Genomic DNA, 72089 nt, shown 5'->3' on the forward strand with positions numbered 1-72089 from the left:
ATAAGTTATTCTGAGTATTGCCAAACAGCTAAATAAGTCAAAAATCAGCTTTTAAATCAGTTTGACCAGCTTTAAAGCTGAGCCAAACAGGCTCTTAATACATTTCATGTTCAAGGAATGTATAAAATTCATATATACCACAAGTGGTATCTATTTTTCACAATGTTATTTATCTTCGTTTTTGTGATATTTTTGCACCATAAGCTTTCCATCTAATAAAATACTAATCATTGATCAATCAATTTGTAAAGATCGATTTAAAGTCTTTCGAATCTCTATTGCTTCAACTTAAGTATGATGTTTTTGTGTTTGACTTTGTCGATAAAATTTGTGATACATTTTACTATTGTCTTCTATAAATAGAAATAGTTAAAAAAAATAATTTCTAACTTCACAACAATAAAAACAATCAAGAAAACAACTTTATTTCTATATATAATAACAATTATAGTAATGTTATATCCTAAATATTGAAAATATTTATCAAAAAAGTAATTTTTGCCTCCACAAAAATAAAAACAATCATGAAAAAAAAATTATTTCTATATACAATAACAATTATCCTAATGTTATATTCTAAATTACATTAATTAATTTCTTTTTTGATACTACACCTAATATCATGTCGTAAAGAAAACTCTAAAGCTTCCACCCCACCCCACCCCAAAAAAAAAAAAACAATATACTTTTTTCAGGTTGTTTTTTTTTTCTATAATTTATTTATTTTTTAGTTTTCTTTCTCTATATTTCTAAATAAAGTCTTTTTCTACTAACATTTTTTCTTCTTCTTTATTTTTTAACTACTCCATTTTCTTTAGTTTGAATTTCAATATTCATTGGTATTTGAATGTTAAATTTTCTCTATTAAATAATTTATCATATTTGATATTAAGAAAATATAAAAATAATTTTTTTTATATTTTTTAATCTTTCAATGAATACATTGTCAAATTATTGATTTCTTGATAGTCAAACATTGTTCATTCTTTAGTCACAAAATTTGATATTTTTTTCAAATTAATTAAAAACTACTGATACGTTATTTTAAGGACTATTTTAATAATCAAAATACGAATTTAGTGGTCATATTATGTAACATAATATTAAAAATATGTTCACGCAATATTCCTCTAAAGTATTTCTAGGAAAAAAATTTAACTATTCAAACTCATTTTATTTTAATTAGTTCATAATTTTATTTCTAAAATATGTCAAAACACATTTGTTATTGTTTGTAAAAAGTTAATTAAGTAATAGAAACTCTTTATTTAAACAAAATTGCAATAATATCCTTATGACTCATAACAAAAGTTAAGACATGTATGGATTCTTTTAGATTTTTATTTTGACCATTAATTATACATTATTATTTTATCCTTAAGTGATGTTAAAATTACTAATATGTCATTGGCCGTCCTTCTCATTTTGCTTTTCTATATAATAGAAATATAATAAATTCTAGATATTAGGTGCCCGCGCCAATGCGGGCACAATGTATGTTAGTTTTTTTTTTCCAATTTATTTGACAAATGAAATTTGAAAAAGTGAATTAAATTTGTTATATATGTTTTTTTTAAAACATATTTGGAATTGTTAATTTATGTACCTTTTATGTCAATTTTCAAATAATATATGTTACTCTATTTGTTTCATTTTATACTATACAAGTGATTTTAGGAAAATCAATGAAATTTCTTATATGATTCTAATATATTTTTAATTGTCATTTTCCTTTGATTCATAGTACTTTTTAGTTCTTACGTCATTTTCAAACAATATATGCAATTTTCTTTTCTTTTGATAAAAATAAGGGAATCAACCAAATTTCATTATGATTTTAAACTATGTTTTTCATAAAATATCTTGAACTGTTACATTGAGATTTTAAGCTTTTTTTAAGGTAATCTTTAAACATGTAACAAATTAGAAACTAACAAAGAATTAAAATTTTCAAATTATTATATTTTTATGCTAAAATATTCAAATATTTAAAACTCCATATATATGAACAAATTAATAGAACGAAACCAAAAGAATTTTTATTAAAAATAATATATGAAATCTCATTTTAATAATAACACATATATATTTCATTTTTAATATATGAATCTTCCTTTTTGATTTATATGAACTTATTTTTTTGTTTCATCTCAAAAAGAAAATAAATTCTAAATTATAAACTTTCTTATATAGCATATTTAAGATTACATAATTTAAAAATATTTTAACACACAAAATTTAAATATGCATATAAATTTTAGTTTTATTTTTGATTGATTCCACCTAATATTATACTTGATATATAATTATTAAGAGGTAATCGTAATCATAATTTATTTACTTTCATATAATAAATAGATATTCCAATAATTCATAAATTTGGAAAAATAACAAAAATGAGGTAATACTAATAATGATAATTAAATATGTTTCTAGAAGTATTTAATTTTCTTGTTATCATTCTTGGTGGATATTTATTTGCATGAAGTTACATTTTTTTACCATTGATCATCATTCACTTTATACAGAGAAAGATGTTTCTAGAATTATTTATTCTTGATAGAAGTTTATTAGAATGAAATTACATTTTTATTCTTGGTCGTCTTTAATACAAATATTTCATCCTATTCATTTTTATTTGTAAAGTTACTTTTAAAATTTTTTTTCTTTAATTTCAATCTAATATATATTATTAATTTTATCGCACTTATTTATTTTCAAGTATGTTAAATTAAAACCAAAATAAACATGGAAATAATTAATTCATGACAAATTTTTATGTTAAAAGTAGTCAATTTTGATAAGCATTATGAATATTAAAAATACTAAGAATTAAACTAAACTAAAATAGAATAATGGTAAAATAGAGTAATACTAAAATAGATATAAGAATTGCTCACAAAAGAAAAGAAAGTGAAGTAATAACAAAATAATAACCTAATGTTTCTAGAATATTTAATTTTCTTGTTAATAGATTTTTATTAGTGTGAAATTATACTTTTGTCCTTAATCATTATTCACCTTATATATAGAAAGAGATTTTCAGAATTATTTATTATCTTTTTAAATAAATTTTTTATGATAAAATTATATTTTTACCCTTGGTCGTCCTCCCACTTCACTCTTCTATATAATAATAATAATAATAATAATAATAATAATATAGATAGATAATATAAAAGTAGAGTAATAATAAAATAGATATCACAATAACTCACAAAAGAAAAAAAGTAAAGTAATAACAAAATAAGTTAATGCAAATAAAAATAACTTAAAATGTTTCTAAAATATTTAATTTTCTTGTTATCATTATTGGTATATTTTTGTTAGTATGAAATTATATTTTTGCCCTTGATCATTATTCATTTTATATATAGAAAGAGATTTCTACAATTATTTATTATCTTTCTTAAATAGATTTTCTTAGAATGAAATTATATTTTTACCCTTGGTCATCCTCTTACTTCACTATTCTACATAATAAAAATTTATTTTCAAGTATATTAATTAGAACCAAAATAAAGATGGAAATAATTAATTCATGATAAAGTTTTATATAAAAAGTAGGCATTTTTATAAGCATAATGAATATAAAAAATATTAGGAATTAAACTAAAGTAAAATAGAGTAATAGTACAATATAGTATAATAAAATAGATATCACAATAACACACAAAAGAAAAGAAAGTAAAGTAATGACAAAATAAGTTAATGGTAATAACAATAACTTAATATGTTTCTAAAATATTTAATTTTCTTATTATCATTATTGATATATTTTTGTTAGTATGAAATTACATTTTTGCACTTATCATTATTCACTTTATATATTAAAAGAGATTTCTAGAATAATTTATTATCTTTCTTAATAGATTTTTGTTAGAACGGAATTATATTTTTATCCTTAGTAATCCTTTCACTTCACTCTTCAATATAATAAAATTTATTTTCAAGTATATTAATTAGAACCAAAATAAAGATGAAAATAATTAATTTATAAATAAAGTTTTATTTAAAAAATAGGCATTTTTTATAAGCATAATGAATAAAAAAAATATTAAGAATTAAAGTAAAGTAAAATACAGTTATAGTAAAATAGAGTAATCATAAAATAGATTTCACAATAACTCACAAAAGAAAAGAAAGTAAAGTAATGACAAAATAAGTTAATGGTAATAACAATAACTTAATATGTTTCTAAAATATTTGATTTCCTTGTTATCATTATTGATAGATTTTTGTTAGTATTTATATTTTTGCCCTTAATCATTATTCAGTTTACATATAAAAAGAGATTTCTAAAATTATTTATTATCTTTCTTAATAGATTTTGTTAGAATAAAATTACATTTTTATCATTGGTCGTCCTCCCACTACACTCTTCTATGTAACCGAAAAATAGAGTAATAATAAAATAGAGATCACAATAACTCATAAAAGAAAAGAAAGTAAAGTAATAACAAAATAATTTAATGATAATAACAATAACTTAATATGTTTCTAAATTATTTAATTTTCTTGTTATCATTATTGTTAGATTTTTGTTAGTATGAAATTACATTTTTACCCTTGATCATTATTCACTTTATTTATTGAAAGAGATTTCTAGAATTATTCATTATCTTTCTTAAATAGAATTTTGTTGGAATGAAATTACATTTTTATCTCTGGTTATCCTTCAACTTCACACTTCCATATAATAGAAATTTGTTTACAAGTATATTAACTAGAACCAAAATAAAGATGAAAATAATAAATTTATGATAAAGTTTTGTGTAAAAAGTAGGCATTTTTTTTATAAGCATAATGAATATAAAAAATATAAAGAATTAAACTAAGGTAAAATGGAGTAATAATAAGATAGATATCACAATAACTCACAAAAGAAAAGTAAGTAAAGTAATGACAAAGTAAGTTAATGATAATAACAATAACTTAATATGTTTCTTAAATATTTAATTTTCTTGTTTTCATTGTTGACAGATTTTTGTTAGAATGAAATTATATTTTTGCCGTTGATCATTATTCATTTTTTATATAAAAAGAGATTTCTATAATTATTTATTATCTTTCTTAAAAGATTTTTGTTATAATGAAATTATATTTTTACCCTTGGTCGTCCGTCCTACCACTTCACTCTTCGATCTAATAGAAAATATAATAATAATAAAATAGATATCACAATAACTAACAAAAGAAATGAAAGTAAAGTAATAACAAAATAAGTTAATGGTAATAACAATAACTTAATATGTTTTTAAAATATTTAATTTTCTTGTTATCATTATTGATAGATTTTTGTTAGTGTGAAATTATAGTTTTGTCCTTGATCATTATTTACTTTATATATAGAAAGAGATTTCTAGAATAATTTATTATCTTTGTTAATAGATCTTTGTTAGAATGAAATTATATTTTTACCCTTGGTCATCCTCCTACTTTACTCTTCTATGCAATAAAATTTATTTTCAAGTATATTAATTAGAACCAAAATCAAGATGGAGATAATTATTTCATGATAAAGTTTTATATAAAAAATAGTCATCTTTATAAGTATAATGAATAGCAAAAATATTAAGAATTAAACTAAAGTAAAATAGAGTAATAGTAAAATAGAGTAATAATAAAATAGATATAAGAATAACTCATAAAAGAAAAGAAAGTAAAGTAATAACAAAATAAGTTAATAGTTATAACAATAACTTATATATATCTAAAATATTTAATTTTCTTGTTATCATTATTGGTAAATTTTTGTTAGTATGAAATTATATTTTTGTCCTTGATCATTATTCACTTTATATATAGAAAGAGATTTCTAGAATTATTTATTATCTTTCTTAGTAGATTTTTGTTAGAATGAAGTTATATTTTTACCCTTGGGCATCCTCCTACTTCACTCTTGCATATAATAGAAATATATTTTCAAATATATTAATTAGAACCAAAATAAATATGGAAATAATTAATTCATGATAATGTTTTATATAAAAAATAGGAATGTTTTATAAGCATAACAAATAGAAAAAGTATTAAGAATTAAACTAAAGTAAAATAAAGTAATCGTAAAATAGAGTAATAATAAAATAGATATCACAATAATTCACAAAAGAAAAGAAAGTAAAGTAATGAAAAAATAAGTTAATGGTAATAACAATAACTTAATATGTTTCTAAAATATTAAATTTTCTTGTTAAAAGTAACCAAATTTACTACTCGATTTATTTGTAAGTCCTTCCAAATACTTCATACTTAATGCTATCGATCATTTCTTACCTTACCAATTCATACCTTGACAAAACACACTAGTACAAACCTAAACTCACCATGAAAATCTTGAATTTAGAATTCAACTGTGTAACCCAATCCTTCTATCTATCAATATTAGCTCATACCTTGAATTTTTTGTATGAATTAATGTATCTTAATTTATCATTGATCTCCTCTCCATCGACCTTATCATATCTTTCGCTAAAATATTCAGTCGTACTCACTACCAAACTCAAAACCACAAAAAATACTTATAGGTAGACTCTAGTTAGACACCTAACACGCCTTTTTTTTGAGTTTTATCCAATAGTTTTTAACCAATATGATGAAACCCGTATAAAGTCATAATAATCTGAGAAAAATAGATGAAACTACATGTATTTGAATTCAATTATCCAGATTTCTTTGAATATACATCTTTAACCCTTGCAATTAGAGAAAATCTTCTTATTCTCACCTCCTTCCGAAAGCTACACTATATTCCGCTAATTTATTTATTCGAGTAGTGTTTGAACATCCCTATAACTTTTCTTGCAATCAAGAAAATCATCAACTAGTATCAAACCTCAGCCTTAGATACTCACAAGTCATCATTACAATGCGAAATTTGTTTAACAATTAATCCTTATTACATATTGTAACAACCCTAAAAATGGATATGCTAAGTAATGCTTAAAGTGTCTAGAATGCCTAAGATTAGACCAGGGTTCACACAGATTGATGCGCGTAGAACCAGACCTCGGAACCCTTGCTACATCAAAGTCAACTAACTTGGGGAGTTAGTTGAGCTTGGAAAGCTTGGGTCCAACCATGTAGGGCTCTCAAATACGAAATTTTACTTGAAGGAGTCTTTACCGGACTACAAAAGGGAAAATCTTAGGTTTGAAGGGTGTAGGGTTAAAATGGTATGTGTTTGGAATTGTAAGCATGTTAAGTTATGTCAACGAAAGTATGTGAAAAATGATATGTTTTTATTGTTGAATTTTATGTGCGATTGTTTGTGTAAATCACGAGGTGTAAAAGTGGTGTAATGTTGCTGGATGAAATGTTACTTCTTGGCTGAATATAATCATAAAAATATTACACTTAAAGATGCACCAAATGATCGACGAAATGCCTTAAGAATTAACTTATGAATGATGATAAAAAGAAGCTGGAAATAGTGAACAAATTTTCAGCATTTGGTAGGTTGGGTTCGGCCAAACAAAATGGTACAAAATGCAATGAAAAATGAATGTAAAATAAGTGGGATCACTAAGGATTGAAACCAAGACATAATTACATGAAAGCTACAAAAAAATCAACAAAAGATTATGACAAAAATAGATTGGAAGAGACTAAATTTCCAGCCTGTAGAAAGTTGTAGTCTCGGCCAACTTTTAAAAAAATGAGCTTCGTTTAAAATTATTTTTAAATGTGAGGTCATTGGGAACTGAACCCATGACATCACTAAATGAAAATTTCATATAAATTTTGTGAGAAAAATGCAAGGAAAAATAGATGTGGTGAGTGTGGATTAAACCCACAACCTCTTGAATGGATGAGAGAGATAGGAGAAAAATAAAGGAGAAAATAAATGTGGAGAGTGGGGATTGAACCCAAAACCTCTTAGATAGGTTAGAAATTTAAGATATAAATTAAAAGAAAAATAATGAGATTGTGGGGGATTGAAACCCACAACCCTATTGACTTAAACGAATAAGGAGAGGAGAAAAAGAGAGGAAACATTATGTGATTGATGGGGATCGAACTAGGGTCCCCCAAATCTGAAAAATGCGATTATCAAGTTTAAAATAAGATTAATTGTTATCCAACGGATTCGAAATTGTGTTCCCTTTCCCAATTTTGTATTGACACATAAGTCATACGTAAGTAAATATTTAATGAATGCTACCTCTAAAGATCGAAATGAATATCTTGGTATATCTACAAGATGCGTAAGTCTTGTACCACATAATCTTGGGTAAATATGAATTACACAGACAAACTATGAATGAATCCCCATGACTTGTATGTATAGACACATAAGTCTAGCATACGTTTAAAAGTACGTGAACCTAAGATACATGTGATGAAATGATGTAACCCTAAAAGGGTAAAGTAAAAGTGTGAAACACAACAAATGGCCAAGTGCATTGGTGTATGATGAAATGAACAATGAAATGATGAAATGAACAATAAAATGATGAAACCCTAGAAGGGTTAAGAAAGAGTGTGAAACACACTAAATGGCCAAGTGCATTGACATATGATGAAATGAACATTCACGTAAAATGGGGTGATTAATTATGAAGAGCAAATGTGCTAATGTTAATGAATGTGGTGAAAACATGATATGAGACTAATGTAAAAAAATGAGAGCAATCTCATATGAGCCTAAGTAAATATTACAAAAACATACTCATCTATGAGAGTGTAAAGTTAATGAAGAGACTAGTCTCTATGAACACACTAATGAAAGTATTAAGATTAACAAACTTAATACTAATGATGAGATGAGAAATTATCTATTGAGCTATGATGTCCTCATACTAGAAGCCTACTTCCATTACTTATGAATTGAATGTAATGGAACTTTATATTGATCACCGATAGACTTGATATGAGCGGTGATGCCTTCTTTCGGGAAGGGCGGAGGTTCACGTAACTTTGATGAGATGCGACTGTCTGGCATGCCGGGTATGGGTCTTCTTATATCTCCTAGTCTTTGAACCTATACTGCCAATATAGGGATCTGGCGTGGTTCAATTCCCATGTACGCTAGCATGTTTTGGGTCACTTTTGCTGGTGATTCCACCTCTTTTTGGTATGGGGTTTCATGACACTGCATTTCATGATGGTCACATGATCTATGTCGGTTAAAGTTAAAGTTTCCCATGAATAAATGAGGCCAGCCTCAAATGATGCACACAATGAAATGCATGATACCAAAGGTGTTAGGATATGTAATCAAGAGGTGAGCTAGACATAAGTAATGACACCAGGTCATTCTTGATCATTGCGCAACGAACCTGATGAAAGTCTTAAAATATATCCTAGGTATAGCTGGTGTTTACACTAGCCCATGAATGATATGAAATGAAGTACGTATGAATGAATGAAGTAGACTCTGTGTTTGCTAAAGCAGACCCCCTAGTTGAGGTCTCATATGTTGAGTCCTCATTTTTGAGAAGTCTTAATGTCAAGTCCATGATTCCAAGGTCTCATGGCATACGAATGAGTGATATGAACAACGTTATGTGTTATATGAATTATGATATGTGTTATGTGATGTTAGCAAAATGATAAGTTTGATGATCAATGAACCTCTCATGGCATAACTTTACTAATCCAAATTTGGAAAGCTCATAAACTTTCCTAATCGAAATTTGGAAAGTTCACTCACATTCCTAATCTCAATTTGGCAAGTCCACTGACTTGACCTGCTATAATCATGTTGATAGGAAAGAGATATTCTTACTCATGCATGTTCTGTCCTTGGTGTGTGCTTGCATATACCCATACTTAGTACAAGTGTGTACTAACCCTATACAACTCTAAACTTTTAGGTGCAGGCACAAGTTGACGCTAGAGCTACAGGATCAACGTTGCAGCTATCCGAACGTGGAGCTTTCATCCGGACTTGGTAGGCTCTCATACTTTCGAGGCTGTCTACTATTATTATCTAGATTAGTTGTAGGACTTAGCTAGTGGAACATGTTCCACTAGTGTTTCATTTTCAAACTTTGTATTGGTGTCGTTTTGGCAAGTACACATTTAATGCAGCTAAAAACTATTTCTTTCATTTGATGATCTTAATATTAGATGGTTGATGGTGAACAATTATATATGTAATAGAATATTTAGTAAGCATGTTAGGAAACAAAAAATTTCAAATTTTCCTCTAAAATTAACCTAGATGAAGTAAGAATGACGTATGCATTCTTGTCTGCGACCTCTGAAAAGTCAACGCCGCCAATCTCGTCAAGGAATCAGATACCGCTCGTGACAAAGTAGGTATCAGAGCATTAGGTTGAATTCCGAGGATAATTAGTTCACATCAACCACATCGAGTAGTTTCTAAGTCATGGTAGTGAAGTGCACCACTATCCTTGATTAAAGACTGCATGATGTGTAGGAAAATTTCCTTTATTATGATCTTATCGTGCCTTTCCTAATGTTTAAATTCTTGGTGTTATAAGTGTGTATAACATCAAATCCTTGTTGTTTACAGATAATGAACACTAGAGAGCTATTGGTCAGAGGAGAGGAGTAGCAGCTGCTGGGGACAATCAAGTTCCACCCCAGGCTCCAACTCAAGGAGTAGCCATGCCAGTTAACCCTGCTGGGTTGACTGATGCAGAGGTAAGGGTATCTTTGGCCCAGATGGCATAGGCCATCACCATGCAAGCTCAGACCATGACTGCCCAGGTCAACCGACAGAATGTTTAAAGGGAGAATCCACCAGTACGTAGCATGACTAACAGGCTACGAGACTTTACAAGGATGAATCCTCCTATTTTCACAGGGCCCATGACTTCAAAGGCTACCCAGGAATTCATGGATGAAGTACACAAGATTTTGGTGTCCATGGGGCCCACAAGTACTGAAAAGTTTAGCTGGCTTCCTATCAGCTCAAGGATGTTGCACAGACTTGGTGCAAGATGTGGTAGGATAGCCGAACTTCGGAAAAAGTTCCGGTCACGTGGGAGCTGTTTAAGACAACCTTCCTTGAGAGATTTTCCCCAAGGAGATGAGAGAGGCCAAGGTTGAGGAGTTTATCAACCTTAAACAGGAATCGATGATAGTCAGGGAGTATTCCCTAAAGTTTGTGAAATTATCCAGGTATGCCACTTCTCTTGTGTCTTACAGCAGAGACGAGATGAGTAGATTCTTGACAGGGATTGTTGAGGATCTCGATGAGGAGTGTAGGGCAACTATGCTGCATGACAACATGGACCTTTCCAGGGTTATTGTCCATGTCTAGCAAGTGGAGGAAAGCAGAAAGAGGAAGCACACTAGGGCATAGAACAGGTTAAGGCAAGCCAAGGAGAATTTTTCAAGGAAGAGTAGTACTGAAATAAGGAATAAGCCAAGGTTTAAGAAGGGACTCTCCCACCAAGGGCAGATAATTTCATCAAAGGGTCGCTATGATAGGAATTTCGAGTCCAAAGTTAAGAGAAATAATGAAGTAGATACACCTTAGGAGAGATCACCTAGAAGGAAGTGTGGCAAACTAAATGGAGGAGAGTGTATAATGGGCACTAATGCTTGTTACAGTTGTGGCAAACCAGGTCACATCGTGAAGGATTGTCCGAATAGGAGAAGTCAAGATCAAGGGAAGGAGAGAGTTCAGCCTAATAGTCCAAGTTAATAGGCTCCAAGGAGGCAATGATTCTTCTCACTAAAGTCTGGGGGTGCAGTGTAAGGCACCTCTGGTGAAGTCTTGGGTGAGTAGCCTTAATTAGTCCTTCAAGTATTTGACTGTGTATGGTGTGTATGCACTAGTATGAGGTTAATATGTTTGAGACATCATGTTGGTTGCTGATTTGTATGATTTATAGGTTTACTTATGTTGTATGCTTTGATGAGACTAGATAAGGAAAGAGTTCCTTAGTCTATTAATGTGAAACTACTAGTAGGTTTCAAGGATGTGCACCATCATGCTAATAGGTGAATCAGATATTAACCAATGAAAAGTATAGAATTGCTTATGTATGCATACTTCAATAGATGAGTGGCTTGTTGCTAGTAAAGAGTTGTGTCTTTCGGGGATGAATGTTTCTATGGGGGGTATAATGTAACAACCCTAAAAATGAATATGCTAAGTAATTCTTAAAGTGTCTATAATGCCTATGATTAGACCAGGTTTACCACGGACTGATGCGCGTAGAACCAAACCTCGGAACCCTTGCTACAGACAAGCCAACTAACTTGGGGAGTTAGTTGATCTTGGAAAGGTTGGGTCCAACCATGTAGGGCTCTCGAATACGAAGATTTACTTGAAAGAGTCTTTACAGGACTTAAAAAGGCAAAATCATAGGTTTGGAGGGTGTAGGGGTAAAATGGTATTTTTCCAGGCTAAGGGTAGTATCATAATTACCCTAAATATAAAATTAATTATTTAATTAATAAGGTTGAGGGGTATTTTGCGGAGAGATGGCCGGAATTGGGCTCTTGAAGTGAAGTCTTGCTCCACCCGGGTTCGAACCTAGGTGGAAGCAAGGAATTAAAGTGATTTTTTATTTAAGCTATTGAATTAATGTAATTAAATAATAATAATTATTCATTAGCTGATTTAAAATAAAACAAAAATCAGATTTTTAATAATTAAATAAAAACCTTATTTGACTAAATCCTAAACTAGACTCCTAATCCTAAGAAAACTTTTCTCTCCCACGCTCATATCTCTCTCACGTATCTATAACTCTCACTCATGATTCTCTCTGCCAAATAACTTCAAAAAACAGTAGTTAAACCAATGTTCTTCACACTTGATGAACTCACAATGAAAATATAAGAAAACAAACGAAATCAATCACGTAGGCAAAGAGAAGTTTGTCCGTCGAGTTGGTGTTGACTTTGAGGGGATTTGGACGTGATTTTTGGAGAAGATTTTTGGCAGAAAGTGGAGGTTTGAACGTCATAAAAGGTATGAGTTTTCTTACTCTTTGTCCCTTTCCCAATAGACCGTTAAGGCTCAGATGAATCTACTTTAAAACAAGGGTTGTTCCCGTTCTTGTCGAACTCTTTGTCCCTAGTATCCCTTTGATCTCAATGTGAAATAGGTTAGAGATCATGTTGTTGTTATGTTTTCTAGTAGTTTAAGTATGAATTTTGATTTTCGTGATAATTTGTTCTTGATTATGTGTTTTGAATTGTAAGTATGTTAAGTTATGTCAACCGAAAGTATGTGAAAAATGATATGTTTTTATTGTTGAATTTTATGTGCGAATGTTTGTGTAAATCATGAGGTGTAAAAGTGGTTTAATGTTGATGGATGAAATACAATTCTTGGCTGAATATAATCATAAAAATATTACACTTAAAGATGCACCAAATGATCCACGAAATGCCTTAAGAATTAACTTATGAATGATGATAAAAAGAAGCTTAAAATAGTGAACAAATTTTCAGCATTTGGTAGGTTGGGTTCGGCCAAACAAAATGGTATAAAATGCAATGAAAAATGAATGTAAAATAAGTGGGATCACTAAGGATTGAAACCAAGACATCATTACGTGAAAGCTACAAAAAAATCAAGAAAAGATTAAGACAAAAATGGATTGGAAGAGACTAATTTTCTAGCCTGCAGGAAATTGTAGTCTCGGCCAACTTTTAAAAAAATGAGCTTCATTCAAAATTATTTGTAAATGTGAGGTAACTGGGGATTGAACCCATGACATCACTAAATAAAAATTTCATAAAAATTTCGTGAGAAAAATAAAAATAAAAATAGATGTGGTGAGTGGGGATTGAACCCACAACCTCTTGAATGGATGAGAGAGTTAGGAGAAAAATAAAGGAGAAAATAAATGTGGAGAGTGGGAATTGAACCCACAACAACTTGGATAGGTGAGAGTTAAGATATACATTAAAATAAAAATAATGAGCTTGTGAGGGATTGAACCCACAATCTCCTTGACTTAAACGAAAAAGGAGAGGAGAAAAAGAGAGGAAATATTATGTGGTTGATGGGGATCAAACTAGGGTCCCCCAAATCTGAAAAATGCGATTATCAAGTTTAAAATAAGATTAGGTGTTGTCCAAGGGATTCGAAATTGAATTCCCTTGCCCGATTCCGTATTGACATATAAGTCATATGTAAGTAAATATTCAATGAATGCTGCCTCTAAAGATCGAAATCAATATCTTGGCATATCTACAAGATGCATAAGTCTTGTACCACATAATCTTGGGTAATATGAATTACTTAGACAAACTATGAATGAATCCCCATGGCTTGTATGTATAGACACATAAGTCTAGCATACGTTTAAAAGTACGTGAACCTAAGATGTATGTGATGAAATAATGTAACCCTAAAAGGGTTAAGTAAGAGTGTGAAACACACTAAATGGCCAAGTGCATTGGCGTATGTTGAAATGAACAATGAAATGATGAAATTAACAAAGAAATGATGAAATGAACAATGAAATGATGAAACCCTAGAAGGGTTAAGTAAGAGTGTGAAACACACTAAATGACCAAGTGCATTGGCATATGAGGAAATGAACATTCACGTAAAATGGGGTGAGTAATTATGAAGAGCAAATGTGCTATTGTTAATGAGTGTGGTGACAACATGATATGAGGCTAATGTAAAAGATGAGACCAATCTCATATGAGCGTAAGTAAATATTACCAAAACGTACTCATCTATGAGAGTGTAAAGTTAATGAAGAGACTAGTCTCTATGAACACTCGAATGAAAGTATTGAGATTAACACACTTAATACTAATGATGAGATGAGAAATAATCTATTGAGCTATGATATCCTCATACTAGAAGACAACTTCCATGACGTATGAGTTGAATGTAATGGAACTTTATATTGATTACCGATAGACTAGCTATGAGCAGTGATGCCGTCTTTCGGGAAGGGCGGAGGTTCACGTAATTCTGATAAGATGAGACTGTCCGACATGTCGGGTATGGGTATCCTTATATCTCCCATTCTTCGAACCTATACTGCCAATATAGGGATCTGAAGGGGTTTAATTCCTATGTACGCTAGCATATTTTGGGTCACTTTGTCCAGTGATTCCACCTCTTTTCGGTGTGGGGTTTCATGACACTGCATTTCATGATGCTCACATGATCTATGTCGGTTAAAGTTAAAGTTCCCCATGAATGAATGCGTCCAGCCTCAAATGATGCACATAATGAAATAAATGATACCAAAGTTGTTAGGATATGATAATCAAGAGGTGATCTAGACTTAAGTAATGTCACTAGGTCATTCTTGATCATTCACAGCGAACCTGATGAAAGTCTTAAAATATATCCTAGGTATAGCTGGTGTTTACACTTGCCCATGAATGATATGAAATGAAGTACGTATGAATGCATAAAGTAGACTTTGTGTTTGCTAAAGCAGACCCCCTAGTTGAGGTCCCATATGTTGAGCCCTCATTTTTAGGAAGTCTTAATGTCAAGTCCATGATTTCAAGGTCTCATGGCATACGAATGAGTGATATGAACAACGTTATATGTTATATGAATTATGATATGTGCTATGTGAGATATGTTATGTGATGTTAGGAAAATGATAAGTTTGATGATGAATGAAACTCAAATGACATAACTTTACTAATCCAAATTTGGAAAGCTCATAAACTTTTCTAATCCAATTTTGGAAAGTTTACTCACTTTCCTAATCTCAATTTGGCAAGTCCACTGACTTGACCTGCTATAATCATGTTGATAGGAAAGAGATATTTTTACTCATGCATGTTCTGTCCTTGGTGTGTGCATGCATATACCCATACTTAGTACAAGTGTGTACTAACCCTATACTACTCTAAACTTTAAGGTGCAAGCACAAATGGACGCTACAGCTACAGGATCAACGTTGCAGCTATCCGGACGTGGAGCTTTCATCCGGACTTGGTAGGCTCTCATACTTTCGAGGTTGTCTACTATTATTATCTAGATTAGTTGTAGGACTTATCTAGTGGAGCATGTTCCACTAGTGTTTCATTTCCCATTTCATTTTCAGACTTTGTATTGGTGCCATTTTGGCAAGTACACACTTAATGCAGCTAGGAACTATTTCTTTCATTTGATGATCTTAATATTAGATGGTTGATGGTAAACAATTATACATGTAATAGAATGTTTAGTAAGCATGTTGGGAAACAATAAATTTCAAATTTTCCGCTAAAATTAACCTACATGAAGTAAGAATGACGTATGTAGTCTTGTCTGCAATATTTGAGAGGTCAACGACGCCGGTTTCGTTTGAGGTTTAGATTTCGATCGTGACATATATTGCATCTCAATCACAATCGATCACGAACTCTTATTACTATTATACTCAGTTAGCTTTGTCATCACCACGAAATAAATCTTTTCATAATTAGGGCAGTTTAAATCCAGTTATACATACCAAAATCAAAGGACTAACTCAATTATATTTACATAAGTATACTCTTTAAGACTTTCTTTACCAATAAACTTGTCATTCTAGATTCTATCCATTTCCTTGGACCTTAAGATGAAACCATTGGTTCTCATTTAGAACCCTAGGGATACACTTCTCAACTCAGCACATTAATATTGTATCAACGATCCACCACTAAAATCTTTCTTATACACAATACTTAACCCAAACATCTATGCTAACAAATTAGTTAGTTTGTCAAGTGTGAATGCAATATTGGATCTCATTATATGAACATTTGATACAATTTATAACTCTTTAAGTAGTTAGTATTCATGCTTAACGATAGACATATCCGTCGTCATATACCACTAATACCACAAAAAGTCTGTTAAATCCACCAATAGGATTCAACATACACCTCGAGAAGATTATACTCAATAGCTCACACATTCCTGACCATAATGTAACTACAATACAGTACTAATTTCATTTGGTCTCGAATCTAAAGTGATTTATTCATAGATCAGGTCAATAGTATGAGTAACACACTCCATGGTTCTTACCAAGTGATGATCGATACCTTTATAGTAGTCATTTTGGAAGTCTCTTTGACATTCACTTAGTCTATGAAACTAAAATAGAGATTTTGGCTCACTCTCATCATTCACTACGTAGCTCATATATGTTGTAAAACGATCATTAAATGTAGCTTTTGAAGTTATCACATTCATTATCTAACCTTCTTTTTAGTCATTTCACTTCAATTCTCGAACTATTTTTCCGTTTCGCCTATACTACACAAGTACTATATATATATATATATATATATATATATATTCTATTCTAAATCTAACTACAAATCCTTTTCATAAGTATATTACTTCCACTTTACTACCAAATCAAACATTCAACCAATACATGACACACCAACTACTCACCAGCAGAACTATACACGAGGCATCACATAAATGAGAGTCAATGGAGTGAAGCGATAAGAATCAAAATCGGATCAAGTACGCACGATATAGATCCAAGAAGTGAAGATTTTTCCTAAAAGTCACTATAGCCTCTCAAAGATAAGTACACACGTCTCCGTACCGATCCTCAAGACTCTACTTAGACTCGACTTGTACACACATGACACCTATGAACCTGTGGGTCTGATTCCATTTTTTCATGACCCAAAATTGGATGTGATGACACTCGTCTTATCCTACCAAGACAAGTCAGCCTAAAACACAAATAATACAATAAAATGCGGAAAATTTACTACAACTTAAATTATACCCCCAAAATTTGGTTGTCACGTGTACAAGCCTCTGTAGTATTACAATTAATTCAAAACAAATTATAAGTCTCATATGATATTGTTTCTAGAGTAGAACAAGATCATAAATAGGAGTAAGAAGGTCTGTTGAGATGACAAACAACTGCCTCACAAATCTCCAAGAAGCCTCGGAAAAGAAGATAATATATCACAAAGGTCCGAGCTAGTAACCTAAAATAAATTGTATAAGCAAGGGGTGAGTACCAAACCATACGTTACTCAACAACTAAACCTCTAAATACAAGCTCAGGGGATGAAATACGGGTACTCCTACCACCCCGAACAGAACCTCCACAACTACAACCTGCATAAACATCAGCCCGACCTAACAACTCACAGTTTACATAGCACGTAACTTAACAACAACACTTAGACAAATTACATATCCTTCACAACAACACTTTAACAAATTACATATCCTCACCAAACCCACTTAAACAAATTAGATATCCTTAATAACAACACTTCAAAAATTTACATATACTCAATAATAACACTTCAACAAATTACATATCCTCAATAACAAGCTCAGTATTCAATAATCACAAGTTCCGCAAAAAAAAATCACAAGAACAACAAAACACAATATCAAGTTCACTAATGATAAGTATGTATAATTTAATGGAATGTAATGTCAAGTATAATGATGCATGTTTGACCTAGTAATACACACCCGCTGTCTCTCAGTTCAGGACCCATAGGGGACATATTAGTCCATACATCTATTACGACGCACAATACGACCCTCGATAAAAGTAACAATCACGATGCACGATACGTCCTCGAAATACAGTATCCATCGCGGCGCGAGATACGTCCCTCGAAATGGTACATCCCCTTTAAGTTCTCATTCTTTCTCAATGCATATAATACTGGTCACAACCATGTCTTAAAATAATGCAAATGACATGTTCAAACAAATAAAGAGGAATATGACCATTTTCATAACATTGCACAATTCACAACAACAACAACAATGATTTAACAAGTCTTTTAGACCATTTTCCAGTATAGACACATCACACACAAGCAATTATTCGCATTACCTTTTATACCCTTTGTTTTCATTATTAGAATTAATCAATGTGGACAAGTCAACACATCATCAAGTCCCATTACTCCCAAACATATACCTCAAGGAAATACACGCATTTCATACACTTAGCAAGGGTTCAGAAATCCACTTGCCTCAATCAATCGAGCAATTACTCAAGAATTGAGCCTTCCTCTTTCGGTTGACTCCCAAATCAATATAATCTAGTCAAATAGATGACCACCATAAGATTTCAAGACTAACAACACCCACATTGCTATATTTCTATTCTAGACTAAAAAAATCACTTATATATATATATATATATATATATATATATATATATATTCAAGTTTCTAATCTTGATGTTAATTAATATGTCAACTCTATCAATTTCTCCAAGTTTCAAGCCTAGAGTTAGGCCATAATTTCTTGAAACACTACATCCCCAATAACTTAAATAAAATATAATACACACAATAATTAATTAGGTATCTCCGTATCAAAAACTAACTTTATTATGCGATAAACAAATATCAAAAGTTTGAAATTAAAGCCATTGGCTATGAAACCAGTGGTGACAACTATTATCCCAAAGCAATTATTATAATTACTTAATACAATTGTTGCTCTGTAAAACATTGAAACTATAATTTTATTGTTATCCAACTTAAAATTCCTCCAAATCTTTATAACCCACCAACTCTAATAAGCACAAGAATCAATGATCCCATTTATACTATAAACAACGAAACACAAGCAAACATATCTACAGAAAGTTTCCGTAAAAACAATTATCTTACTTCAATTCCTCTTAATAACAATATAAAATTTCCTACTGCTTATTAATACGTAGCAAATATTCCAAAACCAAAACTAGGAAGAGAATCATACGTGAAATTCTAGGAAACTCAAGGAAACTGCTCTTCATAGCAAGTCTTCCGCATTACGCTTTGCGGTAAGACAAAAATATATGATAACCCTATTTCTATTTAAATTTTATATATATATATATATATATATATATATATATATATATTATAAACCTGATTAATTAATCACCAACTACACTATGTTTAAATATTATTTGTTCATTTGTTCATTTATTATTTTTCTTTTTCTTTTCATTATTATTAGTAACAAAATTATCCTTTGTAACTCATCCTTATAAGTCATGTATTTTTATATTTTTTTAAATAAAAACTACTAAGAAGGTTAATATAAAAATAGTTATTAGTATTTATAAAACGACTAAGAGAATCGTTACAAATACTTTAAAAAAATGTACAATAAAAGTGAGAAGAAACCCTCTATTTATATCTACAAAATAGTAGTATGCATAAGTGTTAATTGTTCCTTATCATAAAAGTTACAATCTTTCGAAAAAGTCACTACTCATCGAAAAAATCACAACCTTTTGCAAAAGTACAACTTATAAGAAAAGGCACAACCCTTTAAAAATTCACAACCCTTCGAAAAAGTCACAACTCATCAAAAAAAGCACAACCTTTTGATAAAGTCATAACCCTAATATGGAAATTTAGAGTTGGCGGTTTGAATTTAAGTATGTTTATTTTCTTAAACTTTGTGCTTGGTCCAAATCCAATAATAAAATTGACTGAGAGAGTACATAAATAAAAATAATTTAATTATTAATGAAGTGTATATACATGCCTGATTTGATGCACTTTTTTTTTGTTCTCTTTCATGAAGCAATGACTTTTAAAGATGAGCTTCACAGAAATGAGGTGGTAAAAACACCCCAAAAATTAAGCTTCCAGAGAAAAAAACAACAACTTAATAAGCGAATGTTTGGTTGTAACATGTATTGCCACATGTTGTACATACTTAAATAACAGACAATGACACTGCTGACTCATTTAGTGATGAGGAAAAAAATCTTCAAGTGGAGAAGTCCAAACGACATTAAAGAATTTATAAAGAAATTATATTCAAAAATGAAAAGGCCAAGGTCACTTCAAAGACGATATCATCCAAAGAGAAAAAAAGATATAAAACTGCACCAAGAAAATTTAAAAAAGTATACGGGAGTTAGACAACGAAAATAGGGAAGATGGGGTGCAGAGATTCGAGATGTAATAACGAATAAACGATGTTGGTTGAGAAGTTTGGATAATACAGATGAAATTGCTTTAGTTTATAACAAGACAACCGTTAAAATAATAGGTGTTAATGCTTTGATAAATTTCTTGAGCTACAACCAATGGAAAGAAACCATATGCACTACTAAGAAGACAATAGGCATGCAGCTCCATATATGTTTAGTTACTTTTTTTTGTTCAACTTTTCATAGATTTATCCATATCACCTTTGAAATAATGAGTTCAGAAGCTGAACTTTAGTAGTTGAAAGACATGACAGTAAGTAAAAAAGTTTCTTTTGGGGGAGAGGCCGGGGGCTAGCCCCATATCTTCTTCCCTTATTGGCAGAAATATTTAATAATCACATATAATTTTTATTTTTTGTTGCTTTATTTGGCTTTGTATTTTAATATTAGACTGCCATTTTATTTTCTTATGGAAATTTCTTTTTCCCAAAAATTTTTATTTTTGAGCCGTGGGTCATCGGAAACAATCTTTCTTCACAAAATTAAAAAAAATGTTTGTGTATATTTTATTACCTAACTAAACTCTATTTGCGGAATTACACCGTACATATTATTGTTGTTGTTAAACTAATTAATTGGAGGAACATGAATATCTATGATTTATATATGTATTGATGACAGAGTTGTTTTTTTTCGTTTTCCTTATAAAGATTTTCTAAAAGAACATTATCTAAAAACTGCTACTTTTGCTAGATAAACCTTGGGTTTTAAAAAAAGTGTAGACAATATATTTCTAATGTAACAGAAATGTTCTTTATATTTCAGCGTATTTCATAAAATAAGTGATTGAAAGATTTGTTCTAAATATTTCATTGAATTTTTTTCTGAAAAGCTAAATTATTTACATGAAGCAACTACTTCTTTGCTCCCTTAACAAATTATGATGAGCTTGAAATAGAAATTTGATCTAAGTTATTTATTACGTTGTTTTATATTAGACATAGATTGTTACTCATTTTCTTCATTAATAGATTAGTTGCATTTTTAGGTTAATTTTTTACAGTTTTCACTAAATGTAAAATCATTCTTAAAATGGATTAAGGTGATACCATTTTTGTTTTTAAAGAATCAATAATTAAGCTTTAGTTTCAAACATGATCAAGTAAATAGAGACGTACTCATATGAAAAATATAACCGCATGGTACACATTTTTGGGCTTTATTATGATGTGGCAATAGAAACAAATTCATTAGGTTGAATAGACCAGAACAAATTTTTCATTGGAATCACCTCAACATTTTTATTCTTAATAATGACTTATATGGTAAAGTATGAACCTCCAGATGGATTTTTATAATTGTGATCATAAATTGGGACAAAGGGAGTGTCCAAATAGAAGAAATATATAAAGTTGTTCCAAGAAAATATGGAAAAGTACCAAGGAGTTAGACAACGAAGATGGGGAAAATGGGCAGCAGAAATCCTAGACACAAAAAACAAAACTCGACTTTGGTTGGCACTTTTAACACTGATGAAGAAGTTGCTTTGGATTATGGTAAGACAACCATTGAATTAAGAGGCACTACAATTTTCTTAGAATGAGCTGTTTTATTTTCGTCTTAAAATTTCTGAAGAGATATAGGGTACACTCACCTCATATTTATAAAGAATTTCTAATAATATATGAAGTGTATGCATGTTCGGTCTGATGCACTTTTGTTTTCCTTTTCATGAAGCAATGGCCTCCAAGGAAGAGCTTTAGGTAAAAGATGGAGCCGTAAATTCCTTAGCAATTGACGCAGTCGAAAAATCCAGCAATCAAGTGGGGAAAATTTCCCAAGTCTTTCCGCGTATTATACGTATTCACGTGCCGGACAATGACACAACAGACTCACCCAGTGAAGAGGAGGATAAGGATGATGAAGAGAAGTATGAGGGACATGAAAGGATACATATAAAAGAAATCGTCATCGAGAACAGAGGACCAAGGTCAATTAAAAGAAGTACAAAGAGAAGAAAAATTTAAATTTGATGCAAAAAGATGTGAATATATACATGAGGGTTAGACGGTGAAAATGAGGCAAGTGGGCAGCAGAATTCGAGATACAAGAAAGAGAACTCGACTTTAGTTGGGAACTTTGGACACTGCTTTAGAAGATGCCTTGGCTTATCACACTTTCAAAGAAGACTTATTTCTGGCATCCGTCAAAAATTTAGCTCATCTATGTTATTTCTGTTTGAGAAACGGTTCATCCATGTCATTATTTGTTAACTGAAATGACATAAATGATCCAAACTATTAACGGATGACATAGACGAACCTTTTCTCAATGTCCAATGACATATCTAATTCTTTGTTCTTAAAAAGAATAATTTAATCAATGACATGGCTGATTCATAATTGACCATGTGTAAAAAATAATTTTGCATAACCGAAACTTTTTTTAGTTAACAAATGTAGGCATAACCCTCTACTCAAATGAAAATGACATAGATGAGCCAAATTTTTAATGGATAACATAAATGAATCTTTCCTAAAAGTTCAATGACACATTTATGACTATTAAATGAGTTACTAATATTGATTTGCTTTTTAGTACACATATACGATAATGGATAAGAATGACAAGTGAAAAAAATTTGAAGTATAAAAATATAATTATTTGCATTTTAATTTCTTACCATTTTTATATAGCAATGATTACTAAATTTTAAATTATATAAAGGACCATTAAATGCAAAAAATTTAAAGAAAAGACACAAGATTAGAATTACTTATTTGTTTGAGAGCTTTTGATTTTATTTTCAAGGTATACTCAAATCTGAGTTTTTTTTTAAAACTTTTCTGGACCACAAGTTACATGTTTGGAGTTATCTATGTGTGACATATGAATTTTTGTGGCGGAGTTATAATTTTTACTTTTACACATAAGAGATCTGAAAATGACATTTTTTAAAATTCAAATTGTAAGTAGACAAAGAGATTTCATTTCCTTGTTTCTCTGTCTTTTTCTACAAACAAATTTTAAAAAATACATATGTGCAGATTCAACTATATGCATTGCACAACTTTATCATTGATGAAATTGATCTTGTGAGTATCTTTTGTGAAAGTTATGATTGATGAATAATGAGTTTAATATTTTGGATATATCATTGTTTAAGTGTTGGTGTTGAGTTGTCTGTTCTATAAAATGTGAACTATTAGGTTGGGCTATTTTATGCAGGTTATATTTGTGATTGATGAATAATAAGATTGTTGTTGAGGATATTTAGTTTTTAAAGTGTTGTTGTTGAGCTTCACCCATCAGCCAGCCTAGTTCAAATCTCCAACTGTCCTATATGGTGGAACCCTCTGTAATCATTTCAATTATCAAAAACTTATGAAAGTCAAAGTAGTATAAAATATTCATGAAATAACAATAAATGGTGTCTAAGACTATTCCCCAATGTGATCAAAGTAATAGATATCCTCCTTCATACTTAATAGATATTGGTAATTTGTCATCCAAAAATTAAAATATTTATACCCTTTGTACTAACAAACATACACATGTCATAATCTTATCCACCGATTGAACGTTTATTAAATATCGTATGGAAGGATAGGATTGTGCCATATGTTTCTATTTAGTCTCCCGTTATAGTTAATGCGGAGGAAGAATTTTCAAAAAAGAGTTCAAAATCTAAAAATATAAACATACGAAGTAGCCAAAGGGGGTTCGGATAAGCCCCTCATTGTAAGGTGGCTCCGCCACTAGTGAAGGGAATATATGCTCTAGTTTGTAGACGACAGAAACACCAATGTCCAAAAGTATGACGAAGTATATCTGCATATCAATCAGGATAATTCTGGATATATTTGTCCACGTATCAATTCCACTTTTTATGAAATGTTATTCAATGTAAGATAGTGGTGTATAAAAGATAAAACTCACATTTATATACCATAGTTTTCTCTATGTAAAATAACATACTCCACAAGATATCATCTAGTTCTTGTTCTTCTTATCATTCCCCTGCATTTTTTATCACAAACTAAGTTTACTATACCATTAGGCAGCTCTCTCACAGCAAATGATGAAACAACATTATGGTTTTCTCAATCTGGAGATTTTTCATTTGGATTCAAGAAAATGCAAATTCAAAATCATTTCTTGCTTTGTATATACTATTGTAAGATTAAAGATGCCAACATAGTTTGGTGTGCAAATGGTGGTTGCCTCGTGCCACGAGGCTCAATTGCACAGTTAAATAAAAAGGGACTAATTCTCCGCGATCCTTTGGGGAAAATGGAGCACTGGTAGGATTGATTGTAATGTTGCTTATTCTGTCATGGATGATACAGGAAACTTTGTTCTTTTTGGTGTTGGTTCTTCAGTATTATGTGAAAGTTTTCAATATCCAACTGATACACTTATGCCTACTCAAATACTAGAGATTAACTACAAGCTTGTTGCTTGAAAATCAGAATCTTTCTTTGTTCCTGGTAGATTTTATCTTCGGATGTTGAGTGATGGGAATATTGTTCTTGTTACTCAATCCGAACAGACAAATTTCAATTATCATGATGAGTATTACAATAGTCATACTTCTAATTTAGGGGTGGAAGCCAATTCTGGTTAATGATTGGTATTCAATGACTTTGGTTCAGTTTACATATTAAAAAGAGACAATCAAAGACTTGTGCTGACACCTCCTAATGTTCCTTCGATTTCAGAAAATTATCACTGGCTAAGTCTTGGTTTTGATGGTGTTTAACTCATTATTATCGTCCAAAAAGTACGTCTACAGGGGATCAAAAGTAGAGTACTCTATGGTCTTTGCTTGATAACATATGTCTAGCAATTGTTGAAGATATTGAAAGTGGAGTTTGTGGATTCAACAATGTGTGTCATCTAGGGGAAAATCAAAGACCATATTGTGAGTGTCCAAAAGGGTATTCGCTGATATATCGAAATAACTAATATGGGAGCTGAAAACCAAGATTTGTTCCAAGTTGTGATGAATTTGGACTTGGAAATCCTGAAGATCTATATGTTTTTGATGTGGTGATAGATGTAGATTGGTCATTATCAGATTTCGAGAGGATTTATCCTTCTGCTGAAGATATATATGGTTTTGATGTGGTGATGGATGTTTATTGGGTGGGGTTTAGTTAGTAATAAGTGGGTAGTGGGTTGATTTATAAATTATATTAATAAATTAAATTATAACCAATAGTTGAGCGCCAAGTATTTTAAAAAATATTTAAATAGTTTAATTTTAAAATAGTTAAATAAGTGATCAATTTTGAACCCGATGGTGGATACAAGAGCATTTTGGAGCCAATAGGTGGATGAGAAGGTTATTTTGGAGCAATAGGTGGATGAGAAGGTTATTTTGGAGTCAATAGGTTGATGGAGAGTAGTTTTGTACCATTTCCAATACCTCGAGGGTATTTTAGTCCCTTTTCCGTTTATTTTTAAAGTAAAATTTCTACATATTTTCCGAATGAATTAATTAAGAATCGGTTTTATTCCAGACTATCATGGTCACTTTAAATTTTTGCTTAGGAAAATACTTCAATGGTTGAGGATATTTAGTTAATGAATTTCTATTAAAATGCAAATAATGGTTTTACTAATGATCAATTAGTTGAAAGGCTTTTTAAAACATACATTGCAAAAACTTCTATGCTGTTACTATTTATAGAAGCAATAGTTGTTGGAAGAAGAAACTTCCAAATTGTCAAATGGGAGAGTAGATACTTCTTTGAATGTAAAAGCTTTTCTTAAAATACGGAAAGTTTGAACATAAAAATTGAAATCTCTCCTTTTTACTGCCGCATACATATGCTATAGTTGTAGTCTAATGGAAGTATCAAGAATCTTATAGAAGTTGTACCGTGATATAAATATGTTAGACTTTTATATCTCTTAACTTTAAATAAATAACAATAATCTAAGAAACCAAGAATAATTAATTTCGGAAATAAGTAGGGAAATGTGAAAAATTTTCCAAGTGTAAAAGTGAGTTTTTGGTCATTTTTAAATGGACATAACTCCTAGATCTGGAGGATTTAGTTCGAGTTGTTTATATGGTTGGAAATCCCTTGGATATATCTTTCCTACGACGCCACATTTGCGCACTTTCGAGGTCATATGTATTTCGAAAGTTCGGTTGTTAGACTGAGGAAAGTCCAATCCGAATTTTGGTAAGGATAAGTTGTTTTTTATCTACTATTTTCTAATTTTCTTTAAGGGTCTAATCGGGGTAAAAATAAGTTTTATTTCATATTAGAAAACACTTTTTACGCTTAAGGTTTGGGAGAAACAGAAGAGAAGAAGGAGAAGGGAGAAAAGAACAAGATTTCACCAAGAATGCCAAGAGATTCAAGTGGAATCCGCGGGTTGTGATCCCTGTATGTGAGCTTTTTCTGTGTTAGGTTCATTCACCCACACACGAACATATTTAATTAAGTGAGTCTTGATTAGATTGAATGAAGAATATTGAAGTTCTTGATGAACAATTGTCAAATTCTTATTTCTTGGGTTGTTGCATATCTTTAGTTGTTTGATTTGTGTTTTGGGCTTTTTGATGAGTCTAAACTATTGTAAATTGAGGTATTTAGTGATCCTAAGTGTTTGGGGAAAGATCCATGGGAGGTTAGAAGGTTTAGAGTTGAAAATTGGAGAAGAAAAGTTGGAAATCCCATATGATAACCCCTGGGGCGCCGTGCCTGCTAGAACCCCCCAGGGCAAGATCTATCTGACAGGCCCTGGCGCGCCACGCCATCCAGAGCGCCTCAGACCAGGGTGTGTCCTTCAGGCGCTGGCGCTCCGTGCCTCTCAGAGCGCCAAGGTCACCTCGAGATCCCATTTTTTCCCTATCTTTTCTTACTAGTTCCTAAGTTATGTACCTACAATCCATAGTCGATTTCAACACATTAAAGTACATCTAAACGTCACGAAATCATCCATAAATATGATATCATGATCCTTAAATCCATAATTCAATTCAATAAAAGTTAAGATAAAAGTCAAAAAAGTTAAGAAGCAAGTCAATGTAAGTTCCTAAAGCATTCAAGAGTCTTAATCAAACATTTTAACTTTGTTTTATGGTTCAAGAAATGAGTTTAGCAAAGAATAATAGAGTTTAAGTTCTCAAAAGCTATAAGGAACTAAGTATTCCCTAAGAATTAAGTTTCAAGTTAAGCAAAGAGTAACAACTCATTTCATTTCTCATGAGTTATAAGGGAACTAAGTGCTCTCCAAAAGTTTATAAACGTTTTCACATTTAAGTTTAAGAGAAACTAAGATTTCCAAAAGAGTTTTGAGAAATAAAAAGGGGAACATTGATTCCAAGAGGGCTTTTAAAGCAAAAAAGGTTGAGAAAATTATCTCAACCCAAGAGGAAAGAGAATATTTTAAAAGCATGAGTAAAGTATATTTTAGGAGTAGAATTAAGCAACGATGTGGGGATGAGAGTTCATATTAGCTAAAGTCTCCATGTATCCAACATGGGTACTAATGGGTCATACTTTTTAGCTGATCATGTAAGATTAGCCAGTTGGCCTGTACAGTTGGTTAGTGGTCTGGGGCCGCAACTTGTTTTCGGGTACCTTGACCTATAGAGGCCATCAATCGAGCGTGGATGTACCTTCAGGGCGTGGATCCCTACATTAGGTCACTAAATTTTGGCAACCTTTTGGTTTCAAGGGCTCTTGGGCGTTAGGCTTAGGGTCGTCCTCAAGGACCCGTAGGGTGGTCCATGGGGAGTCGTACCTTGATGTTTAACCCCTAAATTCCCTCAACCATGACTCAGGCAACATTAAATCACCTCAAACCTTATGAAAAGTTGACACACTCATTAGTTAGGCTCTAGTTGCACTTATTCGTTTTACAGGTCGTTAGACCGACCCCTACTTGCGACCCCCCCCCCCCCCCCCCCGCAAAAGAATTTAAGTTTTTTTTAAATATTTTTAATTTCAAATTTTTATTTTACTAGCCCATCTCACCCCTTACCTACCCTCCCCCTAGCTCCACCGACCCTCCCCAAAATAATTTAAGTTTATTTGTAAAAATATTTTGATTTTCAATTTCAATCCACCAAATTATTTCTATTCTTTATTAAAAATAAAAGAATATTTTATCGAAAAAAAAGTTCATTTATAATGAAACACTAAATTTTTTTTCCAAATTTTATTTCTACATGAGAAAATAAGTAAAAATTTTACTTGTGTTCCATGGAAAACATGTTTCTCCGTACGAAACACACCCAAAAAGGTCCAAATTAACTTTAAAAAATTGATTTGAGTACCTTAGTGGTCAACTTTATATTTTTCTTTAACGATGGTATTTACGTTGGTAGTTAAGAAGTTCGAATTTATTCATGAAAAATTTGGTTTATTTGAATTTTAAAAAATTACAATTCAATAGTGGGTTTATGATAATACTCTGAGTTTGTTTTTTTATTATTATTATATACAATTTACATTCCACTTTTTAAAAATCAATATTTGTATTTAGGTCCATCCGAAATATAAGTGTATTTATGATCGGTCATACTCTTATAGTCTTATTCAAATTCTGAATATATCTTTAGTGAAAGTTCTGATTACGTTGTCACTAAGTAAGACAAGATGGTTAGAACATGTTCATCACTCATCTCTGATATTGTTTAAGCTAGAACTTGGTTTGAAGAATTTTATGCCCCTTGGTGAATCTATTTGTTAAGAATCCAAATTAATTGGAATAGTAAATTTAAACTATCAAGATCATAAAAGCAAAAAATAAACAAACAGAAAACAAAGAATAAACTACATAGATATGTTATCTTAAGAAAAATATTTACCATATGTAGCAATAACATTTTCTTTTAACTGGACACTGATAATCACACTTATATATATATATGTACAAAAGAGAACCCTAGGCCCGCCTACGTGGCTCCATCATAAACAAGGATTCCCCTTTAAATTTATCTATTACCAAAACTAGTCTTTCCCTTTCATAAATTGTGACTTTTATGAAAACTTGTGACTTATGACATTGTCGAAAAAATTGATATTTTCCTCTTCAACTGGTATAATGAACTTCTTATGTGCCCTAGAAGGAGTTGATATGGAATATTGTAAATATGTTCGTATGTTTTGGTTTAATTAATGTTCCTTATTGTAATACCGTAATGCCCCTAACATTAATGACAAATCTGTTTTTATTTCTAACTGTCATTAGTAAAAGGACTGAAATAATTAGTTTTTCTTAATTAAAGATTAAATGGGGGAAGTCGAATATCACAAGGATAAAAATCATAATAAGACCATAACACAAGGACGAAATCAATTATGTCCACACAATTATTTTCTGCACAATGAATATACATACTATAAGTGTATAATTTCAATATAATCGAGACAATAACTTTGCAGAAACATAAACAATAGAGTTTAAAACACGTACTCAAAAACAATAATTCATATCATATGCATAAGTTAATGAGTTTAAAAAACATACCAGGATATATAAGAATAGAATGCAATAGAAAGGAAAAAATCGAGTCCACTGAATGCACAATACAATATCCCTCAAGAAAATTATTCCCCTCCAATACCAGAGGCTTAAAGAGTTACATCTTCTCTTGATGGAATAATTGTATTCACCAACTTAATAATACAAAATAACAATGTCGGTAAATTACTCAACTGGAGCAAATCAAACGAATGTTTAATTTTTCAAAAGTAGAAGAAGAAGATCATAATTTTTTTAAAAGAGAAAAATTCCTCTATCTATAGACAACAAAGGCTAATGTGAATTAATGTTTGTTGTGCCTTATCAGAAAGGTTACAACTATTTGAAGAAGTTGCAACCCTTCGGAAAGTTCATAACCTTTCATAAAAGTCGCAACTTTTCATAAAGCTGAAACTTTTCATTAAAGTCGCAACTTTTAATCAAAGTTACAACTTTTGAAAGACGTCGCTACTCTTCATAAAGTCACAACTTTTCATAAAAATCACAACTCTTCAATAAAGTCGCAACTATTCATAAAGTCACATCTTTTCATGAAAAAACAAAGGCGAATTTTGGAAATAAATAAATTTAAAATGAAATTCTTGCTTGTGGTTGCGTCACATAGCCGGACCTAGGATTATGTTTTACATAAATAAATGACTTTGTTTTGATAAATAAATGAAAACAAAAAATAAACTTGTTTTCCAATTTTTTTTCTCCTTTTTCCTGTCCATTCTTCCTTTTTTTTTCTTTCTTATTCGTTTTCCCCTTTTGTCCTATATTTTGTATTTTTTTTTGTCTTTTTCATCTTCTATCTTTTTTTAAAAACTGTTTTTCAATTTTTTTTATTTTTTCAGTTTTCTTTATCTAGTTTTAATTTAGTTTTTCACTTACGGAGCTAAAGAAATTATCTATTTTACATAGAAATAAGGGTCAAAGGCACATCTAAAATATTCACTTTTTTGAGTTTAATAACTAAACTATTGAGAGTGATTTTCATACCTAACTATCAATTATTAGTTTGAGAAATACAACAATGCACTCTCTTTTTTATTTGAAAAAATCTTGACACGTGACATTGCACATGCATAAAATATTCTACCTTGACAAAAATTAAATAATAAAATATATGTATTAATTAAAATTTAAAGATTTTAAAAAATAAAATTTAAATTTATTTTTCTTACCACACTTCACCACCTCCTCCCTGTACTTCCCCTCCTCTACCCCCCCCCCCCTCCACAATCCCCACCTTTTTATTTTATTTTAAAACTAGGTAAATTGCCCGCGTTTCTCGCGGTAGTTAACTTTATCAATAATCTACTTCTGAATATATGATAATACATGTGTTTTGAGAAGGTACAACCTACAATAAATTTTCAAGAATATTTTATCCAAAGAAGAAACTAAATGTTTTTTAATCTTAAAACGAAAAAGATTTGATTCCAAGTGTTTACAAATATTGTTATTAGTTCTTCATTTTACTGTAGTTGTTATCACCAAAGTCTTTACAATAGATATATAATTGTTTTACTGTCTATATTTGTATTTTGAAAAATTTTAAAAAGATTATATTCATATTGTTAGAAGTCAAATGGTTAAATCCAGAAAATTAGATAGTTGTATATAGAATTAGCCAGATCATCAATTACAAGAGTTTTTCTCCTACTCAAGGCCACTACATACAAAATCTAAATATTATACATCTTATATAATTAGTTGCATACTTGATAAGTTAATTGAAATATAAAAACACATCTCTTATATGTTGCTCAAATAATTTAGATTAAATGATGTCTTGGCAGGTCCGTTATTCAAAATCATACACAGTCGATGACATTACTTTGATCAATATGGTTAAAACTTATTTGTTTTTGGGACTTCTAATCTGAAGTTTATAAGGAGGTAATTATTGCTTTAATATTTCATTAATGTAGATTCATCCTACTTTGAGGGGTAATTCATTGACTACAACCTAACATTTGAACCCCAAACATTTGATTAAGGTTGAGTACAATACTTACCATCCCACTACATTCCATTATTTTTTGAATTTCACTAATCGATTGAATACCTTGATAAGATAGAAATTTTAATAAATAAAACTCCAAGGTGAACCACCCTGACTTTTGAACACTTAATGTCCTTTGTTGCACAACTCATGGATCATTTAGCCACTGAAAATTCTATAAAGATTAAAGTTATTTGTTTTACAAGTTTAAGAATTCTAATCTACATGACACCAATAGTCTAATGATTACATTAAAATCTTTATAACATATATTTACTTCAACATAATGATAAAAAACATAAACATAAACAACAAAGTTTAAAACATGTACACAAAAGTAAAAAAAATAATTAAATAAGCATAAATTAGTGACTGTAAAAAAATATCAGAATCTGTAATAATAAAATGAAACCTAAAGGAAAAATCAAGCCAACTGAATGTATATTGTTCCCTTAAGGAAATTAGTATTCTACTACTCGAAGTTTAAAGGAATAGATCCTCTCATGATAGAGTGATTCTATTCACAAGTGCGCTGATATAAAAATAATGGTGTCAAATAGTCATTCAACATGAGCAAAGTACATGAATACATAATTCTGCAAAATAAGAAGAAGTTCAGAATTTTTGTTGTTTTAAAATGAGAGGAAATCCCTCTATTTATAGACAACAAAGTTACAATTTTGCATTAAAGTCACAATTTTTCATAAAAGTTGCAAATCTTCATTAAAGTCCCAACTATTCATAAAAGTCGCAACTTTTCATAAAAAGTCACAACTTTTTTGTAAAAGTTGAACTTTTCACAAATAATTTTTTTTAAAAGTCAAACTTTTCACAAAAAGTCACAACTTTTTGTAAAAGTAGAAAATTTTCATAAAATTCACAATTTTCATAAAAGGTAAGGCTAATTTTGGAAATAAATAAGTTAAAAGAGAATCCTGATTTGTGGTTGTGCCACATAGGCGGGCATTAGGTTTTTTTATATATAAATATATGATTTCTTTTATAATATATTTTTAAAAATTCATTCTTCACCACTCCCCCTCTCCAAAAAAAAAAAACCACCTACTCATTCTAAAAAAGATTGATATTGTTTTACTTTTAAAAAACTGAAATTCCACCCCCACGTTGCTAATTCTCCGCTCCTAATTTATTTTTACATGTTTCTCGTTTTGTGTTTGATATGTACATATGTTTTCAGGAACTTTTTTGTGTATCGAATATAACATAAATAAAAAAGTTTATTATAAAAAAGTCTTGCAATGGTAAGTAAAATATATTTTCAATATGTATATATCTAATACAAAGCGATAAACATTTTGTAAACGTAGGGTTATGTGGAGTGGTTAGAATATTTTTAAAAAAGTAAAAAAAATGTAAAAAAATTTATGTACTTTTCTAGAGAAATTTAAACCAAAAATAATAGGGAGGGGGGGTACACTGAGAGGCTAAAATATTTTACATTTTATTTTTTTTAAAAAAGATTCTACTCAAATGAAAATGACATAGATGAGCCAAATTTGTAACGGATGACATAAATGAGTCTTTTTTAAAAGTTCAACGACACATTTATGCTTATTAAATGAATTATTAATGTTGATTTCTTTTTTTTAGCCCACATATATGATAATGGATAAGAATGACAAGTGGAAAAAATTGAAGTATAAAAGATTAACTATTTGCGTTTTAATTTCTTACCACTTCTATATAGCGATGATTGCTAAAGTTTAAACTATACAAATGAGCATCATATGCAAAAATATTCAAAAACAAGACAAAAGATCAGAATTACTGATTTGTTAGAGAGCTTTCGAGTTTCTTTTTAAGGTATGCTCAAATCTAAGTTTCTTTAACTTTTCTGGACAACAAGTTACATTTTTGAAGTTATCTATGTGTGACATGTGAATTTCTGTGGCGGATGTATAATTTTCTCTTTTGCACATATTAGATCTGGAAATGACATTTTTTAAAATTCAAATTGTAAGTAGATAAAGGGATCTCATTTCCTTGTTTCTCTTTTTGTTTCTACGAACACATTTTAAAACTTATGTATGTGTAGATTCGACTATTTTAGGTTTAATATTTTTTTAATTTTTTTTGAATATTTTGTCTATTGAACTATAAGAAATTCATTGATGGATTTATCACATCCTTATTGCATCGGAAATTTTCTATTTAAAACTCTAGAGAAATAACTTAACAAAAGAAAAATCTAGGACTTTAAGTGAGTTTCAGAGAAATGGTTTTCTATTTCTTTAGAAGGATATATAATTCAAGTAAGTGAATGTAAAAATTTGAAAACTCAGATCTCTCACCCTATTTCAATTTGAATAGAAGAAAATGACTATTTTAAATCTCTTCTGTCTATATATGAAGATCTCTTAAATGTAAGGACAAAAAATTCTTGTAAGGCCATAAAACTAAAAGAAGTTTGTAAAGGGATAAAAAAATCCTTTTAATACTATTGTTTAAGATTACAAGATTCAAAGAAGTTTGTAAAGGGCTCACTGTGTTTTAGAGAACCCAATTTCAAATTATTTTAGGCCAAACAAAGGATCAGATCGGACACACTGACCTCTTCAGTGATGCGTCGAGTGGACTTGTGGGTCGCGTATCTGCACTTTCCAATCACTTTCTACACTTTGACCATCACAATCACCTCACTATTATTTTGTCTTAAAAAGAAAGAAAATAAAAAATTGGGTTTCCTCATAAGAAGTGTTTTAGTTAACGTCTTGGCACGACATAAGTCCATACTAAAACCTCATTCTTGGGTTTGGCCGTCGTATGACTGGGGAAAACCCCTTATTGTCTCGGGTTCAAATGACAAGAGATATGACCCATTTGAGTCTCAAAAACTTGATTGATACAGAATGGGAAGTAATAGTCTGTCTAAGGCTCGACACATCTTCTTTCACGATGTGATTTGTTCATGTGGCAACCATGCCAGCCCCTTGTATGCTTCTCCTACCAAAGAGAATTGGAAAAAACTCAATCGGACCGACTCTTGGGATATGTTCTTGATGGAGAACGATTCACCTACATCCACAAAGATTCTAATATGCTAATGGGGATCCTCATGATCTAAACAACCGAACAACCCTTTCTATTGCAAAAGATGCAACATAGTACTTGTGATGAGAAACATTGCATTTCCTTCGGCCGGAGGCAAGCGAATGGAATTAATACCACCCAGAAGATAGGGGTAATTGGCATTAGCCTCGTTGACATCATTGGATTTGCTGATGTCGTCTTGGCCGCCAGTTGGATATCATTGCTTCCGTTCTGTTTCAAGGCACAAAACGACAAAACAAAACTAAAATTAAGTATGTTCAACTATAACTAACAAGAACAACATTCAACTTAACTAAAGAATCTCAAACAACACCACTCCTTGACAGCAGGGCCATTTTGATTTTAGGTATTAGGAAACTCCATCCAATACGAAGTGTCAACGATTATTAATTAGTATAACCAACTAATTAAGTTTGGGGTTAAGTCCCACAGGGAGTGGTATGTATATGAGAATCAATAACCAAGTGCGAAAATGCTGAAGTCAATCATAGGTCAAAACATTTACGAGTACAAGCATGGTTCAAGTTTGGGGTCAATTAAGTGTCAAATAACATGTTTTTTAATTGTAATTATCAACTACAACATTAAATAACATGTATAAGTAAATACTGAGACACATTTTTGGGATGTGATTGGATTATAGTCCACTATTAAAAAAACATGATTTAGCGGCAGAAGCTATTAACCAATTCCATTGCTAAACCCACTTAGCGACGAATTAGCGACTGATACTTATTTGCAAAGAGCAAACAACCAATATACTAGTGAGGACTTTCGTTTGAAAATGCAGTTTGTTTTTAGTAGTATAAGGTAGACAACTGGATAATTGCAACTGATATTAAATCATTGGAAATCATGTTACTAAGCTAGACTCTATTGGGGATTAACATTATCTTGAACAATTTACCCCAAATCAAATTTGTTTCTCTCGAACACCAAAAAGAAACAATTAAGAACTACTACGTTTTAGTCCATTCACTCTCTTGAGTTGAATGTTCAAAAGAGGGTTTAAGATTCACTCTCTTGAGTTGGACCCATGAAAAACCAATACCGACATACCGTCAAATCAGTAATGTGAATTTTAAAAGGTCTGTCTCAAGCAAGCCAAAAACACAAAAGTAGAGATGCATTTGCAACTACAATCCTTTAGATTAAGCCAAAATTATTGAATGAAATAACTTTTAAACAACATTAACACTATCAATAAACAATAGTCAACAACTAATTCAACCTATAATCACATAATCACACCCTAAGAATTGAAGTTTTAGCTTTATATCATAAAAAGATAGAAGTTATCACCAAATTGTGTTTCCATCAACTTGGTAAGATTTATTTCGTCTTTACAAAGGTCTAATACGATGAATATTTAACACTCACTTCCAATTTCTCAGAAATGACAATTTTCAAAATTTTAAAGCTAAGGAAGTATTATCTCAAAACTCCTTTCTAAACTTCCAAGATGACAATTCTTAATTTAGATTGAAAGCTAGATTGATCGATCGATCAACAATTACTAAACTAAATAGTAAAAAATGTATTTATGGTTGCGAAAAATATGCCGTAAAGGATAATTTTGTGCAATAAGTTGTGATCGCCTCTCCACTCGGTGATCCTCCCTTTGGTCAATTCGATCACCTTTTCGCTTTAGCCTTTAGTATCTTCAACTTTTGTAACTTTGGTCCAGTGCATCATGGAACCTTTTGGCGACTCGTCCACTACTCGTTTCTATCACTGACATAATTTTCTCCTTGAAGGCGTTGCACACTGGAACTTTAGTTGAGACCATAGCCATTTGTCAACTTGACCAATGAGATAAGAAATCATCAGACCTTCTTTTCTTCATTCTTTTAGTTGCCTTATTCGTTTGTGCTCATTAGTTTTCATGTTTTTTTCCTCAATACTGATACCAGAAATTCAAGGATTTGCATTGTTACAAAATGTCTTTGAGGACACTAGCTCTATTAAAATATAGCCCTAATGAGTCAAAATCGTGGACTCATCAGTAAGTGCCCAACTTGCATGTAAGGTTGCTATGGGTGTGGAAAGAATGGGCACAAAATTAGAGATTGTTTGGTTCTTAAGGCTAAGGGAAGTGAGGATAATAAGTTGCCTCTAGTGGTTCAGATGAGAGTGCTCTTAAGAATAATAGGTTTTATACTCTCCAATCTATAGAAGATTAAGAGTAATCTCCTTATGTTGCTTCCGTTATGTTTTTTATGCTTTATTAATTTCCAAATTTCTTTTCTTTTGTGACTTGTTATGTTTGATCTTGAAGTCATATTTAGTATGAATGATGTATATAAGTGATTATATAGGCTTACTCCCTTGATTCCCTTATGTGCTTCATGAAAAAAGCTTAGGTATTGATAGAAATGACTTATATATATTGTTTTATTTTATGTTGTTGTGCATTTGGGTGGAATTTCATATAAGCTTCATGATATGAACTAATTAACATATCTTAGTTAAGAGTTGAAAGATTCCTCCTTGAACAAAGGCTTTTTGAGAGTAAATTCCATATAGAATCCATGATTGTGTGTGGATCATGTTTAAGTTAGGAGAATGTAGTTCCTCGTTGAAATGAGTAAATGCAGATGTTCATGCATTTGAGTTGTTAGAAGTAGTTCATACTCCCTTGTGTTGTATTGAATATGCTTAGCTTAGAATTAAAATTTTCTTCCTCGGTTGTTTGCATTTATATGTATTGCATGCATCATGAGCTACTAGTTTATAGAGGTAACCTAAAGGAGCGTTTAGAATCGCCATTTGAGGATGAATGATCCCAATAGTGAGATATTGTTATGCCTCAAATACTAGTGAACTAAACTAGAAAGTTCTAAAGCCTTGTGCTAGAGCTAGAGTTTCCTATTAGGGTTAAAATTGTAAAAATGAATTCCTACTTAGAATGAGGGTTTTAGGATTAGAGCGTCAAGGTATGACCACCCAAGGACTACTAGAGGGGTCCTTGAGGAAGACCCTTAAAACAGGCCCAAAAGCTGTCAAAAATCAGCCATCCATGACAAGTAGACGGACCCACGCCCCGTGGCTTTGGGTCATAGGTCAAGTCCTGCACTTGTTTGCAATTTTTAGCCTCATTTCACCACCCACAATTGTTCAGAACAATCTGTAGACCAATCCACGGTGTCTGGGTAGTGCTTCATTGAGTGGGGTCAAATTTAGAGTTTAGTTTTTAAGATGGGGGCTTAGGGGTTAATTGGTATTTGGTTAGTGGTTAAGGGAGTTCACTTAGTTTTTCATTAAACCATCTATATAATACTAATATACCCCTAAACTAGGTGAATTAAATCATTATTCCAATACCACAAAACTAACCCAAATTCACTCCAAATAATGCACTCTCTAGAAGTGCAGAAGAAGAAGCAGAGAACTAAGACGGGAAGAATTCGTCCATTGTTTCAACATGGTGTTAGGGATTTGAATTAAGGTATGTTATATTATTCAACTATGGTTCTTCCACCCGTAGATTCCCAGAGTTTCCGCAAAAAACAAAGTCAAAACACAATTATTTTAAGGGTTTCTTCCTACATTGTGGGTAGTGTTAAAATTTAATTCCAATCAAGTCGATGATACTTAATTATGATTGACATGACATTTTTAATTATCATATTATGATGTATTTATGTGATTCCAATGGTAAACCCTATTCTATTTGCTGATTTTTATATTTTGGGAGTTTATGCCTTGAATGGTGAAATTGAAGAATCAGAATTGATCTTCTAAAATTAAAGTCATGTGTAGTAATGGTTCAAGATTGGGGAACATATAGACATGAATTAAACTATACTTTATTATGTATGATGGATCTTTACTTGTAAATTATCGAATTTGAACTTTTTGATGAATAAATACTAGATTCACCTGGTAATAAAGAATGTGATTAGAATACCTCAGAATCTAGGGGCAATTGATGATTGTGGGCTTGAAAGTAAGGCTTGTAATCAAGAAAGTTGCATAAATAGGGCTTTGAGGTTAAAGTTAAGGTGATAGAAGTCTAATAGCTGTATTTGTGGTGAGTGATCTATACTCACCTAACCTACCAAATAAGTTCTAGAAAGTATAAAGGATAGAGTCACTTGGACATGAATTTATTGTCAAGGAAATCCTTCCATGAAACATAGGTCATTTATGATTGGTTGAGGAAATTAGTTGAAAATTTTGAACTATTCGATAACTACATGAATTAATTGCGTGTAATAGATAGGTATTTAATTTAGTTGACAATAATGAGCAAAGTCTGAATCTTTAGGTGCTAGGTAAAAAATCGGATAATCAAGTTGACAAATAGAGTATATAAATAAAAATAATTTTATTATTGATGAAGCGTATATGCGTGCCTGATTTAATGGACTTATTGTGTTTTGTTTTTTTTTTGCTTGTTCCCTTTCCTGAAACAATGGCTTCCAGAGATGAGCTTCACGAAAAGGAGGTAGTCAAAAACCCTCAAAAGTTGCCAGGGGAAAAAAACAATCACATGGGCGAATTTTCTGTGGTCTTGCCACGAGTTGTACGTTTTTACATAATGGACAGTGACGCCATAGACTCATCTAGTGATGATGAGGAAAATCACCAAGGAGAGAAGTCCAAATGACAAAAAAGGATTTGTAAAGAAATTATCATAAAAAATGGAAAGACCAAGGTCACCTCAAAGATGGTGTCCTCCAAAGAGAAAAAAGATACAAAACTGCACCAAGAAAATGTAAAGAAGTACAAGGGAGTTAGACAAAGAAAATGGGGAAGATGGGTTAAGGAGATTCGAGATGTAAGAACGAATAAACAAAATTGGTTGGGAAGTTTTGCCACTACGGATGAAGTTGCTTTGTCTTCAGCCATTGAAATAAAAGGTCTAAATGCTTTGATAAACATTCTTATTCCGTCACCAAAGGAAAGCGACTCCATCCACCATTGAGGAAGACAAAAGGCATGCAACTCCATATATGTTAAGTTACTTTATTGGTTCAAGTTTCCATATGTTTATCCTCTCCAATAACTTTTTGTAAAATTACACTATATATGTTCTTGTTGTTGTTGAAACAATCAATTGGCTTCACATGAATAAGTATGATATGTGTATTGATGATGTGGAGATGTTTTGTTGTATTACTTGTAATGATTTGCTAAAACAATATTACCTAAAACAGATACTCTGTTAGATAAACAATCTTGGGTTATAAAAAATATTTAGGCAACATATTTCTAATGCAAAAAAACGTTCAATTTAGTTTAACATAAATCGTAAAATAATTAATTGAAAGTTTTTTGTTAAATAGTTCATCTGAAAATGTGTTGAAAAGATAAATTATTTACATGAAGCTACTACTTCTTTGCTCCCGTAACATATCATAAAGATTGACATAGAAATTTGTTGGAGTTACTTATTGCATTTTTTCTTATATTGAACATAACTTCGTACTCATTTTGTCCATTATCTAGATTAGCTGAATAAGGTCAATTTTGTGCATTTCTCACTAAATGTAAATTCCTTCTTTATAATGTATAGGTTGATACCATTTTTCTTTTCAAATTAATCTAATCATGCTTTAGTTTCAAACATGATCGAGTAAATAGAGACGTCCTAATACGACAAATATATACAAAATCACATGGTACACTTTTTTTAGCTTGATATTGTTGTGGCAGTAGAAACACATTTATGAGATTGAATAGCCGAAAACATTCTTTCTATGTAATCACCTCAACATTTTCATTCTTAATAATGATCTATATGGTACAATTTGAACTTCCAGATTGATTTTTTAAATTGTGATCATAAATATTTTCTTTTTGTCTTTTATGATAAAAAGTTTTATGTCCTTTTATAAGATAATTTTTAATTTAGGCATAAGAGATCTTAGAAGAATATTTTCTTTTATTCAAATCGTAAGAAGACAAGAGATCTCATTTTCTTGGTTCCATGTGTTTCTACAAACAAATTCTAAAACATATATATGTCTAGATTGTACTACTTTAGATCTATTTGTGTCTGAGCATTTTATCTTTTGAACTATATGAATTTCATCATGGACTGTAGGTACATTTTTCTCATCAGCCGCAAGGTGATTTTTAAAAACTTTTATAAAATTATCATTTTACCACTCCTGAAAGTTTTCTCGAGTCACTTATGATTTGTCGGTGTGATTGGTTTTAAATTTTGAACGATTTGATAATTATAATTAATTAATTGATGGGTAGTGATTAGATAATTAATTGAGTTGATAATAATGAGCTAAATGAAACTTGTTTAAGACCATATACCTTTTGGACCATATGTAATAAATGTCTTATTTTCTAAAAAATTATTGTCTTGCTTTGCTAAGTTCTCTATTCTCTGCCTCTAATTACTATGACCACTACCAAACGTCTTCATCATTGTAAGGTCAAATTAATGCGACTATAGAATTGCACTTTGATTCCATGAATACTTGGGTCAATTTATACGTATTGAAGGGATAAATCTTATATTATACTAGTCACATATTGAGATTACTCTATTATAGAATTGATGAATGGACTATTCGATTGTATTATTAATTTTTTTATATTTTAATAGGTCCTTGGCATAGAATCTAGGGAACAATTAAGTGGGTTTTGATTTAGAAGAATTGCTAGTTGAAAAAGGTATGGTTCTTGGACTACCAAAAATTGATTATATTGAATTGTGTGAAGGGTGCATTTATGGAAAACAAACTTGGAAGTCTTTTCCTGTTGGAAAAGTTTGGAGGGCTTCAAAGTGTCTTGAACTATTACATGTTGATTTATGTAGACCTATGCATACTAGATTTTTTAGTGGGAGTCATTATTTTATCCTATATACTGATGATTGTAGTTGGATGAGTTCGGTGAATTTATTAGAAGCAAAATAATAATCATTTTAAAAATTCAAGTACTTTAAAGCCCAAATTGAGAAGCAAAGCAGTTTGTTCATAGTTAGAACCCACAAATTCTTGTCCAAGGTGTTTAATCTTTTCTCTATGGAAAATGACATTCATAGGTAGCTGAGAACACCTTATACTCGAGAGCAAAATGTCATTGCTGAGCAAAATAATCGCACTGTGGTGGAGATGGAAAGAAGCATGTTACAAGCAAAGGGACTTCTTAATCAATTTTGGGCCCTATAATGACATCACTCCAATTATTGAAATTTTCTCCAATAAAGGTTGTTATATATTAAACCCCATTTCAATTTTTGAAGGGCAGAAAATCATTTGGTAATTTATTTAAGAATTTTTTGTTGCACTACTTATGCTTTTGTAAATTCCCAATTTCGTCATAAGTTTGATGAAAAATCTGAAAATTGTGTTTTTATTGGTTACAGCACACAATCTAAAGTATATAAGACTGTATAACCCTCTTAGTAGAAAGATTTTAATTATAAGGGATGTAGTATTTCTTAAATGTCAATCTGCAATTGGAGTGAAAGCAATAATAAGATGCAAGTACAAATTTCTATGCCTACTGGAACCACTTTTGATGCAATTCAGCAGCCAACTACTAGAGCTACACCAGTCAACTAGTACAACGACAACTACCGATTCTAGTACAACTTCTCCGGATTTATTTTCTTCAACTTCAAGGAGAAGAAACACTTCATCTACTACTCTCGAAGAGTCTTCAGATGAGCCAATACCATTAAGAATATCAACAAGGCTTATAAAGCTGAACTCCGAGTACGCCAATGACATGTATACAACTTGTCAATTCTCTTTTGCAATGTCAGTTCCTACACATTATGGAGAGGCGGCTAAAAAGGAAGAGTAGCGGAGAGCGATGTTAGAAGAGATGAAATCTATTGAAAAGAATGAACATAGGAGATGGCAGAATTACTGGAAGAAAAAACTGCAATTAGTTTGAAATGGGTGTTCAAGACAAAGTTTGTAGTGGATTGGACCGTGCTGAAGGATAAAGCTTGTCTTTTGACAAAAGGATATGCACAACAATGTGGTATTGATTTTAAAGAAAAAATTTTTCCAGTTTCTCAATTTGAAATTGTTATACTTGTTCTAGCATTGGTTGCATAGTCATGATATCTAGTTTATCAATTTGATGTCAAGTTGGCATTTCTCAATGGAGACTTATAAGAAGAGGTCTACATAGCATGACAATAAGGTTTTTATAAAGAAGGTTGATCTAACAAAGATCTACAAACTAAAAAAAGGCATTGTATAGTTTGAAGGTAGCCACTCGATCATGATGTAGAAAAATCGATGGGTGTTTTAAGAGAAAGGGATATATGAGAAATGATGATGAGCTCATGTTGTATGTAAAGAAGAAAGGTAATGCTTTCATCATTGTTTGCCTTTATGTTTATGATAGCATTTATTCTAGCTCTTCTATTTCTCTGGTGGATGAATTTAATGATAGCATTTATTCTAGCTCTTCTATTTCTTTGGTGGATGAATTTATGTATCAAATGATGAATGAGTCTGAGTTGTCAGATATGGGGTTATTTCATTATTTTCTTGGCCTTGAAGTCTATGAACTTGAAGATTAAATATTTCTTTCATAAAGGAAATATGACAAGGACCTTTTCATTAAGTTTAGTTTTCTTAGTTGTAAGCCCTTTGCCACACACCTTTAAATGTTGGTGAAAAACTGCAGCTTAAAGATGGAGCAGAGATGGATGCTGCTAGAAGTTTCAGAAGCATGGTTGGATGTTTAATTTACCTAACCCATACTCATCCAGATATTGAATTCTCTATTGGTATTATATCTAGGTTTATCCAACAACATTCAAAGGTTCAATTTGAAGAAGCAAAAAGAGTACTGCATTATGTCGCTGGAAGTATGGACTATGGGATTTGGTATTCACAAGTGTCTAACTTCAGATTATGTGGGTTCACGATAGGTACTATTGATGTGAGGCTAAAAATACATATTTTAAATCATTATTTATCTCACATTTATTATTTATATTTTTCCTTTTTGAGCATGAATTTTATAGATTGTACTATATAGTGTATTTTATTTATAGGAGTAAAATGGCGTAAAGTTGAAGAATTTTGGAGCTAAAACGAATTAAATATGAAAGATTGAAGAAGGAAATCAAGCAGGAAACTTAATTGATGAAATTTAATATAATAATATATAAACTTACAAAGTGCCTTGTAATTAAACTTGATCCATGTGGCACAGTTGAAGGCGATAAGGAAGTGGCACAGTTTAGGCGGAATTCAATTCTATTTGGGCTTTGGTTTCCCAATTTATTTTGGACTCAATTATTTTATTTGGGGTTTTCCATATCTATAAATAGTCTATTAAAATAATTATTTGGGGGAATCTAGAGGAGGTACTTTGGATGAAAAGTTGTTAATACATTTTACGGTTTTTCTTCTTCTTATTATTTTCTAAGAGATAAGTAGGTAAACCCTTGTTCTAGGGCTTAGGCTACAAATTGAATGTTCATTATAAATGATGTTTTGAATTAATCCTTTTTTGTCATTATATGTTACTTCTATATTCTTGTTTTAGTATTTTGTGCTTGGTCACTATGAGATAAATCTATTTTCAAATCTTAGAATCGAGAGAGGTGAGGTTAGATAGACCAAAGAATATAGAGAGCTCGATCGTCCCATTAGATTGAGGTGATTTGTGTTAGGAGTGATGTCCAGACGAATAACTTGCTTGATTAAATGTAAATGTTCGCAATTTAGTTTACTTATCCCAACTCAATGATGTAGTGAGGTATATAATTGGAGTAGGCGATGAGAGTTGTGTAGCCCGACTCATACAGTTAACTCTATAAATCAATAACTTGATAAATAAATTAGTTCTAAGCCAAAAATATGATATATGAAATTCAATATATGTTGCAGCCATGAGATTTTCCAAATATTGTAAGTAAATTTATTATTTTGTTCTTGTATTTTTCTTTTCTTGGCTCTCTTAAGTAAATAATTAAACCAGTATAATTTAGTAAAAATTGTTAATTGACAAGTCCTTTGGGATCGATAATTTGGTTCTTTTAAGAGCCACTATATCACTTGTGTGACCACATACACTTGCTTGTGCAATTTGGAGCAACAACTATGCTGGTTCATTGTATGATAGATGAAGCATTTCAGCATATATATTTACTCTTGGGTCAGAAGTAATAAATTGGAGGTCAAAGAAGTAAGCTAAAACAACCTTATCCACATCTGAAGCTAAGTACATTGCAACTACTTCAGCCGCTTGCCAAGTTATCTGGCTAAGAAGCATGTTAGCATAATTTCAGCATAAGCTAGAAAGTACAACAGAGATATATTGAGACAACAAAGCATCAATCTCCATGAAAAAGAATCCAAATTTTCATAGTAGAAAGAAGAACATTGATGTTTACTTCCATTTCGTTCGTGATTTGGTTGCAAAGGAGAATATTGTATCGAAGAATCGCAACACTCATGAGCAATTAGTTCATAAATTACGAAGTTGTTAGCAGCGGAAAAGTTGTCTATTTGAGGGCTTTGATTGGTGTATGTAAGTTTCAAACAAGGGACAATATTTAAGACTGATTGGAAGTATGACCAGGTCAATTATTTTTGTTAGTAGAATCCTATATTCTAGGGCTAGTTGTGTTTGGGTTAGTAATTAGTTGTTTAATTAATGAAAGTAATGGTCATTCAGTGACTTGGTAGTTTGTTTTTTTATTTTTGGATGAAGTTATACTTTCCAGTGATTTCATATACTGAAAAATAGAAAAGACTTAAGCATACAATTCTCTTAACTTCGAGCCTCTCTTTCTCCTTAACGTTTTCAAGCCTATCACTCCGACATGGTATTATGTCAATACCATTAGATAATAATATTTGAGGAATACAGACTTAATTCTTGAATTGAAACATGAAAAATATGATAGTTGAAATGTTAATTAGCATCAAAATTTAACAACTTGATAATAAATTTTAGTGAATTTTTAGGTCAACGCTAAAGACGTAGTAATGTGAGTCTTGTTAGTTTTGAAATCTTATGGTGAATATGTGCATGAATAGATTGCATTGTTTTGGAATCTCAAGGAAAAGAGAAGAATCAAGTCCCGTAGTGATTATTCGGTTATCTAAGGCAAGTGGATTTCTAAACCTTTGTTTATTGCATAGAATCATAAATTTCCTTGTGTCATGTGTTGGGTAGTAATGGGAATTGAAGATGATTTGACTTATTTATTTTAAATAATTCTAACAATGAAAAAGGGATAGTACAAAACATTGTGATTAATTGTTGGTGTGTAATGTGTTGAGAATGGCTTTGAAAGGTTTATTGATTCACTTTGATGTTTTATCATGATTGTATTGTTATTTAAATCAATTCAATTTCATAGAGAGTTATTATACTTGTCATTGCATTTCATTGCATTATACAACTTTATCATTAATGAACTTGATCTTTTGAGTGCCTTTCTGTGAAAGTTATGATTGATGAATAATGAGTTTAAGGATATATAATTGTTAAAGTGCTGGTGTTGATTTGTGTGTCTTGTAAACTGTGAACAGTTAGGTTGGGATGATTTATGCTGGTTATATTTGTGATTGATGAATATTAAGCTAGTTGTTAAGGATATTTAATTGTTACAGTGTTATTGTTCAGTTGGTTGCTATATAAGTTGTAAAATATTAGGTTGGGCTTGTTTGATAGAGGTTGTAGTTGTAGAGGTTTGGTTGGGGTATAAGGATTACCCGAATTCTATTCCCTTCACTTATGTATAGAAGTTTACTTCATGAGTATCATGTGGTTTGGTACTCACTCCTTGCCACTACATTTTTTTGTAGGTTACTAGCCCATAACTTTGTGATGATTTCTCTTCTCCTTGTCTGGTGCTTTTTCTGGAGGTTTGTGACGCACTTACTTGTTATTTTAGTGGACCTTCTTCCTCCTTAATGATAATATTGTTCTGTTCTAGAAGCAATGTCATTTAAGCCTTGTATTTTCTTTCAAATATTTTCATAACACGTTAGAGGCTTGTATACATACAACATTTTTGGAGTTTTATTTTTAAGTTGATCATAAATTTCTGCATTTTATCGTGAAGGTTGGATTTTAGGCTGACTTTTCTTGGTGGGATAAGACGAGTGTCATCATGTCTATTTTTGAGTTGTAAAAGTTTTGTTCTTGAAATTCTAGAGAAAGAACATAACAAAAGTGAATGTAGAATTTTAAGTGAGTTTGAGGCAGATAATTTTTGTCACGCCTGGAGCCTACACACTAGACCTGGCCGGCATTCGAAGACCATTGCTGGCCCCCAAGCAAAGCCTTGGACTAACTTACTTAACTCGAGGGAAGACTCAAATCAACGCAATTAAGAAATAGATCATGTTTAAAAGGAACATTTAATATAATAGTATGGCCAAAATGACTTAAGCCTCAAAAATTGAATATCTGAAGTCATAAAACCATCGAGACTCTAAAAATGAACTACTTACTCTTTATATGTCGATTAAGCCTCTAATAATTGAAATGAATGTTTGGAAAGACCCCACAACATCCTAATAAACTAAGATAGAAACAAATAAAGAGATGTCCTCCAGACTGAAAGGAGGCTCACCAAGTGACTGCGGAGTGCTCAACTGAATAAACTGTGCACTGCTTGTTGATCCTGGTTACATGCATCATAAAATGATGCAGGCCAAATGGCATCAGTATATTAAACGTACGAGTATGTGAGTTAAAAATCTAAACGACGACTTAAGCTTGAGGGGATTAAGATGAACTTACAATGGCTCTGCTCAACTCTGGAATATGCTTAACTCAAAGTATGTATATAAAGAAATTTAAAACAGATGTGATATGTATAAAGATTGTAAAACAATAAAAAAAAACTTAGTTCTTTAAAAAAAATGCAATAACAAACTCAACTTTACTTATATATGAAATTAATATAACTTTTGTGGGAGATTCTCTAACCGACAACCATCAATTTGAGCCTAAGTGATGATACAATGTTTTACCTCACGTTGCCCAAGGATCATCGTATACCTTGCTATCAGTATAGGACCTTACTTAGCTTATTGGATCCACTAGATAAACTTATGTGATCATCTAAAAAGTATTACCCATTGATTCCCATGATGGGTTCATGGTTTACATGGAGAGTTGAGTTAATTATGAACTATCGTCCCCATATCGGTGCTCAATACTGCTTCCAAAATATACTTTAGGTCACACTTCTAATAAAATTTCCTTCCTTTAGGTTGAGATAATTTACTGAAGCCTTTATCTTTAAAAATATCCTTTTTTGGAATCAGTGATCCCCTTTTAGTTCAAAACTCTTTTGGAACTCTAAGTTTCCTTTAAACTTAAATGTGAAACATTTATAAACCTTCAGGAAATATTTAGTTCCCTTATTGATTTTGAGAAATAAACTCAACTCTTGCTCTTTAATTAACTTGTACCTTAACTCTTAGGGCATACTTAGTCCCCTTATAGATTTTGAGAATTTAACTCAATTATTTACTCTTTGCTCAACTTGTAACTTGAGCCTTAAACCAAAGTTAAAACGATTGATTAAGACTTCTTGAAAACTTCAAGAACTTACTTCGACTTGATTGTTACTTTAAAACATCAATCCTAACTTCCTTGACTACGATCTTAACTTTTCTTGAATTGGATTATGGATTCAAGGATCATGATATCATGTTTATGGATGATTCATGATGTTTATATGTACTTACGAATGTTGGAATCAACTAGGAATGATAGGTACATCACTTATGAACTAGTACTAAAAGATAGTGAAAGAACGGTGTCTCTATAGTTCTTGCGTTCTGAGGGGCGTGAAGTGCTAGAGCTTGACGGACAGACATTTTCCTCAGGCACTCTGGCTGGCACAACGCACCAACGCGTGAAGAACTGAATCTTTCACAACCGCTCTGGTAGGCGCGGTGTCCCAGGGCCTATCAGATAGGTTTACCAATTTTCTTCTTTTATTTTCAATCCTAAACCTCCTAAACTTCCATGGACCCTACCCCAAACACTTATGATCTATAAATACTTTATAACCCAACATATTAGACCCAGAAATAGTGTGGAAACTTGAATCAAATCTACTTGTGATACACTACAATTCAGCCAACAAAAATTTAACGAATTTTCATCAAGAACTCCCATATTCATCATTCCATGTTCTCTAACTTGGTTAATTGAAATAAATTGGGTGTGGGTGAAAGGACCCAACAACGAATAATCTCACAAACCTCGATAGGGATTACCCCCTTACGAATTCCACGGAATGATCTTGGCGATCTTGGATAATTCTTGATTTTTTGCTCTTATCTCCCAAGCCCAAACGTTCTTGGTTTTTCTAAAACTGATTTGGGACATGTTTTTATCCCTAGTATTACCTGAAAACGAATTAGGAAATACTAGAGTGAAAAGACAACTTTATCCTTACTAAAATCCTGATTGGATTTTCCTCGGCTCAACAGCCCGACTTTCGAAAGGCATATCTCTCTCAAACGACATCGGATTCGCAAACTCGACAGAGTTGGAAATATCCTCCAAAGGATCTCCAACCATAAACAGAACTTGTCCAAACTCCTCCTGATCTGAAAGTTATGGTCGTTTGAAAATGAGCTAAACACACTTTTGAAAGCTGAAAACAATTTATCCCCAAAAATTGATTATTCTTGATTTCTTAGCTTATTTTTAGTTAGTTTGACTCGTGATATATTACAATATCTCCCCCTTGGGAAATTCTTCCTCAAATGAGAATTATTTCACTAAGCTTAGGATAGTAACATCATTTTAGCACTCAACAAACAAAAGAAAGTAATAACATGCTTGTATATAGCCTTATAAAGTTCTACGAAGAGAATTAAGCACCTTGATCTACATTCTCTCAGATTCAAAGAGATGTGAATATATCTTCTTCATATCCCCCTCATCTTCCCAAGTCGCTTTTTCAACGAATTGGTTCCTTCAAAGGACCTTGACTGAAGCAACTTCCTTTGTCCTCAATTTATGAATTTGACGATCCTAAATCTGAATAGGAACTTCTTCATTGGATAGGTTATCCTTAATCCCAACATTATCTGTTGGTACTATGAATTAAGGATCACTCAAGCACATTTCCAACATAGAAATATGGAATAGTGTATGAACCGCTGCTAACTCTGGGGGTAGTTCCAACTCTAAGACACATTTCTCACTCTCTTGAAGATTCTATAAGGTCCAATATACCAGAGACTAAGTTTCCCCTTCTTACCGAACCTCATAACACCCTTCATGGGTGAAACTTTCATTTATACTCAATCATCCACCTCAAACTCTAATGGCCTTCTTCTAACATTTGTGTAGGACTTTTGGTGACTTTTTGTCATCTTCAATCTTTCTTAAATCACTTTCACCTTCTCCATAGCTAGATCTGGTCATATCAGCCCTGCTTCACCAACTTCAAACCACCCAATAGGAGATCTGCAACTTGTCCATAAAGAGCTTCATAAGGATCCATGGATGCTCGAATGGTAACTGTTGTTGTAAGCGAACTTAAACCTTTCTGGAAAGATTTCCACATTAGTAAATTGTGCACCTCTATCTGAAATGATGGAGACTAGAATTCCATGGATTCTTACCACCTCTTGAAGGTACAACTTAACATAATCCTCTACTGAATAGGTAATCTTTACCGGCAAAAATGGGTTGACTTTGTCATTCTATCAACAATCACCAAAACAGAGTCATGCTGCATGCGAGATCTTGGCAAGCATGTGATGAAGTCCATATTTATCATCTCCCACTTATAGTTCGGAAGTTCTATAGTCTGAGCTAACCCTCCAGGCCTTTGATGCTTTACTTTCACTTGCTGACAATTTGAGCACTTGGGAACTAACTCAGCAATATCTTTCTTCATACCTTCCAACCAATGTACTTCTCTCAAATTGTGGTACATCTTGGTGGAACCCGGATGAATATAATATCAGAAACTATGAGCCTCCTTCAAGATCCACTATTGGATTCCATCCACCTTAGGTACACATAATCTGCCTTGGTACTTCGGCACATCATATCCACCTTGTTCAAAAGTCAATAATGTTTGCTTACGGAGACTTGCCTTCAAATCAAGCAAAATGGTATCTTAGTCTTGCTTCTCTTTAATCTCTGATACTAACGATGACTAAACCCCATTGGTCACCACTATGCCTCTTTCTGTAGAATCCATAAGTTTGACTTCCAGGCTTGCAAGTCTGTGCACATCCTTATGTAACTCCCTCTTTTCTTCTTCACCATGGGCAATACTACTCATGGACAACCTGCTTAGGGCATCAACAACCACATTAGCCTTACCTAGATGGTAAAGAATACTCATATCATAATCCTTGAGTAATTCTAAGCACCTCCTCTATCTGAGATTGAGTTCTTTATGAGTGAAAACATACTTTGAGGCTCTTGTGATCATTCAATATAAAAACATGAACACCATACAAATAGTGGCGCCATATCTTCAAAGAAAACACTACTGCAGTCAACTCTATGTCATGAGTTGGATAATTCTTCTCATTGAAGTTCTTGAGGCATGAGTTATTACCAAGCCATTCTTCATCAACAAACAGCCCAAACCAACTCTTGATGCATAACAATACACCACAAAGCCTTGATTACCCTCTGGTAAGGTCAAAACTGGAGCGATAGTCAATCTCTTTTTTTAACTCCTGAAAGCTTTCCTCACAAGATTTAGACCATTGAAACTTGATTGTCTTTTGTGTTATCTTGGTCAAAGTAGATGATATAGATGAAAACCCTTTAACAAATATCTTATATTAACTAGCTAAACCCCAAAATACTCCATATATCTGTTGGAAACATGGGTCTAGGCCAACTCTGAACTGCCTCTATCTTCTGAGTATCAACTCTAATCTCATCACCAGAAACTATGTGGGCCAAGAATGACATAGACTTAAGACAAAACTCACACTTGGAGAATATTGCATATAACTCTTTATCTTTCAAAGTCTGCAAGACATCCTGAGGTGACTAGCATGATCTTCTTCATTCCTTGAATAAACCAGTATGTCATCAATTAAGACAATGACAAACAGATCTAAATAAGGTTTGAAGTGTTTGTTCATCAGATCCATGAATGTTTCAAGTGAATTTGTCAAACCAAAGGACAACTGAAAATTCATAATGTCCATAGCTTGTTCTGAAGTCTGTCTTGGGATTATCACATTCCCTAACTTTGAACTGATAATAACATGATTTATCACGCCCTGAAACTACACCCTGGACATTGCCAGCACTCGGAAACCATTGCTGGCCCCAATCGATTCCTTGACCTGACTTAACTTGGCAGAAGACTTAACTCAAGAAATAACTTTAAATAATACTTTGCCTAAAATGGAAACTCCAGCCTTATCGTTTGAAAGAGATATGAAAGACTAAAGAAGTAACTCTATTTGTCTATGAAGACTCTAAATTAAATATGGTTGTTGGGACAACCACCCTAATTATCCTAACAACTAAAAACTAAAGGAAAATAACTTAAAGGTAAAGATATCCTCTGGAATCAAGGGAGGCTAACCTACTAACTCTGAGCTGCTCACTGGATCAACGACGCGCTGGAATGTCGATCCTAGTTACTTGTGTCTAACTGGCATCAATACATTGAATGTATGAGTATGCAAGTTGGAATACTAAAAAAACATAAGCTTGAAAATGAGTTAGAAAGAACACTTACCTTGGCTCTGCTTATCTCATGAATAACTAACTCATTATGATTACTCATTTCATTATATAGCAGTTTGAAGACATGTGCAACATAAAGAAAAATCATTTAAAACATGATTGTCAACTTTGTATATGAAACGATACCATTAACTCTAAAATGTACATAAAAATAAAAAATAATCTGATTTAAACTCATAATCATTATCATAATAATAAAGAAAATCTATCATGTTTCCTCTCAAAGTCAACTTGTGCGATGCATGAATGAAGTCTCATACCCTCATCATACTAAGCAGAACCTCTTAAGGAACCATGCAACTACTATTGTGAGAGTTTCTCAAACAGGCAACCATTACTTAATAGTTATGGTGACGACACAACGTTTTACCTCACGCTTCCAAGGACCATCCTTAACCTGCCAAAGTATAGGACCTGAACTGCTTAATGGATCCACTACTAATCTATGAAGAAGATTCATCTAAAAAGTATGACCCTTTTCTACCCATGGTGGATACATGGTTTTCATGGAGACTTGATTTAATTTAAAACTCACATCCACTCATCGATGCTCAATACTACTTCCAAAAATATATTGGGTCTTATATTTTTAAAACATACTGATTCTGTGGTTGAGATTAGTGCTCAAAACTTAGCTTTTAAAAAATACTCTATTGGAAATCATAGATTTCTTGCTTGCTTAATTTTATCAAGAAATAATTCTTTTCTGAAAAGTAGCCCAAAGGCACTTTGGAGAACTTAGCTTCCTTGTTTAAATGTAAAAATATTTCAAAGTCTCTTTAGGGATACTTAGTTCCCCTATAATTTTAAAAAACAAAACTTCTACTTAACTCTTTACTCTTCACTCTTACAATTTACTTAGCTTGAAACTTGAGTTTTGAAAAGACTCTTATAGAATACTTAGTCCCTTATATTAACTTCAACTCTTTAGGGAAATACTTAGTTCCCTGATACTTCTTTGGACGAAAGGCTTCAACTTTTGCTCTTTCTCTAACTCGATACTTGAGCCTTAAAACAAATTTAAAACATTTAAATATTATTCTTCGAACTTTAAGAAACTTACTTTGTCTTACTTCTTAACCTTTAGAATTAACTCTTAGCTTCTTATACTTTGATCCTAAGTTTTCTTGAAATTGTATTATATGATTTCATGATGTTTAGACGTACCTTAGAGTGTTGGAATCAACTAGGAAATGTGGGTACATAAGTTAGGAACTAGTACGAAAAAATGGGGGGTAAATGGGGTTAATTGGAGTCCTTGGCGCTATGAGAGGCGTGCGGCACCAGGACCCAAATTTCAGAGGAAAAGTTGGGGTGGTATGGCTGGAGCACCGCCCCAAGACCCTATGAACACACACCGTCCTATGGGGCTATGGGAGGTGTGTCTCCCCAAGGACCCACAGTCGCGCGTTTCGACTTCTCTTCTCCGATTTTCAACTCTAAACCTTCCAATATTCCATGGATATTACCCCCAAAATTTATAATCACTAATATACTCAATAATCATTAGTTTATACTCGTAAAACATTCTGGAAACACGAATCAAATGAACTAGGATATGCTACTACCCATTCAATCAACAATTTGATAATTGTTCATCAAAATATCAATGTTCATCATCCAATCTACTCTAACTTGCTGAATTGAATGAAATTGGTGTATGGGTGGAATAACTTAATACATAAAGATCTCACATACCTTAAAGGGATCACCCAGACGAAATTCACGCAATGATTCTTGGCGTTCTTTCTTCTTTTCCTTCTTTCTCCTTTTTTCTCCTCTTTTTTTCTCTTCTCTCAAAACCTTAACATGTTTTCTAAAATCGTTAACTTAATGGAATCAGTTTAGACCCCAATTTATTACCCAAAATCGAATATAAATAATTGTGTAACGAAAATACAACTTTGCGCTTCCCAAATCTGGATTGAACTATCCTTAATCCAACAGTCCAACTTCTGAAAGGCATATCTCACTCATATGGAATTGAAATCGCACAAAATCAACGACGTTGGAAAGATCTCTCCAAGATCTTTAAAAACTTATCAAGAAATACATCTAACTCATCCTGATCTAGGAGTTATATCAGTTCCAAGTTGACCAAAAACTCACCTTTTTATAACTTAAGAAAATTTCCAGATTTTATTTCTTCCCAAAATTTATTCAACTTCTATGCTTCTTCCTAGATATCTCAATTTTTGAGATCTTAAATGATCTGAGGTCAATCATGGAAAAGCAAGAAACACCTTGAAGTTGATAAAAAAGATCATCTATCATTGGAGGAGGATATTTATTATTGATGGTAACCTTATTCAATTGGCGGTAGCCTATACACATCCTAAGGGACTATCCTTCTTCCTTTCAAATAAAACAGGAGAACCCCAAGGCGAGACACTTGGTCGAATGAAGCCTTTATTTATCAAATATTTAAATTGCTCTTTTAACTCTGCTAATGCAATTATATATGGAGGAATAAAGATAGGACGAGTATCTGGGATGACGTCTATGCCGAATTCTATTTCTCTTTCGGGAGGGACTCAAGGTAAATCATCAGGAAAGAGTTTTAGAAAGCCACTGACTATAGGCCCTGTCTGAAGGGATGGTATCTCAACGCTTGAGTCATTAACTCGAACTAAGTAATAGATACACCCTTTGAAGCTAACTTCCTCTCCTTAAGGTATGAAATGAAACGACCCTTAGGCACTGCTGAACTAGTAGTCCACTCTTTGACTGGGTCATTGGGAATTTGAAACTTGACAACTCGAGTTCTACAGTCTATTCATGCATAAGATGCATAGAGTCACTCCATACTTAGAATAACATCAAAATATACCATGTTTAAATCTACTAGATCAGCCATGGTGCCCTTGTGATTGATGGAAATAGGACAATCACGATAGACTCTTTCCACTAGAATAGACTCCCCAACCGGTGTATAAAAATAGAAGGGTTCACAATGTTTTTCAGGAAGAATCTCAAACTGATTTGCAACATAAAGAGTTACAAAGGATAAACTTGCTCCTAGGTCCAAAAAATCATAAAAACATAGAAAGTAAAGACGTTGATCATACCTGTAACAACATTTGGAGAGTTCTCTTGCTCTTGATATCTATTGATTGCATAGAGACGGTTTTCTCCTTCGCCAGTACCAGAAGTGGTTCCTCTAGGTGCAGCCTTGTTTGGTGGAGAAATTAATGAAGATTGAGCTCTATTGCTAGGATTTCAACCATCTTTCTTATTCTTAGGGCACTCTCTCATTAAGTGACCCTCTTTTCCACACTTGAAACAACTTGTCTTGCCATCACGACATCTACAAGAGTGGGTTTTACCACATTTACCACATGAAGGAATCCCAATACCTCCTTGTGCCACACTACCTTGGGATTTGGCTGGTCTATCCTTTATTATGGCCATTATACTCACCTCTATTTGTGGGTGCAGGTGCACTTGCAGATGATGGTGAATACTCCTTTGATTTTTGAAATTGTGGTCAACTTGAACCACCTTTTTGCTCCCCATACTCATTCCAGTCTTTACTTTCTTATTTTTGTAGTCCTCTTTGTCCCTCAGCTTCTCCCTTTAAACTTGTTACACATAGACCATAAGCTTGTATATGTCCATACCACCGATACACGTTGCAGCCCTATATTCTTTGCTTGAAGCACGACCCAAATCGATGACAAACAAACTCATCCTACTCCTCATGTCCTTAAATATATTCGGATCATAGCAAAACAGTTGGGTGAACTTCAACCCATACTCATGAATTCTCACGTACTATTGTTTCAAAGTGAGGAACTCATGTACCTTTGCTTCCTTCAGTTCTCGGGGATCGAACCTACCTAAGAAGGTTTTTTCGAAATAAGCCCAATTTCAAGGTGGTATGTCCTCAGCTCTGCGCTCCTTCCATTGTTCAAACAAAGTTCTAGACACACTATTCAATTGATATGCATCTATTCAACCCTCTTATTATTAACTATATGTATCACCTCAAACCCTTTCTTCAATTCTTCCATAAAGTTTTTTCTGGATCCTCAGTAGTTCTTGATCTGGTGAAGCTAGGAGGATTTTTCTCTGAAACTACTGAACCCTTGAGGTGTCAATCCCTTCTTGTCGATATCCTCTCTATTGCCCAACTTGGTTTGTTACTACTTAACTTAGCATCCAGATAGCTTCTTGGAACTCAATATTGTGACCTCTCCTTGGGGTTTCACATCCGGTGCATTGGGAAATTCTTTTTCCTCAACATTTCTCCTGGCTGGTCAACCTATGACTGCTCTTTCTTGAAGCATGATGATTTGAAATATGCACAAGAACGAATTAGAAAGAGACTTTTTAGAGATAAACTCTAACTCACAAAATGAATGTGAAGAAGTGAGATGTTCCTAAATGTCGTATCCTCCAAATCATAGATGTGGCGTGCTTCAAAACCGATGATTAAGACTCTACAGATACGGCTTAATAGACTCCCTAGGACTCTTGAACTCTGTGCTCTGATAACAAGTTTGTCACGCCTGGAGCCTACACCTGGACGTGGCCGGCACTCAAAGACCATTGTTGGCACTCAAGTGAACCCTTGGCCTGACTTACTTAACTCAACAGAAGACTCAACTCAACTAAATCAAGAAATAGAGCATGTTTAAAAGAAATTCTTAATATAATAATCTGGCAAAAATGACACTTAAGTCTCAATAATTCAACATATAAAGTTCTAAAACATAAAAGACTCTAAAACTGAACTACTAATTATCTATCTACCTATGAAGCCTTTAATAAAATTGAGATGGGTGTTGGGACAGACCTAGAAAACAACCTAATGAACTATCTAGAAAACAAATAAAGGGATGTCCTCCGGAATGCAAGGAGGCTCACCAAGTGACCGCGGAGTGATTAACTGGATCAATGGTGCATTACGTGCTGATCATGATTACCTGCGTCTGCATCATGAAACAATTCAGGACAACTAACATCAGTACATTGAATGTACGAGTATGCGAGTAGGAAACATAAATGAAGACTTAAGCTTAAGGGGTTAAGATGAACTTACCTTGGTTCTGCTCAACTGAAGAATATGCTTAACTCCAAGTATGTATATAAAGCAATTTAAAACACATGTGATATATATAAAGCTTGTAAAATAGTATAAGAACTTTGTTCGTTAATCAACTGCAATAACAAACTCAACTTTACTTATATATGAAGGTAATATAACTTTTGTGGGAGATTCTCTAACCGACAACCATCACTTTGAACTTAAGTGATGATACAATGTTTTACCTCATGTTTCCCAAGGACAATCCTATACCTTGACATCGGTATAGGACCTTACTTAGCTTACTATATCCACTCGATAAACATACATGATCATCTAAAAAGTATGACCAATCAATTACCATGATGGGTTCATGGTTTACATGGAGACTTCATTTAATTATGAATTCTTATCCTCACATCGGAGCTCAACACTACTCCCAAAACATACCTTATCTTATACTTTTGATAAAATTTCCTTCCTTTGGATTGTGATAATTTACTGAACCCTTTAGCTTTAAAAAGACCCTTTTTTGGAATCAGTGTTCCCCTTTTAGTTCAAAAATCTTTTGGAACTCTTAGTTTCCTTTTAACTTAAATGTGAAACATTTATAAACCTTCGGGGAATACTTAGTTCCCTTATAGAATTTGAGAAATCAACTCACCTCTTGTTCTTTACTTAACTTGAAACTTAATTATTAGGAATACTTAGTCCCCTCATAGTTTTTAAGATTTTTACAAACTCTTTACTTTTTGCTCAATTTGTAACTTGAGCCTTAAACCAAATTTAAACTTATTGTATAAGAATCTTTGAAAAATTTAAGAACTTACTTTGACTTTCTTCTTACTTTTAAACTTGACTCCTAACTTCCTTGACTATGATCTTAACTTTCTTTGAAATTGAATGTGGATTCAAGGATCATGATCTCAAGTTTATGGATGATTTCAAGGTGTTTAGATGTACATTATAGTGTTGGAATCAACTAGCAATGATAGGTACATTTTTTAGAAACTTGTATGAAATGATAGATAAAGAACGGGGTCTTCAAGGGGTCTTGGCTCTCTAAGAGGTGCGGAGCGCCAGGGCCTGATGGACAGAGTCTGTCTTGAGGCGCTCTGAAAGGCGCGGTGTACCAAACCCTATCAGATGGGGTTTCCAACTTTTCTTTTACATTTTTCAATTCTAAACCTCCCAAACTTCCATGGATCCCACACCAAACACTTAGGATCTCTAAATAATTCATTGCTTTACAGATTAGACCCAAAAACAGTCCGGAAACTTGAATCAAATCTACTTGGGATACCCTACAATTTAACCAACAAGAATTTAATGAATTTTCATCAAGAACTCCCATATTCATCATTCCATATACTCTAACTTGCTGAATTGAAAAAAATTGGGTGTGGGTGAAAGGACCCAACATGGAATGATCTCATTTACCAATATAGAGATCACCCCCAACGAATTCTACACAAAGATTTTGGTGTTCTTGGACAATTCTTGATCTTCTCTCTTCTTTTTTCTTTTCTCCCAAGCCCTTAGAGTTCTTTGTTTTTCTAAAACTGATTTGGGACTTGGTTTTACCCATAATATAACCTAAAAGTGAATTAGCAAATACTAGGGTGAAAAGACAAATTTATCCTTACAAAAATCCGGATTGGATTTTCCTAAGTTCAACAACCCAAATTTCGAAAGACATATCTCCTTCATACGACATCGGATTTTCCTAAAATCGATGGCGTTAGAGAGATCCTTCTAAGGAATTCTCAACCATATATAGAACTCATCCAAACTCCTCCAGATCAGGAAGTTATGGCTATTTTAAAATGACAAAAACTCACTTTTGAAAGATGGAAATTTTCTAGATTTCCCTACTTATTTCCAAAAATCGATTATTCTTGGTTTCTTAGCTTATTCTTAGTTAGTTCGAGTTGCGAGATGTTACAATTTTCTAGTCGTTTTCCAAAATTCTTTTTAGTATATAGAATTTATATAAAAAAGATATATTTTAGTTTTAAAATATCTTTATTTTTATACATTAGAAATTTTAAAAATGTCATTTTCTTTTATTTAAATTGTAAAAGGGCAAGAGATATTATTTCATTTAAATCATGGAATCTTCATTGGCAAAAATTATTTTCTACCCTATACAAATTGTTTTTAATTTAATAACCTTGTGAAATTTTTTTTTAATACCTAAGAGATGTGAATAGACATTCTTTTTTTAAAAAAAACGGTAAAACGAAAGATAACTCATTTCTTTCCAAAGAAATTTAGTACACCTTTCATTTATGTATGCTCATCCTTGAAAATGGAACATATTTATTTGGGAAATATAGTTTTAATAGGTCTCTATGTCAGTTTATATAGGATATTTAAGACTTTGGCAGTCATTTTTTTTTCAAAATTTGATGGTATATTCATGTATGAAATCTATAAGGTTTTCAAAATAAAATTATATTTCCAACAATGTGTAAAACTTAATATAAGTAAACTAATTGACAATTAAAAATATTTGGAAGTTGTATGAAAAAGCCACTGTCAAAATATGGTGTCACGCCTCAAGCTACCCCCGAGATGCGGACACGTAACCTAGGACCACAAGTGATCCCAAACTAACCCTGGTGGCATGATCATGAGCATACTAAAGATAAAACACTGATGCAGAAGCTAAATCATAATTAAATCTTAAAAGATGGGGAATACCCATATTCTATAACTTAGATATTTGAAAACAATGAGTTTAATACCAAGGAAATATTAACTCAATACTAAGCTGAATCTAATTATGTATGAAATAAGTCTCTAAACTGGACTAGAAATTCTTGACAAGCACCCGCCTAAATCTAGCAAAAACTGTAACTAAATGACTAAAGACTGAAATGACACTCATGACTGCTGTCCTCGGAGAATGAGAACTCATCATCACTGAATCTGCTAAACTGGAGATCAAGAAATCGATCTATATGCGTGATCTGGATGCTGAGAACCTGAACCTACATCACGAGAAGACTTAGTGCATGTATGCATCAGTATTTGAATGGTACTGAGCATGTAGGATAGAATAAAATTGAAATAAAACATAATTGAACAATCATAATAGCAAGTATAATAATCTGACATGATAAACTGAATTTTGAGCTAAGTAGATGCAATGACCAATTTATAACATGCTGAAACTAAATACTGAATATACTGATAAATAATCAATGCAAAGAGTCTGAATTATGAAAGCTACTAATAACCAATAATAAAACCACATGAGCCAAATGTGGAGTCTGATGTATACGCCCCATCGAGAGGACCCAATATACCCTACCAATGCTACTAATAACCGATGCATGCTGGCGTGATCACTAAACAGATTGCCCACAGAGGGACTTACAACCTACTTGACTAGTAGTTCTGGGACTAATTGGGTACGCTGAATCCTAGTCCAACTCGGTATTATGCTACTCACAATGAATTCTGTAAATTTAATGATTATGTTTGAGTTTCTATAAATACTGGATAACTCAAAACTTAACATGCAAACTGAGAATGCAATCATTAATATGGTAACTATGCATTTATAACTGAGGCATGTATATCTGAAGTGTCAGAAGTATCTTACCTAGCATGTGTAATTCAATAACTAGAGAAATACAAAGCTAGGATTCTGAAATTCATGCAATAAAATGAATAATAACATGATAATCTGATTTGAAATATATAAGTAATAAGTTCATGAAGTTCTATTGAAGTTCAAGAAACCCTAGGTATAATCATGATAATAGAATCAAGAATCTGACTGAAATTAGGAACCCAATGGGTGAAAGGAACCCACTAGTAAAATTCCACATATCTGGTGATGAAATCCATAGAAAAATACTTACATCTCGTGGCTGGAACTGCTGGAACTTATCGCGTTCTTGAACTAGAGTTCTTGAGCCTTTTTCTCCTTTCTTGCTTCTAATTTTCTAAATTTTGTTTTAGTGATTTAACTTAGATATGTTTTAATTATGTTTCTAGGCTTAAACGGACTAAAATCTAATTATTTAGGGTCAAAACAATGTAACTTAAGGTTTAAACAAAGTGGAAAAAGACCAAAAGACCCCTCTGCATAAGTTGTTGTCGAACCAAACGACGACAAGGATTGATGGTCCGTAGTCTGACCTATAGACCGTTAGTCCGTCTGTCGTCAAAGACTTAACCAATTTTTCTGAGGAGTCTTGATCAGCGGTCACGAACTACGGACTCGTCTTACCCATGAACTGTAAATCTGTCCGTCGTCCAAGATTTAACCAACTTTTCTGGGCTGAAATTTATGTGAGTTTCTGATCCCATGGACAGTTGTGCAGGACGGACCGTGGGTCAGGCTACGGTCCGTCGATGCTCATCTGTGGATCTTTCATAGGGTGGGTGAATGGTTGTCTTGATCGATGATCACGGACGACGGACCGTCGTCTGACGTACGATTGTAGGTTCATCCGTCGATCAATACTTAGCCAATTTTTCCCGGTTGAGTTTTTGGGAGTCTCTGATCCCATCGATGGTTATGCAGGACAGACCGTGGGTCAGGCTACGGTCCATCGATGCCACCATTGGTTGCACCTACAGATTCTTTTTCTATGAAGCTAGTTTTTGGTCTGTTTTGGTTATTTGGTAGTACATATGGTTGACTCAAAAAGCTCGAAAGAACACTTATATTGAGACTAAGAAATATTTCTTTTATTTTCTTTTTATCCTTTCTAGTTTTACGGCACATGTGTTGAACATGCATATTGTATATATAGTATATGATATTGTAAAATAGAATTAATATTAAAAAATTAAATCTTTATAGTAAATAATTAAAATTCAAAGAACATAGGACAAGTGATTTTAAATGATTTGTAAAGATTGTCATACAATACTTCTATTTTGAGATCAAGATGACCAAAATTATTAAACATTTCTAAATAGATTTAAAGTTAAAATTTAGAGTGCAAGTGACATTTCTTTAGAAATAGTATTATTTAGTTCACTCAATTTTGTAAACAAATCTAACCAGAAGAATTTTTAATAAATGTCACAAACAGTCTTTCCTCTTGAGATAGGCGATCATCAGACCTTCTTTTCTTCATTCTTTCGGTTTCCTTATTCGTTTGTGCTCATTAATATTCATGCTTTGTTCCTCAAACCCGATATCTAAAATTCAAGGATTTACATTGATACAAAATATGCCTTTCAGGATACTAACTCTATTAAAATAAATCTCTAATGAGTCAAAATTGTGGACTCATTAGTAAGTGCCTAACTTGCATGGATGATTGTCATGGGTGTGAAAAGGATGGGCACAAAAGTAGAGATTGCCCAGTTCTTAAGGGTAAGGGAAGGGGGGATAATAAAGTTTCCTCTAGTTTTCCAGATGAGACTGCTCTTAAGAAGAATAGGTTTTATGCTCTCCAATCTAGAGAAGATCAAGAGTAATCTCCTCATGTTTTCTCCGGTATGTTTTTTATGCTTTATTAATTTCTTGATTTCTTGTCTTTTTTGACATGCTATGTTGGACCTTGAAGTTATTTTTAGCATGAATGATGTATAGATGTGATTATATAGGATTATTCCAAAGGGTAAAATAATGTTCCAAAAAAGTAAGGTTATTGTGTGTTTTGTCTATTGCCATTATTCCCTTATGTGCATGTTGATGAAAAAATCTTAGATCTTGATAGAAAAGACTTATATATATTGTTTTGGCTCATGTTGTGGTACATTTGATTGGAATTGCATATAAACTTCATAATATGAACTAATTAACATACCTTAGTTAGGAGTTGATAGATTCCTCTTTTAATAAAGGATTTTTTAGAGTAAATTGCATTTATGATCCGTGAGTGTGTGTTTATCATGTTTTAGTTAGGAGAACTTAGTTCCTCCTTGAAATGAGTAAATATAGAAGTTCACGCATTTTGAGTTGTAAGAAGTAGTTCCTACTCCCTTGTGTTGCATTAAATATGTGTATCTTGGAAATAATATTCTCTTCATTGATTGTGTGCAGTTAGATGTATTGTGTGCATGATGGGCTGAGAGTTTAGAGAGGTGACCTCAATAAATATTTAAATCATCATTCGAGGATGAATGATCCTGAGGGGGAGACATTGTTATGCCTCAAAAACTAGAGAACTAAACTAGAAAGTTCTACAGCCTTGTTCTAGAGTTTTAGAGTTTGGTATGATAGTTAAAATCGTAAAAATGATTCCCCTAATTATAATGTGGGTTTTGGGGTTACGGCGTCAAGGTATGACCACCAAGGACTACCCAACATGTCCTTGAGGAGAACCCTTAGAAAAACCACAAAAGTTGTCAAAAAGCAGCCACCTTTGACTAGTAGATGGACCCACGCCCCGTGGGTTGGGGTCATAGGCCAAGTCCTGCAATTTTTAGCCTTATTTCACCACCCACGAGGGTGCAGCACGATCCGTAGACCCATCCACGTCCGTGGATGGGAGTTTTTTGAGTGGGGTAAAATTTAGAGTTTAGTTTTTAAGTTGAGGGCTTAGGGATTAATTGACAATTAGTTTGAGGTTAAGGGAGGTCTGTTAGTTTTTTATACAGTCACCTTTATATGAATAATATACCCCTAGGCTAAGTGAATGAAATAATTCTTCCAAGACCTCAAAACGAGCCCAAATTCTATCCAAATAATTCACTCTCTAGAAGTGAAGAAGAAGAAGAGAACTAAGACGGGCAGATTTACTCCATTGTTTCAATCTTGTGTTAGGAATTTAAATTAAGTTATTTTATCTTATTCATTTGTGGTTCTTCCACCCATAGATCCCCAAAGTTTTCCCGAATTGCGAAGTCAAACGCAGTTCTAGCTAGGGTTTCTTCCTACATTGTGGGTAGTGTTAAACTTTGATTCCAAACAAGTTGATGATACATAATTATTATTGAATTGACATTTAATTACGATATTATGATAAATTTATGTGATTTCAATGGTAATCCCTAGTCTATTTGATGAATTTTATATTTTGGGAATTTATGCCAGGAAAGGTGAAATTGAAGAATTAGAATTGATGTTCCAAAATTAATGTCATGTGTAGTAATGGTTCAATATTGGGGAACATATAGACATTAATTAAACTAGACTTATGGATGTTGACTTGTAAATCAAAGAATTTGAGCCTTTTTCTGAATTATGACTAGATTCACATGGTAATAAAGAATGTCATTAGAATGCCTCAGAATCTAGGGATATTGATGATGGTAGGCGTGAAAGTAAGGCTTGTAGTCAAGAATGTTGAATCAATAGGGCTTTGAGCGTAAAGGTAAGGTGATAAATAGGATGACACCATTTTTCTTATCAAAATAATAATAATTATGATTTAGTTTAAAACATGATTGAGTAAATAGAGGTCCTAATAAGACAAATGTATACAAAGTCACATGGTACACAAATTTTAGCTTGATTTTGGCATGCCAGCAGAAACATATTTATGAGGTTAAATAGACGAAATCAGTCTTTCTTTTAAATCCCCTTAACATTTACATTTTTAATAATGATCTATATGGTACAGTTTGAACTTCAAGATTGAATATTTAAATTGTGATCATAGTTTTTGTCTTTTTTAGTCTTTTATGGAAAAAAACAGTTTAATGTCCTTTTGTAAGATATTTTTTTTCCTTATACATAAGAGATTTGAAAATAATATTTTCTTTCATTGAAATCGTAAGAACACAAGAGATCTCATTTTCTTATTTCCATGTATGTTTCTACAAACAAATTCTAAAACTTATATATGTCTAGATTGTACTACTTCAGATATGTTTGTGTCTGAGCGTTTTAGCTTTTGAACTATATGAAATTCATGATGAAATGTAGGTACCTTTTTTGTCATGATCCGCAAGGTCATTTTTGAAAATGTTTATAAAATTATCATTTTATCCCTTCCGAATATTTTTTCGAGTCATTAATGATTGGTCGGTAAGTTGGTTGAATATTTTGAACTATTTGATAACTGTACTCAATTAATTGATGGGTAATGGTTAGATAATTAATTGAGTTCATAATGATGAGCAAAGTTTTAAACTTGCTTAAGACCCTATACCATTTGGTTCATATGTATTAAAGGTATTATTTTCTACAAAATTATTGTCTTAGTTTGCTGAGGTTCTCTGTTTGCTGCCGCCAATTACTATCACCATTGTCGAACGTCTTCATCATTGTAAGGTCAAATTAATGCTACTATAGAATTTCACTTTGATGCCATGAATACATAGTCAATTTATACGTATTGAAGAGATAAATCTTAAATTCAACTAGTTAAATGTTGAGATTACTCTATTATAGAGTTGATTAATGCACTATTGGATCGTATAGTTAATTACTTTATATTTTAATAGGTCCATGTTATAGAAACTAGGAAACAATTAAGTGTTTAGAAGAATGAAATAACTTAATCTACATGTCCTTTTATAAAAATGGAGAACAATCGTGTTAAAGATCAATCATTATGTAATGATTAAGGTCATGGTTAGTCAATTATACTAAATTAATTAATAGAAATGTATGGTGCCTCAATATAAGGTTTTGAAACATTAAGTGTTCTCGTTAATTTTGTTTCTAATTTACTTCTCTATTTCATTGATTTACCATATTAAATTTCAATTTTTGATATATTTGTATACATAATTAAATATTAGGTGTATGGTATATTGAATAGTGATTCAATGTTTGACTATGTTAATTAAGTTTGTTAGTAGTGTATTATGCTCTAGGGCTAGTTTTTAGCAATTACGCTAATCATGGTGCAGTATTTTCTAATTGTGTTTTTTTAGTAACTACTTGTTTAATTAATGGAAGTAGTGATTATTTTGTGACTTAATGGTTTGTTATTTTAAGTCTATATAAAGTTGTACTTTCTTGTGATTTCATATATTGAAAAATAGAAAAAATTTCAGCACACAATTCTCATAACCTTTGAACCTCTGTTTCATCCTAAAGTTTTCCTGGCTATTTACGCCATCACCTTTGGTATTAGATTCATGTCTATTAATGTCAATGCATTTAGTGTGGAACAACCACTCATTCCCATATTCAAGGGAGAAAATTACAAATACTCAAACATCAAAATCTTTACGACTTGGTACAACGAGGATTTGCACATCCTGACGAACAAAATAGACTGGGGACAGTAAGAAAGAAGATGTTAAAGCACTGGTTTTTATCCAGTAGGTAGTTCATGATAGCCACTTTTCGTGGATCGCAACAGCAACCACATCAAATCAAGCTTGGTCCATTCTGCAGAAGGACTTTCAAGGTGATTCAAAGGTCATTATAATGAGATTTCAATCACTTCAGCGTGACTTTAAAATCCTGATGATGAAAAATGGATAATCAATTGCTAATTGCAAGAAAATTAATGATCAAACGATTGTGGAAAAGATATCGTGAAGCTTGACTTCATAATTGATCATGTAGCTGCTTCTATAGAAGAGTCTAAGAATCTACCAGTTTTTTCCTTTGATGATTTTATGGGATCTCTTCAAGGTCATGATGTGAGACTCAATCGATCTATTAAAAATAATTCACATAAAGCATTCCAGGTGAAGGAAGCAACAACCAAATATAGTAAAACAATGGTCCGACAAGCAAAGGTCCAGGAAGAGGAGGATTCCGTAGTAGTCGAGGTCGTGGCTATAGAAGAGGCTGAGGAAGGAACGATGGGCATAGGTTGTCCAATGAGCAAAGTAACACAAAGAATTGCATTCAATGTCATCATTACCAACCCTATGGACATATAAAGTCTAATTCATGGTATAAATATTAGAAAATAAACTTTGCAGCAACAGAAAAATGAGGAAAAGAATTCTCTTTATGTCTTGTATTGATACGGATCACAAGAGAATTGATATATTGTTTGTCGATAATGTTTATTAACATATATTACAAGCACCATATGTTTGTTCCAGGTGCTAGATGAGAAGCAAAAGAAATAGGTACATCTTGTCAACGTAATAGAGATGCAGGTTAAAGGAAAACACATTGTAGATATTGACACTAGCCACGACATAGTAAAAATGTTGGACATGGTTGAGTTTGTACCTAATTTAGGATACAATTTCTTTAGTGTTGGATAACCAATGTCCAATGGGTATTCTCTTCGGTTTGATGACGATGCTTGTGTCATTACAAACAATAATTTAGGCAAAAAGGTTCGCATCACTATGATGTCAAACAAGATGTTTCTGTTGGATGTTTCCAACATGGAAAGTTTTACGCTTGTTTCAAGTGCATATGATGAGTCGAAGTTGTGGCATTTTAGGTATGGTCACTTCAATATAAAGGGCCTGAAATTTTTAGTTGACAAAGGTATGGTTCTTGGACTACCAAAAATTGATTCTATTAAATTGTGTGAAGGGTGCATTTAGAGAAAACAAACTTGGAAGTCTTTTCCTTTTGGAAAAGCTTGGAGGGCTTCAAAGTGTCTTGAATTAATACATGTTTGATTTATGTGGACCTACTTAAACTACATCTTTTAGTGGGCTTTGTTATTTTCTCCTATTTATAGATGATTGTAGTCCCATGATATTGGTCTATTTGTTAGAAACCTAATCAGAAACATTTCAAAATTTAAGTACTTTTAAGACCAGATTAAGAAGCAAAGTGGTATGTGCATAAAAATATTTCGCATAGATAGAGGTCGTGAATTCTTGACCAAGGAGTAATCTTTTTTGTGAGGAAAATGGCATTCATGGGGAGATAACAAAACCTTATACTCTGGAGAAAAAATGGTGTTGCTGAGCGAAAAAAATTGCACACTGGAGGACATGGCAAGAAGCATGTTACGAGCGAACGGACTCCCAAATCAATTTTGGGTTGAAGCTGTAACAACATTAGTCCATTTATTGATTTTGTTTCCAATAAGGGTTGTTATATGTCAAACTTTTTTTGAATCTTGGAAGGGTACAAAACCATTTATAAGTTATTTAACAATATTTCATTGTATTACTTATGCTTTGGTAAATTTCCAATTTCTTCATAAGTTGGATGAAAAATCTAAAAATTGTATTTTTATTTGTTACTGCACACAATCTAAATCATATAGACTGCATAACCCTCTTAGTAAAAAGATTTTAATTAGAAGGGATGTAGTATTTGATGAAATGGCAAGTTTTAAATGGAGAGGAAGCAATGATAAGATGCAAGAACAGATTCCTATGCCTACTGGAATCACTTTTGATGCAATTCAGTAGACAACTCCTGCAGCTACAACAGTTGGTTCTAGTACCACTTCTCCAGATTTATTTTCTTCAACTTCAGGGAGTAGAAACTCTTCATCTACTACTCTTGAAGACGAGGAAAGTTTAACCCCAAGTACGCCAATGACATGTATACAACTTGTCAATTCTCTTTTTCAATGTCTGATCCAACACATTATGAAGAAGCAGCAAAAAAGGAAGAGTAGGGGAGAGAGATGTTTCATGAAATGAAATTTATAAAAAAAGAAAGAGAGCCTGCAGAAGCATAAAACTCGTCTTTTGTCAAAAGGATATGCACAGCAATATGGTATTGATTTTGAAGAAACAATTTATTCGGTTGCTCGATATTGAAACTGTTAGACTTGTTCTAGTGTTGGTTTCATAGTCACAATTGCTAGTTTATCAATTTGATGGTCAGTCGGCATTTCTCAATGGGGACCTATAAGAAAAGGTCTACATAGCACAACTTGGAGGTTTTATAAATAACGGTGATGAAACAAAGGTCTATAAACTGAAAAAGGCAATGTTGGTTTGAAGGTAGCCACTCGAGCGTGTGATGTAGCAAAATCGATGGGTATTTTCAGAGAAAGGGATCTATGAGTAATGATTATGAACCCATGTTGTATGTAAAGAAGAAATGTAATGCTTTCATCGTTGTTTGTCTTTATGTTGATAATACCATTTATCGTAGCTCTTCTATTGTCTCCGGTAGATGAATTTAAGTCTCAAATGATGAATGAGTTTGAGATGTCACATATGGGGTTATTACATTAATTTCTTGGCCTTGAAATTCATCACGCTTAAGATCGAATATTTCTTTCAAAAAGGGAAATTCCAAAATCTTCTCATTAAGTTTAGTTTGCTTAATTGCAAGCCTTCTGCCACACTTATGAATGTTGGTGAAAACATGCAGATTAAGAATGGATTATAGATGGATGATGTTAGAAAATTCAGATGAATTGTTGGACGTTTAATTTGCCTAACCAATACTCACACCAATATTGCATTCTTAACTGGTGTTATATCAAAGTTTATGCAACAACCTTCAAAGGTTCATTTTGGAGCAGCAAAAAGAATTCTGCATTTTGTCACTTGAACAACGGATTATGGGATTTGGTATTCACAAGTGTCTAACTTCAGAATATGTGGGTTTACGATTGTGACTATGCTGGTTCATTGTATGATATATGAAGCATTTCAGCACATATTGTTACTCTTGGTCAGGAGTAATATATTGGAGCTCAAATAAGTAAGCTACAACAACCTTATCCACATATGAAGTTGAGTACATTGCAGCTACATCCGCCACTTGCCAAGCTATCTGGCTAAGAAGCATGTTAGCAGAACTTCAGCATAAGCACGAAAATGCAACAGAGATATATTGCAATAACAAAGCATCAATTCCCATGACAAAGAATCCATATTTACTTAGTAAAAATAAGAACATTGATGTACGCTTCCATTTCATTCGTGATTTGGTTGCAAAGGAGGATATTGTATTAAAGCATTACAACAGTCATAAGAAATTAGCCCATATATTTACGAAGTTGTTGGCAGCGGACAAGTTTATTTATTTGAGGGCTTTGCTTGATGTCTATAATTCTAAATCAAGGGGGAATATTGAAGACTGATTCAAAGTATGACCATGTCAATTATTTTTGTTAGTACAATCCTATATTCTTGGGCTAGTTGTTAGCAAATATGTAGATCATGGTGCAGTACTTTCTAGTTGGGTTTTGGTTAATAATTAGTTGTTTAATTAATTAAAGTAGTGGTCATTCAATGACTTAGTAGTTTGTATTTAAGTCTGTATAAAGTTGTACGTTCTTGTGATTTCATATCCTGAAAAGTAGAAACTTCAGTATACAATTCTCTTAACCTTCAAGCCTATCTTCTCCTTAAAGCTTTCCAGCCTATTTATTGTGACATGGTGTTATGTCAATAGCATAAAAATATAATATTGGAGGTATTCATACTTAATTCTAGACTTGCAACTTAGAAAATATAATAGTTGAAATATTAATTAGCATCAAGATTTACGAACTTGGTCATAAATTTTTTAGTGAATTTTTAGGTTAAGGCTAAAGACATAGTAATGTGCGTCTTGTAAGTTTTGAAATCTTATTGTGAATATGTTCTGGAATAGATTGCAATGTTTTGAAAGCTCAACGAAAAGGGAAGACTCCCGAAGTGATTATTCGGTTATTTGAGGCAAGTGGACTTTTAAACCCTTGATAAGTGAATAGAATCGTGTATTTCCTTGTGGTATGTGAAGGAGAGGAATGGAAATCAGTGATGGGCTGAATTCTCCATGTTGAATAATTCTAATTATGAAAAAGGGGTAGTAAAAAGCACTATGATTAATTGTTGGTTTAATGTGTTGAGAATGGTTTTGAAAGACTTATTGATTCATTGTTGATGTTGTATCATGAATGACTGTACTGTTATTTAAAAAAATTTAATTTCATAGAGAGTTATTATACTTGACATTGCATTGCACATATTTATCATTGATGAACTTGATCTTGTGAGTGCCTTTTGTGAAAGTTAAGATTGATGAATAATGAGTTTAATATTTAGGATATATAATTGTTAAAGTGTTTCTGTGGAGTTGTGTATTCTGTAAAGATTGAATTGTTAGGTTGAGCTGATTTTATGCAGGTTATATTTGTGATTGATGAATATTAAATTTGTTGTTGATGATATTTAATTGTTACAGTGTTGTTGTTGAGCTGGTTGCTATATGAATTGTGAAATATTAGGTAGGGCTTATTTGATATAGGTTGTAGTTGTGGATGTTTGG

The 72089-nt window shown here is 32.2% G+C and overlaps 1 pseudogene; it reads left to right on the plus strand.

Moving 5' to 3' along the window:
* The first annotated feature begins 9154 nt into the window (after positions 1–9154).
* On the plus strand, positions 9155–40291 carry LOC104646716 (uncharacterized; annotated as a pseudogene).
* The last annotated feature ends 31798 nt before the right edge of the window (positions 40292–72089 follow it).

This window comes from Solanum lycopersicum, chromosome 1 (genome assembly GCF_036512215.1).
Source record: "Solanum lycopersicum chromosome 1, SLM_r2.1".
NCBI lineage: Eukaryota > Viridiplantae > Streptophyta > Magnoliopsida > Solanales > Solanaceae > Solanum > Solanum lycopersicum.